Consider the following 72,089-nt stretch of genomic DNA (forward strand, 5'->3'; position numbering starts at 1 on the left):
CACAACAGTTCCCAACTCCCAAGAGATACTCAAAGCCTGCAGTGCCAGAACAAGTCAGTTACCCTTTTGCAGGATTGAAGGATCTGACATGGGTTTCGGCAGGACTCCTTGCACACAGCCTCGCAGCTGGCCTGGGGAGAGGTTTCCCAGGACAGAGGAGCAGTTGGAGAAAGAGCAATAAACCAGGAACTCACATCCACCTTATGCATGCTTGGAATCAAACCACCTCAAAGGCTGTGTACTGATGCTGCTCTTCCCTGCCTTGGGCTGCCACAGAGCATCTAAAAGCACACGTGGATAATGCTCCCTTTGGCATCATCTTATTTTTGCTTGGTGTCTCACCTGGTTTGGTTGTTGCAGCGTAACCCACAAACAGCCACATACCATGCAAAGACTGGCTAGAGCCACCTCAACTAGTCTATCCCTGACTCCTGAGTCTGCTGTTGAAAGGTCAGCAGCCAAGGAATGAAAGGTGATGGGACAAAGCTCTTCCAGAGGCCTCTCCACACGTCTGTGCTGAATCAACCATCAGCTCTTAGTTAAACCAATCACAACCCTTGGTGTTACCTCTAAAAACCCTATGCACACCAAGGTACAATGTCCTCTATTCTTCTGGCCCCATAGGCATCCTGTTTCCAGCCCAGCCTTCCATCTGCATAGGCAACAGCACCTTTCCAAGGCTAGTCACCAAGCCATGACCCTTGTATCTTTTGCCAGTTGCTTGTTTCTACACCAAGACACAGAATTGGCTCAAACATGCTTGCACTGGCAAGCAAAGACAGTCTGGAGCTGATTCTGTCTATACAGACTCCAGAAGCCCATGGGGCTTGGCCTCACACTCACAGGTCACTCATAGCACTGTGTTGAACCAAGCAGGCAGAAACACATCACCCTTCGCTCCTCACTGCCCAGAGCCATCCTCTCTGCCCCCACTGATTCAGCCAGCTTTCCAACGCTGCTCACCCAAGAGTGCCCAGACACAGGTGCCTGCCGTGCCAGGGAGCTGCCTGCACACCTGTGACTCCTCTGTCTCACTGCACATCAAGCCTCCACAAAAAGCTACTTTGCTGCATATAACTCTGTGCACCACCTGGGCTTGGAGCCCCCTGAGCAGCTGAGACACACAGGCACTGCTGCTATTCAGGTCTCCTGTGAGAAGGGGCGAGGCTGGGGATGAGGTGTTGGGCCCCCATGATGCACACCCCAGCCTGTGCATCAGGCTGCACTTCTTGCTCTTTCATGTCCATCCCAAATACCGCATCCTTCCCACTAAATTATAATGCAGTAGGAGAGGACGTGACCAATGAAAAAGAAATTTAAATTTACATTTGACGTTTATGCCTGAATTGCACTTTTGCTACAGAATTGGCTCAGTGACTCTCAGTGCAGAGCTGGTCTTTGACTTTGTGTTTCCCAGTTTTCAGTGGTTAGGTTGAAAAGAAAGAAAAAAAATACTTAGATTGCTCTATCTTTTTATTTAGAAAGCAGATAAAATGCTCCAGACTTTGTGTATCCATTCTCCTCCTCAAGTCAGAAGGTGGTGTTCTTTCTGTCTGGTCTTTCATAGGTTGTACTATCAAACTACCAAGTGAGGAGGAAATTGTTCCCCACGGGTCTCTTGCATTGCCTTGAAGTGAGCACGGAGCCAGACAGGGCGCAGGGAGTCTTCAGTGATTCTCCTGAGAGTTTTTTTCTAAATTAGAGAGCCCTTTCTGTCTGTAAGCAAGACCTCAAGCCCTGTACCCTCTTCCCAAAAACACCTCAGAAAACATGCTTAGAACTGTCTTTTGGAAAGGGAAATTTTGCATCCTTTGTGGACTTTCATTTTTATCAATCACACCTTTCATTATTTGCACAAACAAAAAATAGGTCTCCCACCAACAAACCTGTTTGTTTTCTTTCCAAACGCTCAGCTCAAAATAAGCAAAACAATACATGGGTTTTTTTAATGTAAGAAAAAATATATAACCCAAAGGCTGAGGCTCTTTGCTAAGAACAGTTTTAAAAAGGGACAGTTCTAAAGGCACTAAAATAGATTTTTATAATTGGAAGAGCCTGCAAGGGCCTAAGTATAGCAGGTTTTATTACATTTCCCCTACCAGGTACTTAGGTGCTTCTCAGAACCTGCCATTAGCCAGGTCTGTTGAACAGGGCACACAATTTTTTTTTTATGAAAATGCTGGCAAGAGTTCACACGCAAGGAAGGTGCTGAGCCTTTGATCCTTAGCGCCAGGCAGATCCTTGAAAATGTCACAGAGTGATTCATGTGCCTAAGAAAAGGGAGATCTGCTGCAGAAAAGCAGGTGTGAGGCTGCTTCTAGCCAGGCTTTGGCCAATGGAGTGGAGCCATAAGGTTAGGGGTGCTGGGCACAGACTTCCCCCTTCATACAATAAACAAAAATTTTTCCCTTGAGGTTTGCAAGCCTCATTTTGACAGAAGATCAAGTGATTCAGAACAGAAATAGTCCACATGTAGAACATGGAAAGAGGGGGAAGAAAGGACAACTTCTTTGATTTGGCTATTTTAGCATGGCTGGGGTGTTTGAATAGGTGGTAGGATGCCAGAATAGAATGGAAGACAGTGTGTCAGCATGCAGAAATACTTTGGGCTCAGAACATAAAGGCCAACCTTTTCAAAGATGAGCCTAAAGTTAGGAACCTAAATCTGTCCAGGAGCACTGTTAGACTGCCTTACGAAGCCTGGAGAGTCTAAGTGATTGTGAAGCACCAAGACACTGATGTAAGAGACTAGAAATTTCTGCTCCAACTTGGACATCTAATCCTGCTGGGGGATTCCACCAAAAATTCCAGCACCACTACCTATGTTTAAGGATCCAGATGTGATGAGGCTTAGCTGAAGGCAAAATAAAGTGGAGTGCTGTCTTGCTTTGAAGAGTCACTGCTTCTAAATCTGCCTCTGCGGGGCAGAGGCTGCCTGGAGTATAAATCAATGGCCACGCTGCATATGTGTGTTGTAAATAAGCGCTGGAGAGCATCCAAGGCAGCCAGCTTCCTGGCTGAGGCGCCAAGAGTTGAACCCAGGCTCTCCGAAGTCTAAAGTGTGAGATAAGATAGCCTGGGTTAAAAAGCTAACCATCTGTAGCTGGGGACTGCAATGACCCATAGCTTCTCTGATTTGGTCACACAGGCTTAGCAACATTTTCCTCACTGGTTTTGAGGATAGCTGTGTCTTTAAGAGGCTCCAGTCTGATCCAGTTGGAAATAGGGTTGAAAATGCCAAACCTTTGCCAAATCCGTTGGACACCTCTGAGTTCTTGTTTGCAGTGAGCTTGGCAGTCACCAACAAAGCCCTTAAAATTAGCTGCCATGACCTCAGAGATGTTCCTGTAGGCAGAGGAGGGAATATCATAGGCACTGAGTGTTCTGCAGAAGCTGGGTTTGGGGAACACTTTCAGCCCTGCTGTGGGGTTCATGGTTCCCTTGGGCCCCCTCATCTTCTGTTTAGCAATGCTGTATCACACTGGATGTGCAGCAGGGTCTACATGGGTCAATCTGCTCCTCAGGCTAGCTCTGGTGGAGGACAGCATGAGGGAAAATGATGCAATGATGTACAAATAAAGGAAGCAAAAAAACCCCACCACCAAACAGTATAGAAATCCCACAACCAAAATCAAAAGCTCAATTATCTGATTTTGCCCTCTAAATGTATCTGTATTTAATGTCATTAAAGAGAGCAACACATTTCTAGACAGCTAAGCCTGGCAGAGCTGCCCTGCTCCTCTGTCTGGGACTTGCCACTGCAAAAAGAGAGCATTGATGACACAAAACTGGAGGAGTTGTTGACTCCTTTGAAGGCAGGGAGGCCCTGCAGAGAGACTTGACAAATCAGAGGACTGGGCAATCACCAACCATATGAAGTTCAACAAGGGAAAGTGCTGGATTCTGCACCTGGGATTGGGCAACCCTGGACATACATACAGACTGGGGAAGGAGATGCTGGAAAACAGTGCCATGGAAAGGGACCTGGGGGTACTGGTCGATGGCAAGCTGAATATGAGTCAGCAGAATTACTCTTCTCCAGCTTTCCTGCTATGCTTTGCAAGGGCCGTGCTCAGTGGCCGTTGCTTCTTTCTGGATGTGCATCCTCAGTTCCTCATATCTGCCAGACCTCCAGCAGGATTTCCTCTGGGAGTCCCAGGACCCTTCACCAGGCATGCCTACAAAGTGTTCAGCAAGGGAAGAGAGTGGGAGGGCCAGCCCAGGGGCTGTCAGGGCCACATTTAGGTTTGGGATGCAGAACTGAAGGGCACCACCTTCGCCAGCTGGGAAGGGCTCAAGGAGGAGCAAGTGCTGGCGCCACTCGCTGGGCCCTGGCTGTGAGCAGCAGACGTCTGTGGCCACTGGATGCCTCTTAACATATTCCAGTGCCCTCAAGACAAGGTAAATTGGTGGTTGAGGCAAAACTCAGTTTTGTGTGCAGTTATACTGCCCTCTCCGAATTCTTGGTCAACCAATTTTTGTTTGTTTGTGTTACATACTCATTTCCCTTCCCACTTTAAAGGCCATTTTATGCTGGCAGAAGGTGCCATGCTGGCAGCTCTGGTTGACCCAAGAGTTAAATTTAAGCCCTCAGACAGGTAGAGTGGAAGCAGTGGCTTCATGTTGAGCAGTGGCTCAACATGACGGTGGCCCCGGGCTCTGCCTTCCACAGGCCAGCCCAGAGGGGGCCCATCCAAGTGGCCATTTCCCCTGCAGTCTGTCTGCCAGCATCAATGCCAGACAGAGCCAGCAGCAGAGTTTGTATCACTGTGGGCAGCTGCCTAACACTGTCTAGCAAGGTGGGGAACCTGACTCTGCCAGGACACAAACTGAGTGCAGGGAGCAATACCTAGTATTGAACTCCATTTGTTCCAAATATTTACCAAGTCTCCCAAGTAGCAGTGTCCTTCCTGCCCCAAAGGACCATCCAGGAATCCTAACTGTAGGCAGCAGTGAGATATCAGCCTTTTCATCTCTAATGCAGACAATCTCAGGTTCTGAAGCAAGTTTTTATTTACCATTCAACTGCTTTCCTTCTTTTTTTGATTTAACCATTGCTACTGTATTCACATTAATTACACGGACATGAAGCAATTCAGTCTGCTAACCCAGAGATCCCTGAGACACTGACACAAGTAACTGTGTATTGACATTCCTCTGTTTTTGTTTTTCACATTCCTCAAGTAAGCCCTTTTCCCTGTGTTCTGATTCAGCACAAAGCCTGCTAGACCTTGCCTGTTTCTATTAATTAAGCTTCTCTCTCAGGCTACATCCATCCATGACTTTGCACTCCACGCAGGCACCGGGCAAGCATGCTCAAGACCTGTCTGTGCACAGAGTTGAATGGAAGCTGCTTTAAAGGAGTTATCACCTTGAAAAACTCAAGCTTGGGTTACTATAGGATCTCTGCTATCGTATGGTGTCTGACCAGTTCAGGGTTCAGACAGTGTATCTGTATCTGGCTGCAAAACACCTTATAGGCTTGCCCGTAGCCCCAGGTTTGCACTAAAAATAGTCATTCACCTAACTCCTTTACACTTATTTTTTTCTCTGCCAGCTTTTTGCCAGTAAGCTTTGACAATCCCTTAATAAACCATTTCAATCAGTTTAGCTACCAGTTTGCTGCCTCATTTGGAGGTGTTCTGGCAGACCAACAAGGTCCAGCTTCCCCTAGTGAAGACTGAGTTCTTTGGAACCCACCCTGATGCAATCACTTAGACAACTAACAGTTCTGGTTTTCACTAATTGTCAGTTGATCCCATGGCCTTTATGCATGATATGCTTGTCTAGTTCCCACAGCTCATATATAGCCTGCTGGTCCCCCACTGTTGCTCAAAAGCAGCAGGTAAAGGCATTTTCATGTTTTCAGCCCCCTTGTTCCCCAGCTGGCTTCCCACATAGACACTCAGAGGTCTCAGCTCCCATCAAGGGGTGACAAAGTGCCCACATTTTTGAAATCACCTAACATGCAAATGGAGAACGCGAGCTCTTCTGGAAGCCCAGATGAGCGTGGGAGAGGGGAATGCTATTCATTGCAGTACTGGTGAAGGAAAACACAAGCAGTCTTGGACCATGCCCAGCTGCTTGCTGGCGGCAGAATGGAAACTTGCCACAGAAGCACTGACACCTCCTTGGGGTTAAACAAGGTTGTGCGCTGTCCTCCGAGCTGTGCGCTGCTAGGTGCTTTTGATAGGAGCTCAGTCACTAATTTGCCCCAGAGTGGTTCAGATATTTCGGCCTAGCCTCTGGTAAAATATTTACTATGCCTTCTTATCACTTCCCTAGAAGGTTTAGTTGGAGCTAAGTGATGCATTAATTCCTTCAGGATCTAACTCAAGGTTTTTTTTGCACAGCCCTGGAACATGTCCAACATCATTAACAAAAAACCCCCTTCCTTTCTCAGTCCATTCTTTTAGGCAGAATTTCACCTGAAACCTGGACTCCATCTGGCACCGAGATGGCTGCACGCAGACACCCTCCTCTCTCCTGAGAATGGATGCAACTGTTGCTTTCTAGGCAGGCAAAGGTATCCCCTAATAAGCTAATTATCACATCTCCGGGAGGAGTATAATAATTAATGAGCTTAAGTAGAGGATGGAAGAGCTAGGTTAGAGACTAGGGAATGTTTTCTAATGCTAAGGGTGTGAGGCAGTGGCACAGGGTGCCTGGAATGACCACAGGCTACATTTAAGGGGAGGTGATGCACAAACCTATACAAGGCAGGTGAGCCCAAGCCACAGGGCCTGGTAGTGCTAAGTGGGCTTTCAGGTTACTTCTGCCCCTAGTTTGCTGTGGCACTGCCCTCCTGCACCCCACTCGTACCACAACTTTCCACCAGCTCATTTCTTTCTATTGTCCCTTCTAACAAATTCCTGTTCATCCTTTCCAAAGTTACAGGTTTTGGTCTTTGCAGTACCTCTTGCTGGAGGCAGATCTGTGTTTTGCCAATCTGTTCTTCTTTATATCCTCATATGGGAAGATGCTTTTATGGTGCAGCTGAGAATGGGGTTTTTTGTTAGTGCTTCCCAAGCTTCATTACGTCCCTCCTGTAATTTCAGCTTGACACTCCAAAAGGTTCAGCAAGGTGCTATCGATGCTGGATCTCATCCAGTCACGCAAACAAGCAAGCCTTCACTCAGGATTATCACCAAGAAATTCCTTCCTAGGATAAATGAATGGCTGATGATGATGAACAGATATAGCCTGCCATTGTCTCCTGGTGTTTGGTAACTATCAGAAAGTTTTCTATTTCATTTAAATAGAATTTCTTATGAAAAAGGCCTTGTGAGCCAAAGCATCAGACAAAGGCTACATTCAACTCCTCCAAAATGTACATGAAAATTGAATTAACATCCCGTATGTTATATACAGTACCTGTTCAGCAGAGCGGCTCCCAGGCAGGCCAAGACAGAACAATGTCATTGTCTGTTCTCCACAGACCCCTCTGAACTCATCACCTAAGTGACAGGACCTTTCCACACGACATTCACCAGAGGACAGATGGGTTGTGGCACAGGGCACAAGCTGAATCCAGGAAGCCCTCACTGCAGTGATGGGCCAAACTGTGCAAACCCAATACATAAAAACTCAGAGATGATGTCTGAAAGCTCCATTTGTGCCCTAAATGGCATGGTATTATCTCCATCCCTGGCTCCTGGGACCTCATTCCACTCTCCCTCTTTCAGCCAGAATGAAGGTCATTTACTTCTCTGTACTTAATCTCACATGTCTCCATTCACAACAGACCTGCATACACCTAACTGCAGTATGTGATCACAGAACCCATCCAGTTACTCTCCTGGGGACTTAAGGAAGCAGAAGGGCAGGTGAGCATCATGTCTGCACTGTTTGAACTGAACCATCCTCTTTTCACATCTGAAATGAGACTCCAGCCAGCACTCAGGCAACCCCTCAGTGGTTGGGATGGTCAGGAGGTAGGGTGGAAGCAGGAGGGAGAACAGAAGTCCTCTCTGCGTCCTTCCTGGCTGCACACTTGGGATCTTCTCAGGTGGTGAGGTGCCAGTTATCCTTCACTTCCTTGCCTCATGCTCTAGCAGCCTAGAGTGAGGTGGTGGCAATGGTGGGCTGCAGCAGGGTGGTAGAGGGGAGGGGACAAGGGAACAGGGTTGCCCATCATTTCTCCCCAGGGCTCTTTGCCCCCAGGTCCTTGCTCCTCACCCAGGGCACTGCTTGTCATATCTTTGCTCACCCCTCTGTTTTGTTGTTTACTTTTTGTTACGAGCCCTGCATTTGTGTGTGGCTACCCCAAAGGAGGACTGGCACATCACTGTACTAACACATAACCCAGATGGTTATGTTTCCCAGGCCGCCTGCTCTGGGAAGCCAGCAGTCTGGCCTTGAGACAATATATCTCACAGGTGAGTAAACAAAGGGAGGACGAGCCAGACAGGAAGGCAGGAACTGGGGAGAGGACAGAGATGCAAATACCTAAGCCCAGTCACAGCAGCCTCAGCAGCCAGAGGTGGAAACCTCAACCTGGAGTCATCTCCTTTGAGCAGAGCTTATCCAGTAGCACCTCACATCCCCACTGACTGGGCTTTATCTGGTAGCACTCCCGTGTCCTTCACTGTCCCAGGTTTTTCCTGGAGCTCTCTCAGGTCTCCAAGATCCATTTACCAGAGCTTGGATCAGGAGGAGACATCACCAGAATGTGTCCTTTTTTTCCATGGAGGAATCAGGAGCTCAGCTTAGAGGTCATTTGTCAACCAGGCAAAAGCTAGATCAGAGGAATCTGTCCCTTTCAAAATAATCCCAAGGATCTACTATTCCTGCCACCACCTGCTAGCAAGGGCCCAATCATAAAGTACCTATTCATAGACAAAAGTATCAGTGTTTAGTAAATCCCACTGTTTGTCAGTGCATCCACGGGTCTGCCAGCCACCAGCGTCCCATTAGACCCCTTGTTCTGAACAGGCAGCCTTTGAAAAGCAGAGGAAACCCCAAACATTACCTGCCAAAGCAGACATTTTCTGCAAACACTTTTTCATTCAGATTAAAAAATGATTTTTCATTAAAGTTTTCTTTTTTTTTTTTTTTTGAAGGTGTTGTGAAAATTGCCCACTACGATAGCAACATAGCAGTGACATTTGCTTCCAGGGGCCTGGGACAGACAACATTTTTTCCTTCCCCCTGTGCTACTTTTTTCCCACAGTTGGTCAAGGGAGCTGTGAAGCAATTTGAAATCACTTTCTCCTGGAATATCAAACACTTCCCAGGCTTTGAAGATTGAGTGTCTGGCCTTGGTAAGTATTGGAGAACTGACTGACCATGGTAGAGTTCTCAGAGTTCTCTGTGCAGGTTAAGGTGTCTGTGCAGAGATTTTCTGGGGATTCAGCAGCAGTACAGGAAAATAATACTTTCCCAAGCAGAAACTACACCAGCTGTAGTGGGGTATGCTTCAGAAAATACCGTGAAAGTGAGAATGCAACTGTGGAAAACAGGAAGCTTGGGAGAGCTCAGATTTTGGGGCTGATAGGGAAGATGTGTAGAGGAAATTGAGAGGCTGGGGAAGGTCCACTGTCTCTAGGTCTAACATTTAGGTTTGGTAAAGAGGGACTGGGTTTGAGAACATTTCTGTTTGTGAAGAGAACATTTTTGCCTGCAGAATAGATAAGAATGCAAACAAATCAGGCTTATCCAAACCTTGCAGAAATGTTTGATATTCACCATCCTTTTGAGGAACTAAATTTAATCTCTGGCTTTTTTCATCCAGATAAAGCTGGCGTTCATACCGTACCAGAAAATAAGCCTGCCTCCCCATCTTGATTTTTTCCCTCTCTGTTTGAAATGCTTTAGGTGAATATGTTTGAGTCAGGACACATTTTAAAATGCAAATAGAAGACAGGAATCCCAATCCCAGTGAAAGACTACCCACACTACGTACCAAACACAAAGTTTTTGTGCTTAAAAGCTCTCATTGCTATGACTAGTAAAGCATCCTTTGCATTACTTTCCTGTGAAAGAGCCTTCCTCTAGCTCTTTGTCAGCTGAATGAGGACAAGGCACCATCAAAGCTATTTGGGAGGATATAGTCTGTGGAGTGTCAGGTCCAAACTGTGACCCAAAGCAGTATTTCAGTCATTGAGGCGGAATATAACACAAAACTCTCAGTTTAAGTAAAACAGTGACATTTAGGTAAAAGAATGAAGGAAAAGTACCACACTCTGGAAATGTTATCTGGCAGACAGTCACCTCTTCTGGTTCCTTTCAGAACCTTCTGGTGTGTCACAAAGAAGAAAGACTGGTTTCTTTTATTTCATTCCAGATAATTAAAAGACAAAGATGTGTACACAAAAAAAAGACATGTATGCAATTTAAAATTTACTTTGTCCTGAATACTGGGCTTATATCTTTAGGTGGTGCAAATCCACATGACTCTACCTTTCACAAGTGAGCTTCATTGTCACATAAGGTAGCACCCCATTTCTGCACATGGCCCACTCTCTATGAAAGTTTCGTGATTGTCTTTTTCATAGCCCTCTCATCAGTTAAATGTATTGGTAATATATAGAAGTCATAATTCCTCAGACCTGTGCTACTCCTTGGTCAGTCTCCTTTTTTTTCCAGCTGGGGACCGAACAAAATAAGCTTCTGAGCAACACCTTTCTACTTCCAGCATTAGGAGTACCAATTCCTTGGTGCCAGCCTCTTTTCCCATCCTGCAGCCCAGTTTCTGCTTGAAAACCTTAATTCTGCAACTGAATTTTTTCCAGGTGGGTGCACTTGGGATCAAGGAATGACTGTTAGTTGCCATAGGGTTTGTACCCCCTCCCAGTATATACTTTTCCAGTCCTTCCCATCTCAAGTCTTACAGTTTAATCAGCACCAGAACTGTCAGCTCCTTTTAGTAATTCTCCAAAATCTGTGGTTTGCTTGCATATTGTGTCATGGGGTTTTACATGATAATTCCACCAAGAATCACAAAACCATAATTTTTCTCAGTTTGAAGATGGAACAGCTGAGTTTAACTTCCCTGCACCATTCTCCATCCTCTATTCTCTCTTCCATGCCTTTTTTGATGGTCTTTTCTGTATTCTTTTATTTACCTGTGCAGTTTCCCCTGATAAGCAATAATGAGCTATTTATAAATATACTTACATATATTTATGTATTTTCATATTTCAAAAACAGAGAAATGATCTAACCTCTCAAGAAAAGCCACACATACAACTTTTTTTGGCTCCATTTTTACTCCACTTTGTCTTGGTTGTAGTTAGTGGTTTGGCAGATCTTTGTGTATTTTTGGATCAAACACTCACGCCAGGGAACACAAAGGGTCCTGGTATGAAATTCAGAGGAAGACCTCAAAGAGGGGTATTTATTTTTTGTTAAAAATAGTTCAGCCCATCTCTATCTGTATTGAAATTGGCAAAAGAATGGGTATGATTTTCATTTTTTTGCAATGCTTCACTTTAAACATTTGATAAAAATAGTCAATAACAAAAAAGCCAGTTTATTTTTACTGCAATGCAAATTTTTTCTTTGCTGTTCAAGTCGTAGATGACAAATATAGGCCATGGGGACAGCATGCTAAGAAGAAAAGTAGAAGACTTTGCCTTCTTATTTCCACTAAATTGAACATGTCACCAATAGCCTGCTAAACACTTCATTTGATATCTTCTCTTTCTCCTGCCTATACAGCACCTCCAGACCCAACTTCATATATATTTCCTCATGTCTGTGCTGGTAACTTTTGCAATTACTCTGTGTTTCTCTTGGGAAGACTCATCCTTGAAAGAGATTTTTGCATGCCCAGTATCTACCATCCCACCGAAGACCATAGCCCAAGACATAGTTTGAGAAGGGCACCTCTCACCTTGTTAATGTTCTCCCAGATTACATTTTTCTCCACTCAATGTTCTTCTTCTGAAAGCTTTAGCTCATGGTAAGAATCCCATGAAGGTTATGGTGAAGAAAGTTGTCTTGGTGGCAAACAGGAGTTATGCTCCATGTGCTCTTCATCAAGGCTTCCTCATCCATGAGGAAGGTGGAAGGCTAAACCTTCAGTGTACTGGTGTCAGCTGCCAAAAAACACTTAGTTACCCCTGAAGAACCACACGGTCATGCACATCTACACCTCTTAGGGACAAAGAATACTACCCAGAATGAGGTGGCATTTAAATGTGCTGCCCAGCTTTTAGAGCATCCATATCTGACCTCAGATCAGTAAGCAGTTAGCAGTTCTACCAGGAACATCTAAGGAAACTCAAGGTCCACAGACAGCTGTGATCAGGAACAGCAGCCCTTCAGAGGATTGTGAAGGGTTGTGCTATATGGAACCACGCAAGATTGTATGTGGTGCTGTACAAACACAGCAGAACAAAAGTTAATCCTTGCCCTGGAAAGTTTTGATGAGAGAAGAAAAGATTCTTTGCAAAAAAGCCTCACCCCAGACATTCAAGTGTACAGGAATGAGTCATCTGGTCAAATGTTGTAGTGGTACCTGAGAAAGAGGTGGTTTTTAAGGACTGTGGCAAAACCCCTCCTGGCACTGAGTGGTCAAACTGCATTGAAGCAGATCTTACACTAAAAAAATAAAACCTAATGTGTTTTTTCTCCTAGCAGTCTGCCATATGCAGCATCTTGTGCCATGACCAGCACATTAGCGCTGTTCTGGTAAGTGTGAAGGACATCAGGAAATCAATGATCACTCTATTTTTAGGCCACTTGAGTTCTGGCAGTATATACCCTGGGATTACAACTCAGCCAACTTCTAGCAGTATCATCTTAAACTATACTGAACAAAATGGATATACTCTTCCATTTGATACTTTCCACAATAAAGCCAGGGAATTTCTGATAAGTCACATCCTTGCTAGAGCAAACTGTGAGGCTGAGGAAGGGATAATGACAACAATTTTGATGTATTTTTCTTCACCCAGTTTACATTTCTGGTTTTCACAAAAGGACTTAGAAACTGCAAAAACCTTTCACTAACATAATGCAGTGATCCAGAAACCAGACAAATGAAAACCACAGGTTCAGCAGAGGGTCCTTGCCTTTCTCTACTGTGCAGAAGGTTATTTCTTTTTCCCAGGGAGTGTATTCAAGATTAGACCATGCACATAGCACAAAGGGAAGATCACATTTCCTTCCCAGGTTGCTTTTGTTAATAATAATTATAAGCCAACACTTAGTCGTGGAGTCACATGTCTACTGGTGAGAGATGGGCTCTGTCTCTAATCCTGGTCCTCCTCTCCCATTATTGTTTCATTGACTACTATTGACTTTATAGTGTGGCTAGAAGCCAAAAATGAATGGGAAAATTGGAATGGCAAAACTGGTGGGGCAGGTTTCCCTAGCCAATGTTGCAACAGGCAGAAAATAAATAAATTAAATAATGCCATTTATCAACAGCCAGGATCCAGGTCCTCCTAGGGTGCACGTATGTTGCAGCTTGAAGACAATGGCCTTGAAGTCCTATTCGAGTCTTGGAAGTGCAATTGCATTTCCATAGTCTCACTCCACCCAAGGTTAGCCCAGTCTTACATGTCCTCTAGACTGACCATCAAATGCCCAGTTCAAACAAACTTAACTTTAAATATGTTGGGTTTTTTTTCAGATAAGGTCTTCATATTACATCCTCAGATGCCAGTAATTCAGCAGGATGGTGGAAGAAAATTTCCAGGAGGGACTTCTTAACATTAGGGTGTTGCTGTCATGTTACATTCTGGACAGAAGAGTCAGAATGGAACATTAAAAATTACCTTGTGCTCTAATCTTGCTGTCACTGTCCAAGGGACCAGATTTGCAGACTATAGGAATAGGCCCTTCAGATCACAGTTATTTAAATGTATGAGCTGAGCTTCTGTCCCAGCAGTTTTAGTAACCCATTCTTAACATGATTTGCTGCATTCCCAGGAGGGATTCACACGGAGGGATTAGATTCTGCAAAGAGAGGATGCCGAAACTTGATGTGCATGCACCATGAGCATTGCTGGCTTTGCTCCACTACGGATAGCAAAGCTGCCCCACAGAAGACAAATATAGGGTCTCGGGTGCTGAAACTTTAAAGAAAGCTCTGAACTATCTCGCTCTGCCTGCTGGAGACAGGCAGCAGCCATCTCAAGACATCTAATGTCTTACTCCAAGAATGGAGTGGATTTGAGTGCTAGAATTTTTCCCCTGATTAGTCTGGGGACATCTGAATCTGGATCAGAGAATGAACAGTGAAAGAAACAAGAAACAAGCCTCTGTATGAGAACAAAGGGATCCAGCAGGTGTTTGCCCCCTTCTCTTATGGGTGGAGTCCCATGTCTGGAGCTGGAGAGGTAGCGTCACCATTAAGTCAAACTGGGTATAGACATTACAGCTCCCAGAAGAGAAAGAAGCTCAGTGAAGAGCTTCAGGAAACAATTATGATTTTAAACAAACACTCCAGCCACACCAGACTAAACTGCTTCCAGCACAGCCTGTCTCCCTGGCTCTACTGCACTCTGGAAATCACACCTCCTGAAAGGCAAATGGAGCCACTTACCCATAAATGAACTTATCTAAAGTTTCTTTTGAAATGTGGGATTCTCATAACATTAACCAATGATCCCTTTAGGGTGCCGCTTTGGAGTGCTTCAATCAGAATGACATAGGGTGCTAGTCTTAATATACAGCTATCCATTGCACTATTCAAAAATAAAAGTGACAGTCTCTCAATTCAGAAAGAGTTACACTCTTTATGCAATAATTTCACATATGAAATGATCTTGACAGTGAAGAGAAACTGATCAGTGAGCAGTTTAGTGGTTGCTTACATCCATCATGGTTTGACTGTATTTACTAAGTTTGTGCAAATTAGGTCCAAACTCAGTACTACATGTGGATAGCATGAAGTGAATCCACAACTTTCTTACTTACGAAAAGTTATGTGGACCTGAGGCTGGTTAGAAGAAAGAATTACAAGCATAAAAAAATAATAGCCAAGAACTTGTTCAGGGACATGCTGATGGTAACTCTGTGAAATGAACTAAGAGGGATTCTTGAACTCACCGAGGAAATCTAATTGCGAAATGGATGAGGACATTGGCATGAAGAAAATGGGGTAGGAAGTCATATCCCTGGAGAAAATAACAAGGAAAACTGCACAATAGGTACTGGATCGTGCATTCTTCCAGCAAGTCACATTGGTGACTGTAAATGGGGAAATTCCTGATTCAACATCATGTGAAGCAGCACAGACAGCAAAAGATTTGAGGGACCCTTGGAAAGGAGCCAAAGAAAAACAAGGTTCAAATAATCTACCCAACAAATCCTTTAGCCCCATCAGTGACAGAACAGAAGGATGAACTAACTACTGTTTAGCTGAGGGAGGTGACACTGAAGGTCTGGGTTTGCAGGGGCACTAGGTCACAGCCTCTGTATAAACAGAATGACAGGAGTATTGCTAGTGAGGACAGAGAACTAATCTCCCTAGCCTGAGTCTAGCAGCAATCAAGGCATTACACAGTGCAAGAACTGTGGGTTAAGGAACTACAAACAAGCTTGGTATGTTGCAAAATGATTTAATCGTGTGACAAAGAATGTGAACAGAAGACGTTTTCCATTTGCTTTTATGTAGCCATTAGTTGTCTGGGTAGGAGGCAAGAGGAATTGGAAATTCTCATTAGTGAGAAGAAATGTGATATAATCAGCATTACTCAAATCTGCTGGTTTCAATTTGCATGATCGGAATGTTAAAATAACTGGTTATGACCTGCTTAGGAAAGATAGAGTCAGTGAAAATGGACTGTGTGAATCATGCCATAAAATCAGGCCATAGAATAGGAATTACTCCACAGTCTCCATGAGAAATGCATGGAAAGAAAAATGATGCTCTGGGGGACTTCCGTACACTGGCAGCTCCAGCCACTGAGAAAATATCCTGATTTGGGGAAAAGTACAGTCTGTTTTCTAACACAAGGGGCCATCATGTGGTAACCTTTCTGGACTTCATTCTGACAAAGATGAATTAATTACTAGGCTGAGAGTTGACAGTTGTCAAGGGAACAGTGAATATGACCTGATTATATTCGATACGGGCAAACAGGGGGCTGTCCTTAACAGTTATATGTGCACCAGGGCTTCAAAGGAGCTAATTTTCAAACTGAAAGAAAACTAGGAATTAACCAGATTGTGAGGGAAAACTGAGACAGGAAAAAAATGTGAACAAAGGTAGATATGTCCACGAAAGTTATATTAGATGGCAAATAGCTTCAAGCCTACAAAAAAGAACTAGCACCACGTTAGTCAAAAGCTTTTTGGTAAAGTTGACAGTACTAATAAGAAAAACAAAAGAATTTTCTGTAAACAGATGAGAAAAGATTTGTTTTTTCAAACTTCAGAGTTTTAAAGCTGAAGGTTTAAAAATGGTAAGAGTATCTGAGGGAAATACATGACCAGTAGGACCCAAGGCAACCAGAAGGATGTTTTTAAAAGGATATTCAGAACAAAGAAAACTGCAGCAACTTCTCAAGCTCATTACTGGATGAAGATAGTAAAAGCAGGAGTGATGACATGAAGAAACAGAAGCAGTTCAGTAAATATTTCTGCTTTGATGTTAAATGTCATTAGAAGTTAAACATCCACTATAAACAAAGCATTTCAAAACAGAAGATCCAAATAATCTGCATTCAGGAATCATAAAATTGTTAGTTGAGGCCTTTAGAGATTAATTTTGGAACCATCTTGTGAAGTGGGAGAGTCCAGAAACTTGAAGGAACATTAGCACGATGCCAGTTCAAACAGGGCAAGCTGGATGAGCAAGGTAACTGTAGATCACTTACCCGAATCTCAGTCCAAGCAAAATGGAAAAACTGACATGGGACTCAACTGATAAAGAATAAAAGGACAATAAAAAGAAAATTAATTCCCATAACCTGACATTTTGGAAAGTATGTCTCATTGAATAAATATAATAGCACTCTTCTGATGAGTTCACAGGAATGGCCAGTAAAGTCACTAGTCAACTGCTACACGGTAGTCCTTGCTGAAGAACCCCCCTTAGCACCACCCTACAGTCTGATTACAAATTAGCATAACCAAACATCAGGAAAGCACAGGTGAAATGGCATGAAGGACAAAGTGAATGACAGATTTAAAGCAGCTGTCAGCAGAGAGCTCTTGCTGAAGGAGGATGTGTTTCTGGTGAGAGTGGTAGTAGGCTCTGTGCTAGTCAACATTTTCATCAATGAGCCGGAAGCTTGAAATTACCACTGATAATCATTTGTTGATGACACAAAGATTGGCAGATGGGTAAATAGTGTGGAAGGCACAGCAATCATGCTGCCTGACTGTATTACTTGATAAATTAGGCCCTTCAAACAACCCGTTTAATGAAGCAAATGCTAATATATGCATCTAGGGAACACAAACAGCTCCTAACAGCCTGGGGATGACATTTTGGAAAGGAACGATTCTGAAAATGATTAAGAGTCAGAAGAGGACAACTGAACTTCCTAAGTCAAGGGCTCTCTTAGGGCTAATGCAATGCCTTGAGATATAAAAGTGCTCATAGAAGAAGGTGACCTTTCCGTGGCTTTGCCGAAAAAATGCCAGAATGCTGGCAGTCAATTTTGCTTGCAGTTTTTAGAAGATGCTTAAACCCTGATGTGCTCATAAGAGAACCACATAGAGGTCTCTATGAATGTAGAAAATTTTTTTTTTTAGTATGACTTTTAAAAAATCTATACTCAAGACACTGCAGGTTTCTCGAGGTCTTGTCTGCCCAAGGTTTGAAAATCTCTGGAAATCCCTGTGCTTTATCTCACTCCACCATTAAAACTTTATGTCCAGACAGAAAATGCCCTTGCTGTGACTTGCAGCCATTGCTTCTTGTTCTTCAATAGTGACCCTCCATGAGAAGTCTGTCTCCACCACCCATTAGAGAGTAGAAAACATCAAGCAGTTCACCCTTAGCCTTCAATTCTCCAAGCTGAGTGATCCCAGTTCCCTCAACCTCTCCTCACACACTGTATATGTCCCAGCTGCCAGCTATTTCAGTGGTTCTCTGCTGGAATCTCACTAATTTGCCAGTATCTTTCTTATAGAGCTCCATTTGTTTTTCCTATCTTAAGCCAGAGTGAGAGAAGATTTAAAGACACGAGACCTCTGTAAACCATAAGTAAAGGAAGATCAAGGATCTACAACTAAAAATCTGAAAAAAAAAATATCTGAAGCCAGATAAATTGGATTACAGCATGGGTGCTTAGCTACTAAGCAGCCAGTGCAGGTTCTGGATTCTCTATCTCTTGATGTCTGCAAACCAAGGCCAGATGCTTCTCTACACATTATTTTCCAACCTAACAGCACAGTTGTGTCTCGGCTCAAGACAAGGCTAACAAGAAGTGAAATTGTGAGTTGGTGATGAGTGAAATACAGGACCCAACTGCCTTCAAACTATGAATTGTTTTCAGAATAGCACATTCAGGGTCCCATCAACTGTAAATTCACAAAAAACCCCACACCAAACCCAAAAACAAATAAAACCCCAAAACTAAACAAAACCCCACAAACAAACAAACAAACAACCCCCAACAACACAAAACCAAAACCAAAAAGAAATTCCCAAAAAAACCCAAACAAAAACCCAAACCCAGACTGACTCACAGGAGAAATAAGATAAGCAGGAAGGAAGCACATATACTATATATTGGATAGGAGAAAGAAGTTTTTAATAGTGAATGTCTCTGATTGACTTTTGCCTGGTTGGACACTCATTGGACTTCACTGAGACCTGTATCTCAGGAGGCTTTCTTGGCCTCAGAAGAAGATCCTGCGGCTGAGCAGCCTTTGGCCCTAAGGGCTAGCTACCCAAGTCCTTCCAGCTCCTTAAAAATACTATCTTCCGTAATCAGAAGCGTGTGATTGACCTGGGGCCACAGTTGGTCTTTTCACAGATATATGATAGATGTAAGCACACAGAAGTATGTTTTGCACACAGATTTTGAACACCATTAGTCTTTGTTCTAAAGGTAGGGGGGCATATTTAGTGTTTGGAAAACAACTTCCTAAAAGGAGCACCTGCCCTTGTTGCTCACCCACAGGACCATGAAGGGAATCTGTGTCAACTTAGGCTGTAATCTCAGATTTAGGAGATTTACAAGCTCAGTGGAAGGAAGAGTTGATGTGATTTACCTAAGCATCTGTGATGCATTTGGCTTGGTATCACACAGTATTTTTATTAAGGCACCCTTGAAATGATTAGCAGTCACCTAATGGGCAGGGTTTCAAGTGTCATTCTAAATTGGGTGCTGTTTCTCACCTATTTCCTAAGAATTCCTCCAAACATCAGCTCTAGACCTGCTGCTATTTAACATTTTTATAGATAGCCTGGAAGGAGACATAACTCCATAAATAATAAAGTCTCATCCATCCTTACAGAGGTGTGACATTTGTTCTAGGCATGACAAATTACCCCCTAAAAGAGACTATATTTCTCCAAAGCTTAGAGGCTGGCAAAAAACTGGGTCAGACCAGAGTTGTAATTTTAGGTAGCTAGTTAGGCTAGATGGATCCCACACTTAGACATTTTGACATTTATTGTGAGCTCCACAAAAAAAGAAAGGGATATTTTGATCGATGTCTTTGGGGGAAAAGAAATTTGACCATTATCCTCTAGAGTGAAAAGCCTGTGAAGGCAAAGTGAGATCTTATATCTGGCAAAGAAAGAATGAAACTAGAAGTGAGGCATCAGTCAACTAGCAACTGGGGCAATACACTAACCTTCTGATGGACTCTCTGCCATGGAAAATCTTTCAATTCAGACTGCCTGTTTTCTAAAAATTCCTCTGCAATCTGAGCAAGTGCAAATTCAAGGTTGCTTAGTAACTTATGGCATGTATGGGTTAAAACTAAATGGTCCCTTTGAGCCTCTTCTATGCCACACCTGCGTGGTCTGAAGTTCTTAGTGTCAGAAGGGTTGTCTTTCTTCTGCAGTTTTCACTGAAGGAATAAGAGTGCAACTGCTGTTTCTTGTGACTTGGCAAGAAAAGTCAAGTCATGATGGCTCTGAAGAGGGCATTTTTTTGCCTAGCGATAGTGACTAGAAGTAGAGATGACTATAAACACAACATACTACATTGCCTGTAGTATGATTTGCTGTTTCACATTTTTGATATGAAGTTTCACCTGTTCTGTCTGGGAAATTGTTGTCTGGGAAAAGGGAACTGGAGGCTTCATCAAATTGTAGAGCAACAAGCAGCCAGGCCAAAATGCATGCTGCAGGCATGGTAGGAGGAAGCCAGGCATTTAACATGGAAATTTAGAGCTTTGCTAATTGATTGCCTGGCCTTGTGCTTCCTACTCAACAAACAGGTGGCTCTAGGAACTCCTTCCATGAAGGCTCACTGTGGAGATTTGGTACAACTCTCCAAGAGAAGGGTTGAGGATTACTGGAGTTTTACTTAGCAAGTCCCTTGCTAGTGCAAGAGAATACAGCCTAAGCCATAACTTGCATGAATCGTGCTTTGTTGTACTTTGTGCTTGTAGCTTTTGGTCCTTCTTTTACATTAGTTATGGCTGCTTTTTTAAATGACTATTTTCAGGACGTGAGAAGGTGTCCCATAGTCATGCTATGTCTTATCTCTGGTGGTGCACAGAGTGCACATGTTCCTGCTGAAGAAGGACAATTGTTTAGCCACTGAACACCAGGTTTGATGACCAGAAAGATGCTATTATGCTCCAGCACTCTGGTGAGGCCCCTCCCTTCCTGAGGCTGTCATTCCAGGCTGCAATCTGACTTTCCCCTGCCAGGACAGTTGATGAAATAGCCCTTATCTTAGAGATGTTGCAAAAGAGAGACTCTGGTATGCTGCAAAATCAAATATATCAGAGAAATTAGATCAGCTAGACCAAAAGGTTTGCATTGCTAGCTCAAGCCTGTATGTTGGGAAGCCATGATTCATACACAATATTATGGAGAATCATGCAAGGAAACCAGCACCTAGTGGTTAACACACAATAGGACTAGCTACACGCACCTTTTGTTTCCCACTTCATGGTAAAATTCAATCTTCCTTCTATGAGAACAAGCATATGCATTCTTAGTCTGTCATGGCCACTCCACTAGGCTATTCAGCAGGACAAATTCAGAATAACAATAGGTGGAAAAGAACTATTATATCCCGAACTTGCACAAACCCATAAACTTTCTCTGTGAAGAGGTAACTTTGTTTTCCCCTCAGTCTGGTTATGATGTTCTCTTTCGCCTTCCTTTTATGCAAAAGCTCTCCATCCCAGAAGGTAGGCAAGAAGCCAATTCACCTCTCAGCCCCACTCCAAAAATAAATGCTAGATGCTAAAAACACAAAAAAAGGAACTGTGAAAGGATTTGTAAAACGGGTTGCTGGTTTCAATGTTTTTTTTCTTAATTGTGGGAGCTTTTGTGTGTTTTCCACAGCACACTCTACTTTGTTCCACTGAGGTTCCTAAACTACGGCTCAGCCTGACTGTCTGACAGATCAGAAGACATTTGCCACACAGATAGACCTGATGCACTAAAAATGCCACATGCCTTTCCTTTGCTACATTCCTCCTCTGACAAAAACAACACACTGATAAACTCTGGACTGATAAAATGAACGCTACATTGAGATACTTGTCCAAAATATTGGATACCTCTGTGGTAGATATGAAACATTGCTTATTAGATCCATGTCCAGGGTGATGCAGACCTGGCATGGCTCCACCCAAGACCAGATTTTCAGCTGGAAAAAATCTGTTGACTGCAGCAAAGTTAAAATGATTTACAGCACACAGCACACAAAATGGTGTGTGTATACATCGGATGCTCTGCTTGCTCTCCACCATCCAGGGAGTCCTTCCTGCTGGCAGTTATTCACTGGCCACTCTTCTTTTCTCTGAATGGATACATCTCACTGGCCCATGTCCCAAATTTACACAATTATAAGAAGACTGGTAATTACTGGGTTTGAGTGGTGGTTGTCACTACTCTTACAGAGATGCAGCCCAAAGAGCCTCACTGGGAGCACTAGTCTCTCAGCTAAGCAGGCACCATCCCAGTGCACTGCCAGGAGATGTGGAGTCCCTGTAGCATAGCTTGTTTCCCAATGAACCCATTGAGGCTATGGTGCAGAACAGGCAGTCAGAGAAAGGAGGTTTGTACTCCACATAGCCCCTCAGAGCTCAGGGAGGCTCTTGCATCGCTGATGTTACAGTTGCATCTGTGGATGGTCAGTGTTTGGATGGCTTGAATCCAGGCTCCCTCATGAATAAAGCATGTGGAGATACTGTAACTCCAGCTGTTGTGCCCAAATTCCACTGTCTGCTGCAGGGAAAGACAGATAGCTCACAAAAGGGCAACTGTGAGTGACTGGCCTCAGTGATCTGTGGCAAATCCATCAAGTATTTCCATGTGCTCCATTCCAAAATATGGATGTGCTGAGCCTTGGAAGCTTTATATTTAGCAAGAAATATAAATCACAGATGCAGAGGGCAGCTTCTGTAATGTTCCCTGGCTTATCAACTATACTACTAATAGCTCAGAGAGGCTTGTAAAATTGGGCTGTGAACACCACAGTGCAGGCAGGGAAAAAAATCCATGTACCTCTGGCATAGGCTGGGAAATGTTTTCTGGTGACAGGTACTCTGGATCCTGTCAGAAACTTCCTGAAAAAGCTCCCAGGGGGCTGCAAAGTGTTAGAGGAGCAAATGGGACCCTGTCATTTCAGAAAACTGTGGGTGATCCTGGTATGTGAATTTCACTGGATTTACAGTGAGGATCTGCGTGTAAGCTCCTTGTTACTGATGTTTTCAAAGATGAACCATCAAGCAGAAGAGCATGGTAGATAGAGGGGGTGGTAAAGGTGGTGGTAAAGGGGTCTCCTGTCATTATTTCACCTTTGCCGTAGTCCCAACAGATGCACAGGAGTGCTCAGACATCCCAGAGGTGCACAGAAGTTTGCCATATCCTTTCAAAGACCACAGCACGTCCTAAGGCAGAATGTGATAAAAAAGTCAGAAGACTGGTCTCTTTCTTCTTTTTCTTTCCTCTTGGTTTTGTTTATTTTCTCAACTAAGAAACCTCATGCAAGTCCTATTCTTTTCATTAGAAAGTAGCTTAGAACTTCATCATTTTGGATAAATAGCCTGCGAGCTGAGGAACACTTATGTGAACTACATCAGCCTTCCCCCTTGCCGAGAAGGGTCAACAGCCTTCCCAGCACATTCAGAAATGATGCACTGGTGTGCTATTGCAAGGAAGTTTTGAGGTTTCCCCCTTTGTAATTCATCATTTTATGCCTCTGAATAACTCAGTGTTTACATTAATAATAATGTGTTTTATTCTTGTAGTTCCATCCATCTAAGGACTAAGAATTGATTTACCAACATCAAAACACCTGTCCTTTTGTATTGAAATTTGACATCAACTGATTTTCTTAAAATCAACATTCTGACATATTTTCCCTCTAGCAGCCTGTCCTGGCCTTTAAGAATTCTTTTGAGCAGAATCCAAGAATGGCTTTCCTGCTTTCCTCTTGAGTTCACAGCAAAACTTGCCAAAAGGGAGAAAGTGCGTGTCCAAACCAACAATAACACACATGAGGTCCTGCTAAACGCAAGGAGTGAACAGCCTGAAGGAGATAACCAAATACTTGCTTATTCACCAGGCTTCTTTGCTAGCAGCCAGATTATAATTTTACCAATAGGAGGTACCCGGTTTTGGACAGATGGGATCTGTGAGCTGGCGTGTCTCTCCCAGAGCTTCATTGTGACCCCATGCAGAGAAGCACTTGCATCACTGAAGCAAGCACAACAGTACCCAGCCTGAGGATTTGCCTGCTGGGCTAGCTTCACAGGAGCTGCACTGTGGGGATACGGTGTCATGATGTTATTGCATTCAATTATCTCAGATTTAAGCAAAGGCTCAGTTCTCTATAAGTCCTTTGTAAAAACTGCCTTTCCATAATTTCCAAAGTCTCTGGAATTTTTCTGATTTCTCCCTCTTGCCTAAGATCTCTTTGACCCCATAGTCCAGCCAGGACCATTAGTGGAGCTTTTCTAGGTATTAATGCATGAATGTTCTTTTGCAATGGAGTGCAACAATCCTGAACTGAGAAAACTTGCCCGTGGTCTGTTACAATAAGGATTTTGTCAAGTCCATTTTCCTTTGGTCCTTTAATTGTGCCCAGTCCTTAAATTATTTTAGAGCTGGCTACCCACACAGCAGCAGCATCCACAGTACACATATCTATAGGGCACAGCTTCTTTGTCTGTAACATACCCAAATCTTACACTGCTAGTGAGCTGTCAGGACTGCGCACTCTGGATACCTTTCTGTTGTGCAATGGGATTTTACTCCATTTACTTTCTGTGAACTCTGTTAACATTTTGTAGGGCTCTTTTTGCGCTCCTATGTCTATTTTAAAATGACACACCTTGTGGACTTCTGTCATTCAGAATTTTACAAATACTTCACCCTTTTTATGACATGTTGACTGTTGAAGTTAACAACAACACTTTGTCATGCTTTTCTCTTTCTTTGTTGCCTCTGGCAGAGCTTATTTAACTCTTTCTGTGGTAATTAACCTCTGCTTTTAAGACTTTCCTTACCACAGATCTAGAAAGACATCTACCACACATCTATGATCCTATAAAACTTGCTGTTCTAGTCCTTCTTCACTGCCGCCATGATTTTGCCAATGATGCCTTTCCCGCAGCCCCCAGCTTTCCTGTGTATTATACTTGCAGCCCATTAGGCAGGGTTTCTTATCTGTATTATTTCTTTAGAGGGAACATTAGGAGTTTGGACCCTGTGGTGCTGAGACCTGCAGAAAAAATGTCTGGAACAATAGTCCCTGATCCAAGACAGCTAAAAAATCTTTTTTTGGCTCATGCTATGTTTTAATGCCTTGAAAGTAAAATAAATTAAATTAGTGTGACCAGACCAAAAGCTTCCACTAGAAGCATTTGCCTGGGTATCCCCTGTCTCCGTATTTATTAGAGATCACAGTTCCATACTCCTGAATGTCTTGGGACTGTCAGAAGAACAGCCTGTCATTCACAGCCTAACAAAAAGAAGCAAATGCTTCTCCTACCCTGTATGAAATGATATTCTGTGTTTACAAGTATTTACCAGGATCCTAGTGTGATATACAGAGTTATCCTTTACTGAGGCGTATTTCCTCAGAATCTATGCTCCTGACACCCACAAACACCTAAAAAACATAGTTCAGGTACTCAAAAACATAAGTCTGGGCAGAAATAATGAGATTTCAAAAACATGTTTGAAAGGGAAGGATTTTTTTCATTCTGATGCAGATACCAAGCATTCATGCACATCAGCTTCAAAGTACTAAACTTTCTTCTGGAGCTTCAAACACCAGAAACATGCCTTTAAGTTGATGTAATCTCATGATTTAGTAAAACCATTGCCTGATAATACACCCATTGCCATTTAATGATGTAAAAGGAACTACTGGAGGGACGGAAGAGGGTGCTGTCAGTCTCAGGTAAGATGTGTTTAATGAAGTTGGTAATAGCCCAGACACTCCTTACCAAAATCTCTCTTGAGGGTTGAGGGAAAGGAAGAGGAACAAGTCCATTCAGCCCCAAAGCAGGTAGCAAGGCAGAAGGATTTCTTTCCATTCCTGCTCACAGTGACATAGCTCTAGCTCCACAGTCACATTACCTCCCCAAGAGAACTATATCTTATTTAAAATACTCTGGCACAATCACCGGTGGTCCTGTGCGCTGTTTAAAGGCCAGAGCTGACCCCACAGCTTCATGGAGGACCGTGCCAGGGTGCACAGAGTTGCCTACAAGCAAGGTACAGCAGGAAGCCCTTGGAGAGGAGAAGCGGAGAAGATAAGGCCAATATGCCCAGTCCCAGCCCCTTAGAGGCTACTTGCCCCACTCTGGCTCCTGACTCTGAATTCTGCACTGCACAGCACCTGGACCCTGGGCTGAAGGCCTTGCTTGGCATCATAGAATCATAGAATCCTAGAATCACAGAATCACCTCGGTTGGAAGGGACCTCCGAGATCATCAAGTCCAACCCTTGATCTACTACCGCTGCGGTTACTAGACCATGGTGCTAAGTGCCACATCCAGTCTCATCTTAAAAACCTCCAGGGACAGAGAATCCACTACTTCCCTGGGCAGCCCATTCCAGTGTCTGATTACCCTCTATAAAGAAATTCTTTCTAATATCTAACCTAAACCTCCCCTGGCACAACTTAAGACCATCAGAGGGTTAAGACCATCAGATGGCCAGAGGCACCGCTTGACATATTAAGCATCACGCAGGCACGTGATACTAAGTTGCTGGCAGCTTCCCAGCTGACTCATATTCCCATTGCATTCCTTGGATATCTCCCAGCCACTGGTTTGAGAAAGTCACTAACCTTAGTATGCTTCATTGTTCTGTCAGTGTGTCTTAGTCCAGTGTCTCATGATCTCTACTGACCACTGCTTATGCACTTGTGCAGGTCATCCCAGAAACAGCTGAACAGATTGATAGGTCCCTAGCATTCCCCACTAGGAACCAGAGCTATGGTGTGACTGGATGAGTATTGCCAGCCACTGCCTGTCATCATCACTCCCACTAACAGTTTCCAGGAGCGAGGAGAGGGGCAGTGGGCAGTCTATCAAGGTTTGAGCCCTACTAGGAGCAGAGTTCAGAGAGTGGATCACTTTGGGAACTAGAGCCATGGGAGCACTCTAGCAGGAGCTGGTTGACAGGCAAGTCATCCTCTCCTTGGGACAAGCAATGTTTATTCCCCATATTGCCTCTAGTGCTCTACCTTGGAATGCACGAGGTGCCTGGGTACCATGGCAGTGGCAGTGACAATACAACTAAGACATGATTTCTGCTCTTTGGCTTGCCTGCAAGTGGTGCTGGCCTGGAAATGTGGACGCATCAGCCAGAATGCTTTTTAGGGTCTGTTTGTCTTGAACACAAAGCCTGTGGCTCTGCCACACAACAGTCCACACGCTTTTTCTCCCTGGGAATCTGGGCTGCTGATGTATCCAAATCCTTCCCAGACATCTTGCCAGCATCCACACCCTTAGGCCAGAACACTTATTCAAATAGGAAATAATCAGGCATGAGTCCTGGGCTGTTGCCAAGGCACTCTGCAGAAAGGGCCTGAGGGTTTCTCTTAAACTCAGCTGCACAGGAACAAAACGTCAGAGTACTGGTCCACTCATCTTTCCTCCCTCTTCCCTCTGGTTCTGAAAACAACAGTGCTAATTCTTTCATCAGATCAAATAGACCAGGGCAACGTGGCACTCTGTGCTAGGGGAATATCTCTGAGGATGGGTGAAATGGAGCAGAACAAGCAAGTCCAGTCCCAAAGCAGGCAGTGGGGCTGAGGGATGAGCATGTCCAGGGTAGCTGTACTCTGCATCTCACCAGACTTGAGCAGGAGCCATGCAGCAATGCTGGTAACTCTCCTCTTGAAGATAGCTTCTGAAGAGCAAGTCCTTTTTCAAGGTAGGTGAACAATCCTACATTCTCAACAGTGACTGAGCAGGAAGTCTGAGCATAGTCATGTGGTCTTGCTGCAGCAGGCAGTGTGATGTGAGATGGTCAGAGACCGTGGATGGACACAGATCTTTGGTCTCATCTGACAGACAGGGAAATTCTGAGCCCAGAGGAAGAATGGGACAAGAGAGTTATATTTCATAGAATCATAGAATCAGCTGGGTTGGAAGGGACCTCTGAGATCATCAAGTCCAACCCCTGATCCATTACCACTGTGGTTACTAGACCGTGGCACTAAGTGCCACATTTACTCGAAGGATGTGGACATGAGGACAGCAGAGAGAAAACCAAATAGGTTCAGTGACAATTAAGATAACACCATTAACTGCCATGGAGATAATGTTATCCTCAAACCTGACACAGTAGCATGGCTGCTGCCATGAAATACTACCTCTGACAGGGAAGAGGAGAGCTGTCTGCTAGAAATTCATACAATAAATACATGGGTCTGATGGAGTGGGGAAAGAAGGTGTTCTCAGGCAACACAAGACTTACAGACATGCATCAAGATTGGTTGGTAGGCAGATCTTTGGATGAGGAGGGTGAAGGACACCTGAAGAAGAGACTGAGGAAAACATCAGCCAGTGGAGGAGGAAGTATAGGTTTCTCAGAGCACTGGTGGATACTGAGGACTTGACCAGATGCTCTCACAAGAACAAAAGAAATGGCACAAACCCTCTGGTGCTGTGAAGACAAGAGCAGGACAAGAACTGGCTGACTTGGATTGGGAAGATAGACCACTTTTAACTTTTCATAATTTCCTGTTATCTAGCAATTTTATTTGTAGTGACTTTGGTTAGGAAATCAGGGAATGCTTCTGTTTTTCAAGCATTATTGCATTTTAATGGGTTATTAATTATCTGACTGTAGGCTTCCATGTGTCTGATACTATTAATCTCTTCATAAGCTTGGAGAAGCACGATAAGGTTCAGTGACATTCAGACTACAGGGGATATCAGAGATTTCTCTCTTGCTTGTTTTTAATGTACAATAAATAGATATTACACTCAGATGGGAATGGAAAATATCCATAACACTTGCAGAAAGCAGATCCATTTTAATGTTATCAAACTGTTTAATATAAAATGAAACTCAAATATACTGATGATAAATATTTCAAGATAATTCTCCAGCCTAAATGAAATTATTGATATATAATGCTGAAGAGGCCCTGTGCTGTCTTTAAAAATATGCAGAAAGTGAGAGACTAGAATCTTCCATTTCCTGAAATACATGGATTGGAAAAGTCACTATAAATGTCAGAGTCTGTTCCTTTCATGCAGTAAAACAGAGACTGAGACAGAAGAAACAAAACAGCAAGTAGCCAACAAGTCAATCTGCAGGCACAAGGAGGGTTAAGATCAATTATTAAATACAGAACAGGGCATCTTGATTAAGGACTTTCATTATGAAGCCATTTATTCTATGATTTAAGTAACAATAAATCACATAGCACCTGAGATAAGGAGGAGACATGGGGAAGATATTCAGCTGGTGGGAAAGGCAACATCTTTCCATCATGGAAGTCTACACTTCACCCACTTAGACTTTTGCATACAAACAACTGCAGTAAACAAACACACATTTAGCAAAGCCCGACAGTCAAAAGTTGGGATCTACAAACTTCATGATGTCTGTGCAATCTACATTCACAACCTTGAGTGTATGGCATCATACAGCACTTAATCTCAAGAACACATACGCTTTTTTCATAGGGCTTCCACTGCTATAACTGTATGTGTGTTTATTCAGATCAGTTATTTGTCCTCCTCGGTGTGTTGCCTGCAGGCCTGTTTTCCACGAGCAGTCTAGTAAACATCATTACTGAATTTCCTTGTGGTCTTACCCTCAAGTCATAGAGCTTCAAAAAATTGGTCCATGTTTCTTCACAGCATGCATGGGAGAGGGGATGATGCTACCCCATTATAGAGAGAGATCAAAGTTGCCAGAAGCTTCTTGCTAATTGTGGGTGACAAAATGAAGGCACTCAGGGCTTAATTTCCCAAAGCTGTGGGAAAGATTACAGCATTTTAGATATTCAGTGTGTAGCTCCCACTGATTTCCCCTCCAGGTGTGCATGCTCAGCACTGCCACAAATACTGTCTTACTGGAAAAAACACAGCACACAGCAAGTGACAGACAGAGAAGTCTGAGTAGGCTCTGCTGTTGCCCAGACAGGGAGGAGAGCATCTGTTTCTCCAGCAAAACATCCTTCTGTCTTGCCTACCAGACACTCCTCGCTGCTCCTGCCACACCAGTGACATTAGTGGCAGTTGACCCAGAGCAGCTTTCTTTTCCACAGATCGACTCCTTCCCAGATCAGCCAGCCCTGTGTGCTGAAGAAGGCAGAGGTCATACCAAAAATATAGTATGTGCTCACGTAGCAGAAAGCAGCAGGATGTCTCTTGAACACAAGGCAGAGACACTCCTTATGCTTGGCATCTCCTCACTGAGTGATCAACTCTGCAACTTTAACATAAGGTACTGCAACAAAAAAGTGAATCTTTTAGATAAAAATGGAAAAAAACATGGATTTGTATTGATCACCCATTTTGGCTGCAACAGAGTTATGAGTTTCAGTCAAATTGTAAAGGTCTGAACTTCAGATTCACTGCGTCAAACAAGCTGTTCTTTTCTTCATAGATAAGCTACTTGCTAAAGAAAAGGAGGGGAGGGAGTAGGACAACCCATTTTGGCTGTGAGTTTCACAGCTATTTGCAGACAACAGACAAATAGGAAGACTGAGGTCTCATAGGTTCAGTTCCAGGGTGTAGGTAGTCATCAGGGTGAGTTGTTGCACACCATTCTGCTGTTACATCCATCCCTCACTTCTGGCCATTGAATCTTGGTCACAGTAACAAAAGCGTCTGAAGAAAGGTCAGTTGCATATGAACTTAAACAGTAGCTGATACTCCTGGCATGAGTTTGATGCCCAACTGTGGAAAGTAAAAATTGCAATTGATTTTGCTAAGTAGCTATTTCAAAGTGATAGAGGTCTTTCCCACACTCTCTGGGTAGCATCCATTTCAGAATGCCTTGGAGACGTTACCTCATTAATTTTAATGAGAAGCCCAGATGTGAGTCTGACACAAACCATAAATTGTTCTTTCTGTGCGTGCATGTATGTGTGTGTTTAAAAGAGCTGCCTGTGTTACCCCATGAAGGACCTGAGTGTGTTACATGCTGACATTCACCATTTAGGCACACATCATCCTGGCTCTACCACACAGGACCCTTTTCATGCTTTGGCCATCCTTTGAAAATTAACTTAATGTCTCTCCCTGTCATGCCCTGCATGCACAGACCTTCTTCCGTCTCTCAGAGAGGAGCAAGAGATTTTCCCACTTCAAACACAACTCTAGATCAATGCCATACCACCACTCCCAAAACACTCTCAACTCAGAAACAGTTCCAACAGATGCATATTTGTGTCCATCCCACCCCACGTGCCACACTATCCTGTTCAAGCCTGAAGACTCCAAGGAGCCCCCTCAAACCCTCTTGCAAGGGACAAGGCTAAGGTTGGCTCCACACCACAGGACTGGGGACAGCCAATGACCTCATCAGCCCTGGGAGGGGAAAGAGGGAGGTGAAATATGACAGCTCACTCACCTGTTTTTCCCATCTGACCACCCACCCTGCTCTGCAATTGACCTTAGTGGCACAAGCCACAGACAGAAATCATTACCAAGGGAAAATCCCTCATTTAGAATATCCATCATGGGAGAGATCCAGCTTTGTACCTCCTATTAAGGACCATTATGGAAAACTGGCGTTCTGAATGCAGGCCATTCACCAGCAACTGTGAGTTCAAATCCCAAGTGTCTGCTGTGGGCAGCAGGCACTAGATACTTAAGTGACATTGTCACACAGTACAGCAGCTGTTTGTCCCTGCAGTGATGTCATTTTGTCTTACATAAGAAGCCAAATGAATGGCAAGAGATGACTTCCCATGGTACCTATGCTCCTAAAATGCCTTTCTCCCACATGCCTGCATTTCAAAGGTGACCCATTTCCCCTTCCAGAAAAATCTTTGCTTCCTCCCTTTGCACAATAATCTTACTTAGTGAGATTCTCACTCCTCCCGGGGAGCAGCTCTGCCTGCATTTCTTATTGAGGTCTCTGCCATTCTCTTTCTCAGCTACTCACTAGGCATTAGACCACTGCCTCCAGCTATGAGCCCATTCAACCCATTATGAAATTCTGACACTACCCTGACCATCTCAAAATGAGGGAGAGATGTTTGGTTTGTTTTTTGCAGGTGTCCCTTTGTCAAGCTGTCTATTCACTCTTTTCATTTCACACTATTCAAGGTGTCTATTCACTCAGCAAATACTCAAAATTAAGGTAAACTTTACCATCTCTCTCTGTCTTTTTTGGACAATTCTTATATACAGTTTGTCAGTCACTGAAGGTATTCCCCTCAGTGAGTATACTGATGTTGGTTTTAATCCATCTCAAAGCATTAAAGGTCACCCACCACCTCTTTAAAAAGAGATGCTGCATCAGTTAAGTGTGAAGTTATACTCTGTGACTTGGGCTTCCTCCACCCTCTGTGTCCTGATTAGCATCTGCCCTTCTGTAAACAGCTAATGTATCTTGGCAACATGGACCCTTTGTGTCCTGTGTGACTGCATATGAGTTAACATTACCATTTTGCCTTAATTATAAAAGTAGAAAGTCTTCTCTGGTACTGACGGTATTTCAGAATTTGAGGGCATTTGTTTCACTCCAGTATCAAAAGGCAGCCTCTCCTCCAGCCAGACTAGGTACGTGTAAAAGGAAACATGAAGAACTGCAGTTTTTGTCTCATCATCAAACCTATCAGTCTGAAGTCTTTGTCCACATCGCCATATGTGCATGCTCTTTGGTTTTGGATGTTTTTGCTCTTTGCCAAAAGCCAAATACTTTTGTTAAATGGGATGCTTTTATTGAAGGCTTGTTACTGAATTTGCTTTGTTGGACTCATTGTTTTCTGCTGCAATTACTTCCATGTTTATTGCAAACTAATCCATTCTCTGCTTTCTGTTTACTCTGGCATTGGTTTTTGTACCCTGGTATGAATCTTTAAGTAGATTCACTAACACTGGCTCACTGCTTGTTAACACTTCCAAGTGCTGGTTTCACTAAATTCCCAAATCTCTGGTGCAAATTGTCAACTCAAGTCCACTTTCAGTAATAACGTCCTCTTGTGGTCAGTCACCATGAGTCACTCACCCTTAGATCGGCCGCCAACCAGCCATTAATGAGCAAGGTTCTGTTTTAGCCAGCAAGCCGATAAAAATGGTCAACAACATCTCCTGACAGTAGGTCTCTGGTACAGTTGCCTCTGGGATGTTTCTGAAGGACCAGAGAGTAATCTCTGTCATGCTGGAATGGGCTGCTGATTTCTCATGCTTCAGAGATAAAACTTTCTTTCTTCTGTTTCTTTGAAATACCATTTCCTTCTAGATAAGGTCAGACTCAATGCAATCCAATTCTGACTCTTCGCCAGGCTCTTCGAAAGAGTTAAAAAGCCTATTGACTGAATCCAGATTTAACAGATTTGTTTCCTTCAGACACTGAACATATTTCTCCCAGGGGTCCTGGAGTAGAAGCCCAGACATTCTCAACTGGTACATGGTGTGTGGCAGCACGCAAAGAGTAAACACCATGTTCTGCTCGGACTAGTTGCAGCCAGGAAAGCAGTAGAAAAGCTTTTTCTCTAAGAAATGCACTTTCACTGGTCTTGTTTTTCATATTTTCCCCTTTTCTCCATCCACGAGCACTCTGCCCCCTGCCTTTCCTCTCACAACTTCCAATGTGATCCCTTTCCTTTCTACCCTCAGCCTTATATTTCGTTTTGTCTTTGGATGACCATGCAAAACTGCCTCCCATCCAGAGAGCAGCAATTCTCTACACTTGGTGAGTTGCTAACAGGACTCTGTCAACAAAGCACCCATATGACGAGCACGACCTTTGCGAGCCCAGCCTTTTGCATCAGATGGAGGGAGGCATGTTCCATGGAATATGGACCTCCTCTGCAGCTGAGGTCTGCTGTTTGAGTTTCCATCCTGTGGGTGCAAGTGAATCTGAGCTTAAATGGGACATGTTCTCCAGTTCCTGCTTCTAAAAGTAGAACCCATTTAACTCAGCAGATTGCCCAGCTGGAACAGGCTATTTACAGCTGTACCTGAAGCTCTGATAAGATAATGCATGTGTTGTAAATACCTATCATATTATCTTGCCTTTGGTTAGTGTTTGGGATCACACATGAAACAAATGGCTCCAACAACTGAATGTTTCAGGGTTCCTCCTTAAAGTGAGCTTGGGGTTTCATAGCATTTTCAAAGTTTGTTTGTTTTACTGGAAATTTCCTAGGGACCTGGTAAAAATAATCTGATTGTATGGAAAAAAACGTGTTGCAGCTCACTTTCAAGGCCAGGAGTCAGAGTGGGCCATTTTTCCATTTCATTCATTTAATAGGTGTACATTTCATTTAGTGATATTGGATCTGACATTTATTGGAATTATTAAGGACCTGGTAAAGGAGTGAAGTGGGAGAGTTTACAGTAAGGAAGAGAGCAGAAAACACATGTGCACATCATGGGGTGAAAGAGGACTTGTTCTTTCTTCCTCCCTCTGCCCTCTAGAAATGGATATGTGAGGCAGGTCGGTCAGGAAGGAAAAGACTGAGGTGGGTCATCTGTAGTCTGCTGCTCTTACAGACAGCACAGGGAAGATTTTTCAAGGGGATTGGGTGGGGGTTAGGGTTGCTCCTGGAGAAGGGGCAGGGGAAAGACAGCAATCTTCAGCTCTTGATTGGGGATGGGCAATTAGCCCTATCTCTTTCCTTGCACTGCAGTCCCCACAGCTTATCGAGAATTACTTGCAGACCAACATTGCTGTGACAGCTCCTATGTGACAGGAGGTAGCTGAGGAGCTGCTTTCCACTGATGCTCAGCATGGCTGCTCTCATGTCCACTGAAATGCCTTGCAGAAACCATTTCTCACACAGCAGTCCTTACAGGATCCATATGGTGTTGTGCAGACAGATCACAGATGAGCTGCAGGCAATGCTGGATGGTTCGTTTGCATCATGTTGTTCCTCTTGGAGAGGAAGGAGATCCCATTAAATGTGAAAGCTGTGCTCTCCCGTCTGCCCTGGTTTCCTGTCCACATGAGAGCTGTAAGAGGTAGCCAGTCTTAATCTTTGGGACACCATGCAGAGCTCATCAGCTTTTGTCCTGAAGTCTTTAATAAGGCTTATTTATTTATTTAAGCAATTTTTCTATTTAATTGCTGGACCCATGCATCGTTTGGTTCTATGCGTCACTGTGGTTGTATTCACACAGGCACTCCCAACCTGAGGGGATGGAAAAAAGCATCCCCTTAATGATGCCTGAAGCACAGCAGAAGACATGATTTTCTCCCCCTAGGAAACCGTAATCGAGTTCATATGTGTCACTTAAATCCACTATTGTGTCTGTGCATCCTGTAACTGCTGCTTGACCCATTAGGTGAAACAGCTGCCGAACACTGGGCTCTTCTGGCACCAGAGCTAGAACCACAACAAAGCTGCTGGAAATTCGGGAATATTTATAGAGGTAACAAAGTCAGCATCTGGGCTGTTACTCCAGGATTCAAGAGACATCAACTCCCTTCCAGATTTGGCTGTCATGCCTTCATTTTCCCTCCTACCTTTTGTCAATCTTCTTGGAAGTACAGACTTTATCCCTCATTAAGAGCCCATACAGTGTCTACTGTAATGGGGCCTTGACCCTGCATGGCCTCAGGCCCTGCCTTCATAAATCAAGTATAAAAATGGTATTAAGAGCACTGTCACCTGATAGTAAAAACATGTGCTCCAGGTCAGAGACATGGAAAGGCAAGAATTGCTTATTAAAGAAGAGAAAAATATAGGATTTTTCACTTGACATTATCAGGGAAACATGTTCAGTCATGTGTACAGAGTTATTGCAATAGCTTCTGGTCTAGGTTGGCCTGCAGAACTGAACAAAGCCCCTAAGACAGGAGAAGGATTTGGTGCCCAGACAAAAGTCCCAGGCAGCACCAAGTTCTTTGGCTGACAGGAGTCTCAATGCCAAGGTCACATGTCACATATTTCTCTGCTAGACCAGAGCTGCTGGACATAGGGCCCTAGACCTGCCACAAGCCTCTCAGCCAATCTGCACCAGCCCTGAAGCTGGATTCACAGGTGTTGTAGCCCCACTGCTAAACAGATCTGACCTTTTCTCCCTTGACTCAAAACGTAGTTCAGGGCCAGAGGAAAACTTTGCAGCCTCTGCCAGCCTCAAAGGAATTCTGGACAGTATTGCCACTTCAGCATAGACCACAAGTGTCTCACTTTCAGAAAGTAAAATAATTTCTTTTGTAAGTTTGCAGCCTGGCTTTTGCTTTCCTAAAGAAGAGATTTTCATTTGAGCAAAGAAGCATTTCTAACCCACCTCCAGCGATAACTCAGCTCTATGCTTCTGCTTCTTTTGCAAGAACTAATGTCCCTCTTGGACCTGCAGAGAAACTTTGAATTACACAATCATTGGAGAGCCAAAAAAGGAGACAGGGCAGGCCATGATGTAGCTTTGCATGTGAAGTGTACTCAAATCTAACCCTGCTTGGGTACCTGGCATCCTGGTGATCACCTGAATGGGTGACAGGTATGGGTCAGATGTGAGTTCTGCAGAAAAGGGGTGTGATACAGCTAAATCAGTCTGGCATCCTTGGAGAACTGGAAGCTGAGCCCTTTACCTTCTGAAATATGGGAAATATTTTCCTATGTCTTCTTGGGAATTTTGTCACTCAAATAATCTGGGATTTGAACTGGGGAGACCTGGCGCTGCTGCAGAGGGGAAGGCTGCTCCTTCCCTTCACTACCTGACTTGAAAACAGGATTAAAATTTCTCAGGGCTACAGGCAGGGCAGAGATGAGAGCAAAAGAAAGGTCTGAAGCTCCTGCTGAAAGTATTAAGGAGACACTTAGAGAGATCTGAGTTCAGCTTGGCCAAACCTACTGGATAGTCTGGGGCAGGTCATTTCATCTCTGGTTCCCTGGTTGTAAAAGAGAAGGAAATTTTTCCCTACCTCAGAGTAAATCCCTTGGTTCTTGTCAAGCACTTAACTGCTACAGCAGTGAGGGTCATATAAATTATAATTATCCTGAGTGCCTGGTGCTGCTGCCCGGAACTAGCACTTCATTCTTTAGTGCACAAAATTTCTCTTTGGCGGGGAAATTAGCTGCTGCTGCAACCTTAATTAGGTTCCCTGTCTTGAATGACTCATTTTGGCATATAGAAATCAGTTTTCTTTGTCTCTAAAGGAAGCTTGAAGTCATGTTTTGAAATTCAAACCAGGTTATATTTGCCCAAAACAGACAGCCCCCAAAGTCTGGTTAGGACAGGGTGGGGAGCCAGGGGTGTTAAACTTAGCAATGGATTTAATTAACCTCTACTATGTATTGCTTTCTTCCAGAGTTCAGCCAGGTTAGGAAAAGAACAAGGAATGGGTCACACAGTGTTTACATGGGGCTTTTGAAGAATGGCCTAGACACTTATTTCCCCCACCTTGTTTCTTTAAATATTCTGAGTTTAAAGTTGTGGCTTAATTTGGAGCCAAGGAAGAGGCATGTTGATTCAGAGAATGGTAAATAGGTAGTGGTAGGAGGCAATATGAACTTCTTTGTGTTACCTTTAACGCTAGTGTATCCTTCTACCCCCTCAGCTTGCTGCATGCATGAAGCAGTAGAAAAGCCTCAACATGAGTGTGACAGGTCATTTCCATGCTGTGTTGTATTTTGTTCATCTGTCTTTATACTGTTCCTCTGTGAAGGAAGTTTTTTACTAACTGTGTGACCTGGGAGTATAATAAAATAGGCATCTCATGAATGTTTCAGTAAGTACGAGAGGTACATTTCCCTGTGAGGCATCTCTGTGCACCTCCTTCCATGCAGATTCTCCTTATCCTCAGCCATGTGTCTGTTTCTGTCAGGAATACACTGACCTGCCACCCCCCGAGTGAGACGGTAAAGAAATGTATTAATGCAGTGGAATGCTTTGTTTTGGTCCTGACAGTCTTTCTGCTTCTCCATTCTGCATCCACACCCTCCTGCACTTCAGTACAAGCACAGCCAGAGAGGTGAAAGAGGCACCTGCTGGAAAGGCAGGTGTCCAGTGTCCTTTTGGGTTTTCCTGGGCTCAGGAAAGGGGAGAAGTCATCAACCTAATTGCAGGAAGATGCCATTTACTTTTCTTTCTCCCAAATGAGTGATCCCCAAATCAGTTTTTGATTGTAAATTAAGTTCCTCTCTCGCAGAGTGACATTTTTTTCAGGATTTGATCAGCCTGTCCAATGTTATGGAGCAAGAAGTTGCACAAGTTAAATAGCTGTCATCAGACTGGCATAACCATGATAGGAAGCTCCAACAGTGGCTTTGAAACTTAGAAGTGACACAGGAAGGTTTGAGGATTAAGCCAGCAAATTGCACAGTGATGGGGAAAAAGAGACACAGCAGCACTTTTTCAGCCCCTTGTCTGAAAGGAGGAGAGACTTTGGTGAATATACACTTATTTACATCAACTGGGAATCTTCTCTCATAAACTAGTGAAGCAAATGAAGAAAAAAAGAACAAGGAGTTCACGTTGAGATATAGAAACTACATAGGACAAGGTTTTGCCTCAGGTGTTGTTTGTAGTGACAGGACTGTCAATCTGCAATAAGTCCATCAGCTTCCAGCAGGAGTTCCAACAACTACAACAGATGATCTCAGACTGAGCACTCACTAGGCTATAGGCACAAACACTGTCCTGAAGAAATAAATGCCCCGCAAACAGAAGGGAAATGGCTATAGCAAACAGAAAGGAAAAGAAGATCGAATATCAGAGCATCCACATTCCTTCACAGGCTGCCAGAATGTAATTCCTCCTAACAATCACCCAGAAGATATCTCATCGTTTTGTAATGGTTATGAGCTGTGCATCAAGCTGGAAGTAGAAAACAGAGGGTCCACCAGTGGGGTGGGTGTGATGCCCTCAGTCATGCTTTGCCTTCTAATGAAAGAGAGAGAGAGAAGAGGGGTGAAGGGTAGGGAGAGAAGAAGAATACAGAATGAAAGAGAATGAGGGAGGGAGGGAGGAAGGGAGGGAGGGAGGAAGGAAAGGAAGGAAGGAAGGAAGGAAGGAAGGAAGGAAGGAAGAAAGGAAGGAAGGAAGGAAGGAAGGAAGGAAGAAAGGCAGGAAGGCAGGAAGGCAGGAAGGCAGGAAGGAAGGAAGGAAGGAAGGAAGGAAGGAAAAGAGTGTATGACCTTTGTGACAACTCTGAGCCATGAAATGCTGATGCTGACTGACTCAAAGAAAGAAATAACAGTTTTCTGGTAAACTTAATGCAGGGTCAAAAGATGACTTTACGGTTACAGGAAAACTCAGGAGACAGTGAGCCAACACTTGCTCCTTCCACAGAAATAGGAATAGTTAATTTCTCTTTGTGATCCCTAACGTAATGGGAGTTGAGATAGTCTCTCGTTACGCTTTTGGACAAGGTCTGAGAGAGTGAAACCTCCAGTCATGGCAAAGCACTTCTGGAATCCAAATGAAGATGAAGATGTCATGGAAACTTGGATCTGGACAATCCAAAACATTCCTCCAGCCTTGCAGTGGAAGGCCTGGGGATACTGCATGACAGTAAGTGGCAGTATTTGCAAAACAGAAGGAGATGCAAGCAAGCTTGCTCCTTTCTAATTATGGAGGACAGCATACTTGATTCAGCCTTAAATGGCCTCTGGAACACGAACATGCAAAGAGAAAAATTCCACTTGGACTGAAATTTTGGCTCACTTTGTGGAAGCCAAATTCTTAAGAAGATTAGATAGACTGATAAGGTTTTTCAGATCTCCTTTGGCATAGAAAGCCCAGGGTTGAGCAACTTTGATATATTTATTGGGCAAGTTCCAAAACATTTCAGTCCACATGCACAGATGCTCTGTAAAAATTTAAGTGTCTACTGATGATATAATTGTCTGGGATAGAACTGTCACTGAGCATCAAGAATAATTTTAGCATGCACTTACTGAAATTCCAAATGGGGAAAAGTTTCAATTAAATAAAATGAAGTTTCAGCTGAAGAAAAAAAAGAAGAAAAAGAGAAAGAAAAAAAGCACCCTAATTTCTACAGATGCTGGCCTTGAAATGATAAATTTCAAGTTCAGTCTCTCGTACATGTTGAGTTTTAAGTTCATGGCAAGATTTTCACAACTTGTGTGAAATTACTTCCCAAACACTGCCAAGGCAGAGTGACAACACAGAAAGTTTAACCATTTGTAATATGTACTGATATTAATCTGGGTTGCATTTTTGGGGTCCTATTAAAAGCAACCAGTTCTACACAGATGTTTCAAGTGGTCACTTAGGAGTTGTACTTCACCCAATATGTTGCACAACTGAGTAGATGCCTGTAGTGCATGCAGAGAGCGATGGAGGTAAGAAAGCAAATGCTTGTGAAGCTTAAGAAAACAATGCTGGGTCTTGCACATGATTGTCCTGATTTGCCCAAGTCTCCCAAGGGTTATAAACAATGCAAGCAGACAACAGTTCCCTCTGGAACTGGAAGAGCACACTGTGAGCCTTGAATTGATGACCCAGGATATGATTTAGTCACAGCAGACATGCTGTTGAGAGCATATGCTCCACTTGCCAGTTTATAACCTGATGATGTGGAACAAGCAGGAACTCATGCAAACACTGTAAAAGCATTCTGAGCTGTATCTCCTGAGACAGGGGAATCCTCCAAGAACTAAATAGAGCAAGCATCAGTGCACATAACAACTAAAAACTCCCTGCATGTGCACATGCTTCTTCAGTGAAAGAGGCAGAAAGCAGGTGAAGCAGATGAGGAGGGCATACAGAGCTGTGTATAGCTATTTCTGCATTCATCTGGAGTCAGGGGTCAGCTCATCCTCTGACACCAATCAGTCCAGCCACACCAAAATCTAAGCCAACAAGACAAATTCTCTGCTGGAGCAAGTTGGCATCAGTCCCCTAACAAAAGCCGGGCTCATCCTTGGGTGATGTGAAGCAGTCTAACCCAGCCTTGGCTCTGGAAAAAGTCAACAGAACAGCAGCAGTCATCAGGAGCTGAGATTTTGGCTCCCTCGCTTTTGTTTTACAGTAGATTAGGAAGACAGAGATTTTTCCAAAAGACCAGTGAGGCGCATTGACAGCAGAGGGGAGGGGAAGGGGAGGCAGGGAGCCAAGGCAGGGAGCTTTGCTGGGCTCCAAGCTTATGCTGCCAGAGCCTGCACTGGGACAGGCAAAGAGGAGGTGGCTCAGAAAGCTGTAGGCAACTGCCACAAGAGGGAAGGGAGAGTCACCAAGGAACTAGCTGCAGGGTGGGTGAGGAGAGAGTAGGTCCAGGGAACAGGGTCAAGAGGAGGAGAAGGGAGCAGGACACAGCAGCAGAACAAGTGGTAGAAAGGTGTCCGGCGTCCTCTGACACATTCGTGGTGTAACAAAAACAGCTACACCATGCAGCTTTTCTCATGCCATCACTGTGCTTCTTCAACAAATTTGCTGGTGTGCTGAATTTAGAAAAGGGATTTTTAAAAAGAGAAAGAGGGGATTCAGTAGAGGTGGTATCACCTAACCCTGAAGTTGCCTAATACTTCTTGTTAAAAGGCTGTTTTCAGTTGCTTCTAACTTTGTCACACTAACCATCTGGCCTGCAATTCCCCATGCTGGGTGCCTGCCTCAAGCTGAATTTGTTTTGTTCATTTGTTTTTGCACTTCTGCTAAAGTGGTGTGGCTTTTTCTGAGAATAAGGAGAAGAAAAATGCATTGTTTCCCTCATAGTGAAACATTCTTACTTGTTTGTGACTCCCATGTCTCAGAGCAGGCACCCAAGCACAGGGCTGCCTTGGTGTCTAGGATGTGCTCTTGGAAGCCTCATTGCAACCTACCCCTCTTTGGCCACTTTATAAGCCTCAGAAGAGTCAACACATGCATTTTGTCCGAAAAAGGGGCAAGCCAAGCACTGTTTTTTCCTGAAGGTTTCCTGGATATCTCTCCTGGGTTAATGCTCCATCTTTTCCAGCTCTTCTGTGCTACCAGGCAGTCCATGTTGGTGCATGTGTCCCTGCATGGGGACACAAAAATCAAACAGGACTGCCTCTGCAACCACTCCTGCTAAGATCTCTGGCTGTGAGAGGACTGTACCCACTCTGCCTTCAAAGGCAGAGGTAAATCGAGACACAAACTGGAAGAAGTTGTGGGGTAGGAATGCAAAAAAACACATGAGGTACCAGCCAGACCTGAGAGGAGATGTGGTATATGAGTGGGAGGAGCACGAGCGGTACATCACTCATGATCTAACTGTTAAAGTAGATGTGTTAAAGCCATAAAACTTCTCCTTTGGAGAGTCTGTGTCTGTACACCTCAGTGTCCCATGGCAGCTCAGGCCCCGACACCAAGCCCAGTATGCTCCTGTCCCTGCAGTCTGCAGGGCTGGTGGGCTTCTGCCCTCCTGCCACCTCAGGTGGCAGAGGGCTGCAGATCTCCATCTTCCTGTCCCCTGGTGACCTGTGCCAGGATCAGCTCATCTCCACGCCACACACTCTCGGAGGTAAAAGAGGAATCTGAAACTTTGTTGCGGTTCTCCCCATAAGACCGTGCAATAGCGTATGAAGAGCTCTGTTAGAGCAACATTATGTTAAAACACAGTGGAGTGAGGAAATGCTAATCTGGAGGCTTTCCATAAAGCATTAATTCATCCCCTTTGTGCCTGTGTGTTATAGTACAGCCTTTAATTACATGATCACACAGTGTTTTGTTGGGTTTTTCCCACAGGACCCCTGCATGCTTTATTGCCAAGATGAAGGGGAGTGTAGGAAATGAGGAAGGGGATTGGAGGGGGAAAAGAGATGATCTGATCATTAATGCAACTGAACACTGCCTAGCCCTGCTCCTACCACTGAGCCCTTGTGTGCTATTGGCAAGTCACTTAAATAAGCATTTTCTAAGTTGGCCAGTACCTCCCATTCTGTTTGCCAAGCTATGGACACCTGGGGCCAGACTGGCAAAAGTGCTGAGCATTCTGCATTGCAAGCAAAGCTTCTGGGAGCTGTGTGTTCAACATGAACTTATGGGAGTTCCTGGCACTACAGGTTCAAGAAATCCTGACCACTCTTAGAAATTCCCTGCCCCACATTCCCACTCTTCACCCAAGGATGTGTTTTGCCCCTAGAAATTGTTAATAGCAGGCCTTCATAGGTTTGCCAGTGATTCCCTTTGGGTGGCTTCAGTATCAAAAACTGCTAAGTAGTATTAACAAGGGACTACTTAGCTCACCTGTCCTCTGTCATCTCTGCTCCATGTCCTGGCTGAAGAGATTCTCAAGTGTTCATTTTATTTATTCAGGAACATTCCATAACAGTAGATGTTCTTGTCCACATACCATCGTCCCTCCCTGCTCTCCTCCCTGGTCCTCACAACACTTTTTTATTTTTCTTGTTCCTGTTCTTTTCTCCCAGTAGTTGCCCAGATCTCACATTCACAGAAAACAATTGGTTTTGTTATATATCTGCAACTTTGTCTTTCACAAGAGTCACTTGGAGGGTAAATTCTCTGCAGATTTAAGTAACTTGCCAACATCTAAACATGTACAGCACACACAGACAGAAAAAAAGGAATTCCAAAAAAGCAAAATGTGTAGCTGTAAAGTGAACAGCAAGAGTTAGTGGTCATAACTCTACTGTCTTTATCCTCATTCCACTTCAGTAGAATGATAGCGGTACTATCTTCTTCCTCTTTTCATAAGGGTTGCGGTAAGGGGGAAATCTGTTCGTGTTTCTGAACTGCTCAGATTTAGAGTGAAAGTGTCACAGGAAAGCCCATGAGGAAATGTAATCAGTTTGTGTTCTAGGCAGAGCTCAAGTGGTGTTTAGTAAATAAGGCCTGAGGTCAAGTAATGAGAGTAAGAAGAAATTCTGAGCAGTTACCCAGAGAGGATGGTGACGATCTGTCCTATAAAGTGATAATCCTGTGACTATGACACAATGCAGATACATATAGAAGTTTAAATTAAAGTATGAAGAGCAATCAGGACTTTAACATTTCTTATTTCTGAGCATTTCATGTTTCAACCTCAGTGTTTTTAATGTAATTATTAAGAGGTAATAAGAACACTGATAATATAAAAATAAGTGCCCATCTAGCTCAAATACTATGCAGTTAACACATTTTGAAAATAATTACTTCATTATCCATTTGTGCTCTGCAGCAGTATAGAACTGGACTTATAGAATACATTCTACTACCTGCTTTTGAAAGCCCCAGGCAAAGAGCCTGGAGAAATATTCACATTCTGGTGTATTTCACTTTTAATTTTTCCCCACACTATTCAGGGTACAGTTTCCCTTAACAAATTTCCTGCCCATTTTATACTTTTACGTACAAGGAAGCACAGTGTTAAAGATTCGTTGTCCTTGCTGCTCAGAAACCAGTAAGTGTGAACAGGTATTAACATGCCCCTACAAACAGAGCCAGCCAAGCCAACCATGTTTGAATCATTCTCCCATTGCAATCTTCAAAAACCCAAAAAGGCTTGGATGATTTCTCCAAACCCTCAGTCCCTGCTGTTGCTTTGCTTTGAAGGCCATCCAGCTTATCACCACCTCCCTCATTAGGTAGGCCACTGATTTCACAGTAAGATCATAACTTCCTGGTCCTGTTTTGTGTGCTCTTTGTGCCAGCATGACCAAATTCTGTTGACAGTTCTTGGGTCACACTGCACACCAAGATCTTATCAAATCTGCTCCATGTGTTGGTTCACCTACCACCTTCCATTTGTTGAGCCTCACATCTGGCTTTAACCAACATACAAGTTCTTTCAATACCACATCTGCCAAGGCTTTTCCTCTTTTGTCATAGGCTGTGTATTTTGGGTTGATTAACTAATGTTTGTTTTGTGAGGTTTTTTTTCAAGATGAAATGTGGGATTTTTTGGCTGGCTTTCTGCTCTTCCAAAGTCACATTGTATTTGTTCTCTGCCTAAACTTGCATTTGCAATTCAGCCCAGTTAAATAGCATTTGTTAATGCCATTAATGGGCTTTTAACTCCCCGCAACCCGATTAATAGTGGAGATATTAAGTACACCCAGAAGTAATGTTTACAAAAGCATCCACGTGATTTAGAAGCATGAGTCCTGTCAAATGTCTCCATGTCAGCTTTGCCTTTGAAAGTGAACTTCACAGTTTGGCATGGACCCAGAGAGCTGGGAGCATGCTCCATTTCTTTTTTGGGGGGAGGGTTGTAAGCTTATCCCTCTGCAGCAGGACATTGGAGTGGGCATCAAATCAAAGTTGATTTGCACACATTGACATTTTTCCTTCCCTCCCTGACCGCTAATAGTTTTACAAGATCTTGTTTCCTGCCTTACACCCTGTTCAGACAATCTTTTTATTTTGTCCTTGAGTCTTTAAGGAAGCAATGAGGACTCTCCATCACTTCAGTCTCCATCTCATTTATGCACAGATAAGCTCTCCAGTACTACTTGTTTTCACAACCTCTCTTCCTAAAATCCTTTCATCTTTCCTTGGCAGCCAGAACTCCCTTCAAATTCCTCTTGAGTGTACCCTTTCCCTGCAGCAGGTGATGACTGAGCATTCAGATTGGGTTGCTTTCCCTACAGCAATGGATACTAACAAATCTAAATAAATATATTTATATATGCAGGAGGCAGGCAGGTACCCACAACAGACAGCACTTGCTGTGTCTGTCTAATACTTGCCTTTCTCATAAGCCTCACAAATGCCTTATCTCAATTGAGCCACTCTCAGCTTGCTTTCAGATCCCTGTATAGGCCAGTCCTAATGCTGAGGGAAGAACAAGACTAGACACCTAGCTTCTTTCCTGGCTTCTCCTTCAGGAAGAGATTGTTTACACCTCAGTACATCTGAATGATTTCCCAGAACAGCAGGTAGCTACTTGGTGCTAATTCATCGCAGCAGGAACCGCACAGTTCCATCTCACTCACTGCACAAAAGCACTGAAGCTCCAGGGTCCCACATCCTGCTCCAGCTGTAAGTTCTTCCCAAACATTCATAAAAGGGGGAGGGCCTTTCCACCCAGTGTCCACAAAATGAAATCACTGCAAAGCTCCCTGTTGGCATTCCCTGACCTTGGGTCCACCTTAAAGAACAAACATGACTTTTGCATCCATCCCCTTGCTGGTGCCCTGCAGACCTTACTCAGTTGCATTGCAGTCACAGCCTGAATTTGCCATACAGAGCTAGCGGGCCATCCACTGTGCTGACATACAGAGACAGCTCCCATACCCACTCTGAAGAGACGGCTTGCCTTGATCCAGACACCATGTTAGCCTGACTGACAATCATCAATGATTCAGCAGAGACTTGTTGGTTTTTGGCTGCTTGTTTTCTCATTGCTTTCATGGCAAAAAATGCCATCTATCATCATCTGGGGGCCTTGCCCATGCTGGCTTGCTCTGAGGCTTACTATTTGACAATAAAACTGAATTTTTGAGGGATGATCATACTAGATGAGTGCATGTTTTCATCTCCTCTTGCAGCAGGAGAGGCATGGTACCTTATCTGTAGGCAAATGCACAGTGTCCAAGCAGAGCTGCTTCCTTCTCTCTCAGACAGTTTTTTGCCACCAGACCACTTGCAAAGACCAAGGTACAGGAATAGAAAGAGAGGAACCTCCAAAGTTTCTCCATGTAGCAGGGGAAGGATAGGATGTGACTGGACACTGCACCAATTCTCTGCATTTCCCTACTAAATGTAACTAGATATTGCATAAGTATACTATTTAGAAGTCACAAGATTTCCCAACAGCTGTTCACACAGATGGCAAAGATTGTCTTTTAAAATAAATATATATATATCTTTATATATACATACATATATATAAATATAATATTTCACATATCTGAAGCCCAGCGCAAGAGGGACTGTTCTCACTCAGATTAGGACCCTCTGGGTGCAGTGTGGTTATGAGCACTACCTCAGGCTCTGTTTTACGGTAGCTTGGCATCTTCTGTGACCCTTCAGAGAGTGAAATCACTTCAGTAAATCCTGCTCAGTGGAAATTTATTGTGTTCAAAGAAGCTTGAGTGACCTGGTGTGGCCTATTAAAACATGGTTAAAGGGTGAAATTGGATCTATACCTGTCTCATGGCAGCTGGAGTGACACAGAGAGGCAGAGTTTTAGCCAGGAGAGTTCAAGTATCATTTGGTACCTGGTGAATATGAGACATAGACTAGTTGAAGCAGTGGATGGAGAACCACAGGATGTACCTAAGGTGCAACTCTGCTGGACTGCATACTGCTTCCCCATGGTCGCCTGTCAAGCACAGCCCTGCCTGATTTTGGATACCCTGCTGTGGTTGTTCTTCCAATAAAACAAATGAGAAAAGGGTTTTATTTCAAGAAAAAAATACGCCCACAAAGAAATTGAGTAAATGCTATTTAAATCCTCTGTCTCCTTTTCATGAGCTTAATACAGAACACAGGTCCGTCTCAAAGTTCCGACACACCACAGAGGGCCTCTGAGAACACCTCTGGAGGAGACCTGACTCTGACATACCCCGTGCTCAAACCTCTCTAAAGCACTCCATACAAAGGCCGAGGCAAACCAGCAGCTCCAGCCACCGAGGAAGCAGATGCCTTTTCTGAAAAAAAAAAAAAAAAAGGAAGTGCATGCTTCTCTTGCTTATTAAAAGCCCTTGGGTTTTGTTGAAGACGGACTTCTAGATTCAGCCAAGGAGCAAAACATCACCTGTTCTCCCGCACAAATGCTAGAGTTCTACGGGAAAGTAGAAACCAGTTATCAGGAATGGGATTGCTCATGGTGGACCCAGCCTTCCTCTGCCCAAAGGCATCAAGGGCATGCTTGTGCACTGCAAATATGAGCTGTGATTGGGTAAACTCAACACCCGTAGGGTCCCCAAGCTTCCCTCTCAGATTATGGTCTGACACTTCTTTAGAGGTGGGTTTGAGGAGGAGGGGGTGCAGAATGAGAGCTCTAAGGAGTCTCTCTGTCTTCTTGGAGCACTGTAGAACCTCAAGGAAGCAGTGTAAATGTCAGTAAGAAACCTGACAATGCAGAACATGACTTCTTCCATAAGCACCACTCTTCTCTCTAGGACAGGCAAGAACCTGTCTTGCATCACCTTGTGTCACCTCTACATCCTCTTAAGTGCTGTGAAGTTTATTAACATGATCATTATTATTTTTTATGGGGACTTTGCAAACATGAGGTGAAGATTAAGCCTTACTTGCAATAAATTCTGCATCAGCTGTACAAACCTGTCCCAAAGAACAGATAGTTACAATGAAGCAAGGTCATAAATTACAGCATGGGGACTGAGGGTGGGAGGGGGTAAATCAGGAAGGTCAGAATGCTTGGATGATAAAGGAGTCACTACAATTGTCTCAAGGGCACAATTTGTCTGATGGTGCATAACTTACATGTGATCTGTCCCTATGAATACAGCCAAGTTTCACCTCTATTGTCTTCTTGTTTCTTCACCTCTCACCATGACACCTATGGAAGTGAAACTCAGATTACACTAAGATCAAGGCAAAAGAGAAACTGGGACATGGGTGTATAGGGCTTACCATCTTCACATCTATGTCAGTGTCCTAACCAATGGTTAGGAGGACATCTGCTGATGTGTGCAAACACATATTGAAGAAATTGATCTGGAAAGTTGAGAGATGGTTAAAAAAACCCCACAGGGATGTCTGTAAGCAGGAATGCTCAGGTTGAGCCATTGAGAGTTGACTAGTCATTACGGAGGCTGCAATGCCCTGATGTCCACAACAAGACAGACAGGAGATATCAGATCTTCAGTTAATCAGTGTACTGAGGGGGCACATCCCCTTAAAGTCAGTACTGAAGTTAGTGGGCCATGGAAGTCTGCAGAACGGCATTGCTACCATAGCACAATATACTCAGGTGGTGCAAAGCAGTCCTGCTTCACTCCAAAGTTAGGTGATGGTCTGTCCCAAAATTATTTTTTTTTTTGGCTGCTTCAGCGTTGTGAACTTTTACCACAAGCAGAACTCTACCCTGTTGTTTTGATAAGAGACAGAGGATGTTTCGCAAAACTGTGGCAGAACATGTAACGCTGGCCAGAGGGCTGTCAGATTTGCAAAACTGGGTGAAATGTTGCAAACAGGCAGACTGGCGCCATTGGAGAGCAATTCCGAAAAACTAACTCACAGACACTTCCCGTTTTCTATCGAGCACCTAAACACCCTCCAGATATGCTTTTAACAAATGCTCCTGCATCTCAAATGCTGTTTAGCCTCCAGGACTTCAAAGCACTGCCCCAGCCTCTGTGAAAGGATATAAACAATGAATATAGAAAGTTTATTAAAAAAAAGAAGCCAGAGGTTTGACTATAAGCATTAAAAGAAACTACTGGCTTTGCACTCCATAGTCCTATGGGGGACTTGCCAATCCCGCAATGTCAATTACCAAAAATGCCACCAATATATCCCTCTTAGGGGCCACCCAAAATGTCTGAGTCAATGGCCATGCCATTGTGTGATTCCTTAAAATAAAATGACTATAATTGTGGTTAGGCTTTAGCTATCCAGGAGCCACATGAAAGAACATAAAAGCCACAGAATAACTTAGCTACATTGTCTTCTGGGGCTTTGCCAGGGCTATTTCTGAGATGATGAAATCTCTATCTCTGCAGAACTTATGCTCAATTTCAGGTTCCCAGTTATCTGATTTATTTTGCCTGGAAAACAGCTCTATCGCCTTGAATTCACTGGTGTTTGTTCTTCCGCAGTCAAATCCTATCGTGGAAATGTAATTAAGGATAAGCTGTTCTCTGGCACCAACCTTGCTCCAGAGGCCCAAGTCCCGCCCCAAACCCAATGCAGTCTAAAGAAGAGGCAGTTTGTTCCAGGACATTGCATAGGAATGCATGGCTGTCCTGCTGAGTCACCCTGATAGAAGGAACCTCTGCCATGCAGAGGTATGCAGTTATTTTTGCTTGGTCCTTCATCACATGCAAAAGCCAAGCCACCTAACCCAAGTACAGGAGGGGGAGGCAGGGAAGAAATGCAGTTTGTGATGGGAGCAGCACAAGGGGATGGCCATGCCAGCAAAACTGTCCCAAACTCTTTTACTATCTGCCACCACATAGCTGGTGCTCTTGACTGCTTTTTGAAAAAGGTAGCTGCAGCGGCAGCAGAATAAGTAAGAATTATTATCTACATCCACAATCAACACATTAGGAAGCATGTCTAATGCTGAGAGACCCAGAAATGAGAATAAACATTTCATCTGCAAGGGAACTGGTGAAATCCCTGCATTAGGGAATAAACTCAGTAAAAAGAGGGATGGTACAAAAAGCTCAGGTCTGTATCCGAGGCATTTGAGAACTTACTTTCAGTCCTTCCTTCCCCCAGAAAAGGCAAGCAACCATGAAAGGGAAGCCATATCCAGGAGTGACAATGTGACTTAGGGCCCTAAGCCTTCATTTCAGAAGTGAATTATGTAGAGGGCTTTCAGCAGGAGATGTTTCTAAGGCTGATCAGGTTTTAAAAATAAGTCTTGTGTCCTTAAAGATTTAAACATATTAAGTGTTTAAACACTCTAATGCCCACTTTTCAAATCCGGAGAAGTTCCTACTCCCACCTCCATGTTTGTTCCCTGCTCCCATTCCTCTGCAGAGCTACGCTGGCACTGTGGTCCCATTAGGCATCTGCAGCAGCCTTTGTGCCCTGCTCTTCGTGTATCATTCCTAAGATTTTAGAGCTGTGAGCAGAGTCTAAGTTATTAGATCCAGAGTCGGCAAGTACAGTAGCGGTGTAAACAACAGACACGGCCAGAAAATCCAGTGCCGTCCCCTCTGTTTCCAAGGCTCATGCCTCTCTTCTGTCCTAAATTTCTGAATAGTTTCAAAGCTGATGCCAGCCCTGCACTGCTCCAGCAGAGCAGGTACAACTCCTAGCCATAACCTAAGAATTTGGGTAGCTGGTGGAGGAATAGCCTCCATACATCACCTGCCTATATTGGTAAAACATAGGTAAAGGTAAAACCTTCTCAAACTGTTCCTCTGATACATGGCCAGTGATCAGAGGGAGAAATAGAGAGGGGCACAAATGCCCTGTCTCATACAGAGTACATTTGCATCTTCCACTGTTTATTTGGCCATGATAGTCCCGAGTTAGCAAATCCTCAAAGTGCTGCTCAGGTAAGGTTGAACAGGAGAGTCCATGTCCAAAAAGAAGCTGTTGGGGTTTCTAAGCCATTCAAAGACCCTGATCATATGTTTGTCTCCTTTTCTCTTTCCTCTTTGTCTCTTAATTTGTGTTTTCATTCCCCATTTTTGGGTTACAGGTGCTTGTGTGCTGATGTTTAAACCTCTTATACTGTCCCTGTTAAAGTCATCTGGGCCATGAAACCCCCTTGGAAAAATCTTGTGACACATTTCAGCCTGGACCCCACACACCCACCAGAAACATCTGGTGGTACTATGATCTGACTCGCTGTTCCACGTACAGAAGGGTAAGGGGGCAGGACTCTCCTAGTTCATGCTGCCCTGTTCAGGAATCACATACACAGGGCAGGCAACAAGGTCATGCAGCTGCACAGCTTTGCCCACAGCTGCCTAGGGGATCTCTTTCTGCTTCCATCTCCCCTCTGCAGTCACAGGTAAATATGTCATGGAGCAGCTGAGGAGGGACCTTGCTAGTGCTCCCCTGCCTGGGTGGAAAGGAGATGGGTTTCCTGCCAACTCCAGCTACAGAAGTCCTGCTGTAATTCAGCAGTTTTATATTTTACACAAAGCCAGTTTCCAGATGCCTATGCTGATGAAAAAAGCTTGACAATATGAAAGGTAACAGCTTGAAAACTGAAAGGCCAATAAATCCCCCTGCCCTGATTAATCTCCTTTCTTCTGTCCCCTTTAAGGCAAACGTTCAGGAGTCTGACCTGGGGACATGGGACAGCTGAGGCTGGTGATAGCATGTAAGTGGCACTCAGGCATTGTGCCATCCTGCACAGATGTGAACTATGCTGGCAAATAGGAAGGCAGTGCGTAACCTGCTGTGCTAATTATATACATGCCTGTAACCAGGGAAGGGCCTATGTAAATGCCAATGCCTGGAAGAGCCTAGAAAAACAGGCACGGTAGGCAAAAACCACTATTCCTCCTTTTCCTTCTCTTCTCCATTCAAGGCACTGAACACAATTAAGGATAGTATTTATTTATTTCTTTGAATGAAAAAGGAAAATTGTGCTTGTGATTTGGGAGGAGAGTTGCCAGAAGAGGAACTGGAGCCTTTCCAATACCTCACAGTCTAGTAGTTAAGCATTGCCTGAATTGGGCACCAGGGAATCTTGAGTCCTGCTTTCTTCCACTCACTGTTTTATAACTCTTGGCATTTAAAAAGGCACCTTGTAAACATTTATTTCATTGTTCTTCGGTATATAATTGAGTCATTTGCTGGCTTACCTTGTTAGAGGGAGGAAAGCACCCTGCAAGGGGAAGTTTTCTCTCTCCCCAGCTCTTCCTTGCCTGCTGGGGTGCAATGGCACCAGCAGCTTGGTGCCTTCCGCTTCCCGCCAGCTGCTTTCTGGCTGCCACTGAAGGAGAGGGGGTCACCTTGGAGAAAGAAGTTCTTCTCTCTGCATTGCCAGATCTTCCCTCACTTGCGTGGCACCTGCTTCATGTTCCTGCATCAGCAGTGCTTGACCAGCTGCTGTGCCAGCCCTAGCCCCAGCCTCGAGCAAGCCAAGCTAAGACCTTCCACATGGCTGGTTCCTGTGGGCTGGCGTGGAGGTGTGGTTGCCTGCTCCCAGCCCTCCCTGATGAGAAACGTTGTTGCTAGTCTCAGTGGCAGTGCTCTGAAGTTCGCTCAGCTACTCAGCGTGTCCCTGCTATGCGTGAGGGAGGTAAATGCGTAACGCTGTCTGCAACAGGCTTGGAGTTGGCTGGCTCCCTACTCAAGTCAATGTGATTTTTTTAAATGTTTTCCTATCATTATTGCTTACCTTTAATGCACAGGCCAAGGCTTGTTTGATGCTGTGGCAGGAGCCCTGCCTCTCTGCTACACCTCGTGTAAAAAGTTGGTGGAGATATTTGCTGCATTCCTGTAAGGGACTGAGCAACAAATCCGCTGGTTAATCATTTATTGCTGTGTGAACCTGCTGAATAGCAAATATGCTAGAAAGGGGAAAGGAAAGGGCATGGCAGAGATTAACTGAGGACAGTCAAAAGTCAACCAGAAAGGAGTAGGGATGAGACTGGAAAGGTCAGATGGCAAACAGGAAGGTTACTGTAGTGTAAACACTGCCTCTCAGCAGAGCAGGGGACAGATGCACTGTCTTGCTGCCAGTTTAGCCCTCTCTGCTTCATGACCACAGGTATTGTGGGCTGAATGACTAGCTACTGCCTCCAGCTGAATCTGATGGAAAGTGTGCCTAGGAGAGCCTTTTGGACTCACAAAGTTTCTTTCACCATTCCAAGACTCAGGTCCCAGCTGTTCCCAAATCATGTGGTTCTCCCAGTGAGAGACCTCTCACAATCCTTGCAGCCATCAAAACCAAACTTCTCCATGCAAAGTGCTGTTCTCACCAATGGCTCTGACTGCCAGTCCTGCCAGCACTGGGATGGTGGGGAAAGGGAATCAACTTAAGTCAGAAAGTGAATTGTCCAGAAATGGACTTCTCCAATGGACCACTGCTTCTCCAGTGTGGTAGGACTGGTGGGGCAAAGCACAACATGTATCTGCTAAGGTCATAAGCAGATCTCGAGCAAAACAAATGTCTCTCTCCTAGAAGCCCATGGGGTATTTGCTTTAGCCCTCCAAAACTTGTGGACCGATGAGCTGCATCAGTGAATCAGCCATTTCCACGTGTGCTGTGGCTGCTCCTGACCACCCCAGTCAGACAGTAGTTAGCTAGGAAAGTAGAGATGACCACATGAGCACTGGCAGAATTTATGGTGTGTTTTTACTAGCCAGCGGATGGTGGGATGCTTGGCCCCATGGCAGCAGTATCTGGGTAGGCAGCAATCCCATGCAGACTGGCACAGGATCTACCCCCCCACTAAGCACACCTCTGGTAGCAAAGCAGATGGGAATAGCACCCCAAAGCCAAGGAAAGGACTCCTTTTAGTCGCCTGTTGACATAGCAACAGCATGACGTTGCCAGCATGCTCAAAGCATGGCGGCAAAACATTGTACCATGGGATATCTGCCCAGAAAGTGGGGTGTTTGTTTTGAGAGAAGCACAATACTGGGTGAATGCCACAATTCAGAGAGACAAGTACTTTGGCCAACATAAACAAAGCCGTTATTGATATATTTACACAACTGAGGTTCCTGACTTTGTCACCATCCATTGGACTCAATTGCTTTCTCTGTGCTCTCCATCTCAAGCCTCGGTGTTGAACCAGACACAGGAACAACTCTAAGTCTGGTTGACCATCATACAGCTTTGTCCATGTGGACAAGAAAGACTCCGGAAAAGCCCGTGGTGCCAGCATGCTTGAGCCTGCTGCCTCCAGCAGTCCCACTTCTGCCACAGTGAAGGGCTGTGAGCACCACCACCACTGCCCTTGCTCAGCCATTCTTGGATATCCCCACAAGCTTTGGCTTCATCTGGGGTGATTAGTAGTGGACAGGCTGAGGTGAGTCTCACTGTCTTGATGGAAAAGGAGGGTGAAGGTGAAGACTGTACCCCCATAGCTGTGAGTCACCTCAGAACTCATGTCCTTCTCCTGGGGTGAGGGGCAGAGAGCAGTTTTGTACACCTTAAATGAGGAGAAGAAGGCTACACTCATGCTCCCAGGGGTCAGTAGAAACCGCAAATACCCTCTAGCATGGCAGTCTGTCTGTACCTCATCTCTTGCACTGCACCACCTGGCTATTGCTTTGTTCATTAACAACTTGAAAGCATCTTAGGCCATTCTCGGACTTCCCCCACTACCTTTCTGTCTCTGCTGTGATGCAGTTGAGTCCACCTTCCCTTCTGTATCTTTTAATGTCAGATATTCATACAAAAAACCACTCCCATCAACGGGGCCATGTTACATCAAGAAATAGGGCAAGAGAAACACAGATCAGCCTTTACTGTCTCAATATCAGTCTTTATGCCAGCTGCAGGAAAACGGTTCTTTTTCTTCTATCTGCCCATGCTAGGCTGGTGCAAGCTTAGCAACAGTAAGAGATTTGCCACATTTTTCTCACTTTCCTGTAGAAGACCCTGTTGTTTTCATTTGGCTAGGAAGGAAGAAAAGTTATGAAAGGCAACAGGAACCCACTTACCAACTATCTGGGGACTCAGCAGGCTAGTCCTTCAAATGAAGCAAGGAGGTTTTTACTCTTACTGTTTTTTAAAATGGTAAAAGTGAAAGAACAAAATAAACTAGTGCCTATTTGATGACCCCAGGAGGATTATATTGCTTCACAGTGTGCATGACAAAACCAAACAAATATGTCTACCAGAAACTCTCCTGCATTTGCCTGCACACAAGCACAAATTGCATGGCAAAGTATTTTTGCAGTGAGTGTTCTCATTAAAAGCAATTAAAATAAGCAGGAATGTTTTGCCAAAGCCAAAGATCTCTCTGCGAATTTAATATGGGCAATTTGCCTTGCAGCAAGTAAGTATCGGCTGAAAATGAAGTCATTGATCAAACGGGGAACCAGTATCTCCCTTTTCCTGTTTTAAGGCAGCCAAACTACAGCAGGGCATGAGCATTGGTTTGGGGAGAAGTGGGAACAGGTGGCTGAAGAGAAAAAGGGAAGGAGAATGAGAGGAATGAAAGTGGCGTTACTGGCCAGTGGTCATATGATTTTAAGCCTAACAGAAATAAAATGTTCTGGCATTTCAGTTTTTCCATGGAACCAGCAGCAGAGGAAGGGAGGCATCGGCATGGTGCAGAAGCCAGGGCTCCTCATCACCCAGGCAGCAGCTGTGGTACAACATAGCACAGCATCCTTCCAGGAAGAGGTTTGCTCCCAGCATGGACAGATTGTCTCTGTCTGGGTTTGCGGACCACTTCCACAATTTTCTTTGCATGTGGTATGTAAGAGAAACCTAAATGTACCAAAGAAGTCTCCTCTTGACCAGGTCCCTGCTCTGTTGGCCACTGTGTCCAGGATGTGGTTGCCCTTCTGACAAACTTGCAGCCTATCTCTCCACAGGACTTAGTTGAATATCTTTTCTCCCACCTCTCTCATTTTACCTGACAGACTCAGCAATCCAGCAGCTGCTGTTATGTTACGCCCAGACACATTTCTGTCTGCAGAAGCCCAAAAATACTGGACTGTCTATCAAAGCACAAGCAAGACATAGCTGTCAGTTTGCAAACCTGGGCTTGTCACAAAACGTGGCTGCCATGTGAAGAATGTGATGCCAAATGAAAGTCAATTCCCTCCAAAGCAAAAAAATGAATGGGGAGTGGAATGCCACATTCCTGAGACAAGATGGGGAGGGAAGCAACCCATGTGTGAGACAGCAGGGCAGTTTTGTCCCCAGAAAGACTGATATTAATTCCCACCTAAAATATTCTTGCACAGACAGAGCCAAAGACAGAGTTTTTTGCAAATTGGACAAGAAATGCTAGAGTAATTATGAATAGAGAAATAAAAAGGTGAATGCTGCCTCATGGCAGAGCCAGACCCTCGGCTCCCTTGTGCCAGGTCAGACCAGAGGGCTGCACATCACACAGACAATGAACAGGCCTTCAGCTCCACTGCTCAACAGGGGGAATCTTGGCCAACCCATTCTTCAGAACTGGCAGCTGAGCCATAGAAAATATGAAAATCTCTTCCTCTGAGACTTTCTAGGAGCTCACTTCAGGAGGATTCCTGGTGCTGAAAAGGACATGCATCAAAGCGCTACATATCCTGTGGGAGGAAAAGGGGAATTCTTTCACAGACATCATCTCTTCCTTACGTAATTAAAAAAGTCAATGGGAAATGAATCCAGACATGAATATTTATCTTCAGCTTCCTGGTAAGAGTTTTGCTGCACTAATTCCTCTGGCCTTCTTCCAGTTCATTTATAGAGAGAACCCAGATACAGTGGCTCCTCATAAGGACTTGGGCACCTGGGGACATGTAGTCTGAGAACCTGTTGACCCCCAAGTTGTCTGACTGGGCTGACACATGCATCTTAATCTAATGTGTTCCCTGAAGACTCACACTTCAATGTAGCATTTTCCATAAAGAGTAACACTGCAGTAATTCTGTTAGCAAGCAGTGCTGTGAAACTGCCTGCTGATCCCTTCCCACACACCACCCTCATCTCAGGAGCATATCCAAGGGGGTAAGATGGGAAGGGATCTGTCAGCCTGGCTGCATCAGTTTTAGACATCAGCAGGACACAGTTCTCCTTTGGGCCCACAACACAAGAGTGACTTTCATTGCACAAGGCCAGACTGTCAGGGCTTGGGAAGGTGCCAGAGGCGCACCCCAAAGCATCATTAAAGATGGCAGCCTACTGTGCCTCTGCCTTCCCTGCAAAGCTCTCCAGCGCAGTTCTGATAAAACACTGGAAGAAGTTGCCCAGAGAGGTGGGGGGTGCCCCATCCCTGGAAACATTCAGGGTCAGATTGGATGGGGCTCTGAGCAACCTGATCTAGTTAAATATGTCCCTGGTCATTGCAGAGGGGTTGGACTAGATGACCTTCAAATGTCCCAACCCAAACCATTCCATGATTCCCTGATTCTTTTATTCTTTCCATGGTCTGGGGGAGGAAAGGAACTCTGTTAGTTCTCCCCTGCTCAAGGATGCTACAACCTACTCTGACTTCTTATGTATGAGAAAGCACCAGCCCCCTACAACAGACCACACCTCAGCCCACTTTTTACTCTTCTCAGAGCCAGGTAAATTTGCAAAGTCAAGGACCACAAGATTAGGAAGAGCATGAGTTAGATTCTCTGTATAACCCTCCTTTTCCTCCTCCTGGGTGTAAACAGATTTTACATGGAAAATGCAATCTACTTTTATCCCACAGGTTTCCTGTCCACACAGAACAAACTATAATATGCAATCTACACAAGTTCATCATTCCCTCCTGTTTTTTCTGTTTATTTACCACTCTCTAATCAATCTGTGCTCTGAACATACTGTTTTTCACTTCCTGCTGTGGTACTTTTCCCATTGAACTTGCTCCTTTACAAACATTAATGAGATTAAGGCTAGCGTGATGAGATTAAGTTTCAAACTTTTGGATGATCCACCAGTTTTGGCTTCTGCTCAGTCTGGATTCTCCTGTGTCCCCTGGGGCCCCTATGCTGAGAAACTAACTACCTGCTGTCACCTCTATATATAGTGGGCAAAATTAGAAACCCCTCAGTGAGTGACTCCAATCACTTTGTTGGCTGCTGGTAAAGGCTCTCCCTTTTCAGCCCGTTTGGGTAAGGCTGCTCCTTGTCATCCATTGGTGGTTTCCTGCCACCTCTCAGTGGTTTCCATTTCTGAACAGGCATTGCTCAACAGCTCAGGTAGCACCTTCAGCCTCCAACCACCTGGTACAGAAGGATGAAGTGTCACAGGCTGTACACAGCAGTAGCTCACCAGCAGTGCACCAAAGCTGTCCCTGCCGTGGGGATGGGAAAGCAGCACAGCAGCAAGCAAGGACACAAACTTGGCTTTGCTAGTCCCTTCTCCCCAATGAGTCAGAGACTTTAACCTGTTCGTATTATCTCTATTACCTCACACAGAGCTGGCATGACTCCGATGCTACCTGATCACTGGATAACTGTGGTAATGCACATCTAATTGCAAGCCAACACTGTACTATTATTCCGAAAGTGAAAATTTTGATGGCGTGTGATGGTAAAGCAGGATGACTCTGGGTGATCTCTCTTCTCAGTTACTGGACAGCCTGAGCTGATATCTGGTTCATGGGGAAGGGAGAGCCAATGCCAGAAAATGAGGGGAAACAGGAGGAGAAAGGAAGATTAGAAGATATACATTTAGAAGAGGTGAGTTGTTTAGCTTTTGGGACACAGAACTGATGGGAGACAAGGTTATGCTCCTTAAGGTTATACTTCTTACATGTACAAAAGTCTGCCACTGAGAAGAAGGGAATAAATTGTTCTCACTGCCTGCTTGGACAGGATGAAAGAAATGCAATGAGGCTGTTGTGAGTTGGTGCTAGACAGCTGGGGCTAGGCTTCCTCTTTGGGAAGCTGTGGACTGCACTGCACGGGGATGTCATGAAACACATTAGTCATATATACCTTAGGCAGCACTGACCCTGTCTTGGGACAAAGGGATGGAGCTGGTAACCAGGAGGATCCTTTCAAGACATCAGCAAGGCACCTACTTTGCCACTGGCTTTCCCAGATAACTGAGACAGTAGAGCTCAAGGATCTCCCCCACCCCACTGTGCTCGAGTCTGGCGAACAGCTTCTTACTCTAGCACTATCAATTGATCTGTTCCAGGCACCTTTTCCTCTTGCATCTCAGTCACCTCCACCAACTCCTGATTTTCACTGTCCTCTTCTGCTTGTCTGTGATCTTCCCTTTCTTCTCACTCCCTTCTCATCAGCATCTGACTTCTTTCCCCCACCCCTTCCTATTGTCTTCCGTTCAGCCTCAACCAACTATCCCCTTAATTCTTCTCCTCTCCTCCTACCTCCTATCTTTCTACATTAACAGTCAAGATGGTCCTCCCTACATTGTCTGAAGTCACATCTAGTCATGAAGATGTAGAAAACAGACTCACTACAGGTTCCCACATGCCTGAGGCTCACTGCAAGCGGTGCAACTTCGAAGAAAGCCTTGCTCAGTGAGGAGGGATCCCTGAGACAGTAGCACAGGCTCTCCTGTGCCTCAGGGCTGGAACGGAGGTTATGGAGGCAGAGCCCTGGGAGAATTTAGCAGCTAAACTCTTACAAACTTTTGCCAAGCAGGTGCACACCACAGCTTTTTGGAGCTGAAAGTCTGGTTAACTCTGGGTCAATTTTTTCACATTGATCCCTTCCTGAGAAAATGTCAAGGCCCTTCTCCACAGTATTTGGTAAAAATACTGTAAAGATTATTGAATTACTGAAAGATTATTGCAGGGCAAAGAAATGTCATTTTCTAAAACTTCTTCTCAGAAACCAATGAATCATTTTAATAAAAACTTTTTAAAAAATTAATTAATTCATTAATTAATCATGCTGAAGCAAGAGACACAGAATGGAAAATTTTAAGGAAAATAGTGACTGGCAGTATTGTGAGCAACTGTGAGAAAAAAAAAAAGGCAGAATAAGATAAAGTGCTGCCTAACTTTACCTGTCACTCTCCCTAATAGACAGATGGCCTTCCCACAACAGCAATGCCTTTCCTGTCAAATTTATCAGTGTGGTCATGCAAATACCAACTTAGTGGGACTTTTGCCCTAATAAACGCTAAGACAAATATTGAGTATGGACTTGCAATGTTATGTGATAAAATCATGGTACAAATAAGAAAGTGCAACAGCATGGAGCGCTATATCTCACGAGGACCGTACTTCCTCGTCAGTCAGGAAGCCCAGCTACTTTACTGAAAGCAGGAGATCAGGAAGTCCATCAAGATGTTCCTGGCATGGATTAGTCACAGCTCTATCTCTGCAAGGGTCAGTCACATGCATGGAAAATAAAAAAAAAAAAAAAAGATAAAAAAGTAGCAGTTGACAATCTGTTGGTTTATGAGCATAATTGATCTGCTCTGTAATGCTCCATGGATCTCATGGTACACACATACATGCCTATTCTCAGACTGTACAACATTCATGTCAAGAAGCTGATTTTTGTGCAAATCTAAACAGCACAGTACAACTCTGAATTACAAAACAGAGAGTTGGGACCTCACTGCAGAACTGCCAACATCTTCTCCTTTACAGGCAGATGGCAAAATTGTCATAATAAGATGCTTGAGGAAGAATTCACCAGTAACACTTGGAAGGGTGTAAATAGACCATCCCTCCTAACTGAGGAAGGAAACATTAAACCAATAGCCCCAGATTGTAATATCGCTGTATAGACTTGTTCCCGGAAATGGGTAAAAGTCTTTCCATTAGAAAATGATCAGTTCTCGGATACACCATTGCAGAGTCACATCTAGCAACCCAGCTGTTCATTCAGAAGTAGGGAAAGGTAGTGTCACATCCACCAGCCCATCAGCAGGAGATGTGCCAGTTTCCTGCATGGGTATGTGCAGATCACCCATGCTAAGCATGGTAAAAGAGGAGCAGACATTTGGCATTAGTGACTGCCATTAGATTTGCTGCCTCTCCCAAATGCTGGTGACTGAGAAAGTGTCAACTGGTTTCTGCCAGAAAGAACATTTATGTTCTGCTCATATGGAAGCAGCTTTTATTCATTTCCCTACCCATTTTTACATCTTAAAGCAAGCCATCTAAATTACACTTGCATCTTTGCAGTAAAACCCAGAGTAAAACTCACAGGTCATTGCCATGAGGAGGACTCAGAGAAGCGTGCCATGGGAAAGAAGAGGCCATGTGGGAGGATGAAGAGGAGAGCTTTTCATGAGCAGTCACAGAAGATGAGCTCAACAGTGGTCACTGACCCCCAAACCTGAAAACATGGACCTATATTAGATATCCCATCCGTTCAGCCAGGTATTGCCAAAGCCCATGGCAAGGTTCCCATGCCTTTCACTAACCCCATAGTCATGCTCCTCTACTCACAGCAGCCCATACCAGGGGAATATGGTACAGGAGAGAGGTTCAGGACATAATGTGCAGCAACCAGCAGGTTCCAACAACTTTCTCACCATGTTACACAGTATTTTATGCTTTCCACAAGACTCCTTCTGCTGCAGACTTCCAGCAGAAGAACAGGCATAGAAACAGGGAGTATAAGTGGCGCCTTCCTCAGATAGATTTCACACTCCTAAGGCGCAGAGAAGGAAACCAGCGTCACTTTGATCAAGTGCCATGCACTGTGTACAGTAAATGGCGCTGCACCACTCCCTCTCAGCTTGACACCTCGCCAGTTTGGCATACTTACTCCTGATCTCTGAGTGTCACCCCTTTTCAGTAAAGGAAAATATTTTCAAAAGTGTGCAAGTGACCCAGGAGCCCAAACCCCATCACTGTTCAGTCAGGCATTACATCCATCTGATAGTACACACTTAACACAAGTATTTAACAGGTCAGTCACGCAGGTGTGGAATAAGACAAATACCACCATAGGGAATTTGAATCTCAATCAGACACCCTCTGGAGGTGCCCATCACCCATCAAAGAGAGCTGAGGCTCAGTGTAATATGTATTTTGGCCTTTCAGGCTGCATAGGAGATGTAGATCACAACAGCCTGCTCCTAGGTTCCAGTCCACAGCCCAGCCATATCCTGCCTGTTCAGTTCACAGCTGAGGTGTGAAACCATTGAAACCATTAAACTATTTTACTATGTATCAGCATCTAATTAATGCTGAGGAGCACTTCACTCCAGAAATGACCCCATGACTTGGATGGGCTACTCAAGGATTGCAGCTCCTTCCTAGGAAAAGATGTTTACAGGGTCTCTTTCATAGCTCCTTACTGCTTTTCTTCTCAAGTGTGTGGCTGCTCATGAAGGGACTGGCTCTGCTCCCCATTTCTCAGAGTACACATGACACCTGGGGTCAATGCTGTCAGCAGGCTAAGGGGGTTTCTCTTCACACTCCCTGGAAGGGATGGGACAATAGGGTCTGCTGAGGTGAAAGTGCTCTCATTGCTGACATAGGGACTCAGTGAGCCTAAGAATGAGAGGTCTAAAGACTCTCTATAGCCACAAGTACTCTCTGCAACATAAAGCATCCAGGGTCCTGTGCTGTAGCATCTCATATTCCTCCAGCACAGCAGGCTCACAACATTTACCCTTATACCAACTCCACTCCCAGAGCCCAGTCTCACCACATTCCTGCTTAGGCTACTGAATGCTGATGATGAAACAGGTATTTATCACAGTCACCATAGGACAATTCCCTTTCATGGGATAAATTCTGCACCAGTGCTACCTATGCCTTGCACTGTGAAGCAGAGATCTCGGTCTTGTAAGTTTTGCAGGCATTAACCACTGCCACATCAGGCACTGCCTCTACTATTTCCTGTGTTATCTATGTGATCTGTCAGGGAGCAGAAGCCATATGAGGACATACTTGAGCGTGAGCACCAGGTTCCCCTAGGACAAGAGATAAAATATTCACTATGGCATATTAAAATAAACCAACCCTTCCTTCTTTGGAGACAGATTGTGAACATGTAGGGTGTGTGTAGTCAGATCAATGCCATTGCCAGATAACAACATCTCACACAACAATACGGTGTCGAGAGCCCAAGCGAATGCCAGTTACTGATCGCTGTCACGTCAGTATATTGCAAAATAGCAACTGCTCTCTTTTCTGTTGCCACACTGTGATTTTTCAGAACCTCAACAATCATCCCTGAGCAGTCTCTGAGACTGTCCACAGGGAATGTCTCTCTGCTTTCCCTTTGTCCGTGGCCATACCTTTTTACCTGCTAACTGCAAGTATAAACATGTGGAGTGAAACTAAAGCCATTCAGTATGACAAGTCTGGCTTAGAAAATGCTATCTGAGGCATACGAAGAGAAAGTCTGTGACTGAAACCTTTATAAAGTGTAACTAAACAGAACAAAGAGTGATACTATGGGGGTTTCTTCCCTGTGATAAAGTGGGCGCAATGAGAACCTTCCGAGCTCTTCAGTTTTCCCAGCATTTTCCCTTTTGTACTCTGTACAACCTAACTCAGGCAGACTCAGATCAACACAGAAATGACCGCAAAGTTAAAACTGTCAAAGTAAACTGAATTATGTCTGACGTAAAGCTCTATTTCCCATCCTCCTTTGAACCCTCATTTTTAGGTAGGGGAAAATACTTTTCCTTTCATACAAGTGTAAATAAGCGTCCAGTGCCAGACACAGCCACTGTGACTGAGCAACAGGGGAGGAGATTCAGTCCTTTCAAATCATAGAAGCAGACATAGGAAAAGAGCCAGTTTGTCAACATATGGGAGGCTGTCAGGTGCCCTCTCATACTGGGAAAGATATAGCCTTTCAAGTGTAGATTTAAATACAAGAGAAGTATTTATTTTAAAAGATAACAAAGGATTCACAGTTGCACTGTCAATAATAAGATGGTAAAAAGCAAGAGGAACGTCTCACCCATTACCCATGTCGGGTCAGGGAGTGTCTCATCCTGATCCAACATCTGCCCAGGTATTTAAGCAATGACTTCAACAGAGATCAGCACTTGGTAAACATCTCCTACCTGAGCTGGGGCACTACAGCCGGATCTAGGAATGGCATAGAAAGCATAGACTTCGGTTGCACTACAGTAATAGTGGAGGTCTGAAAGCAGCAGCCTGCAGCCAGCTTTTGCCCAGCCAGTGCTACGAAGACCAGAGCTAGCATGGTAGCAAGGACCCCCAGCAGAAATTGCCCTCCCCCGTAGGAGCCTGGCCTCCAAAGAGCACTTGCTGCCTGAAAGTTATGGCTTTGTGTCTGCCACTGAGCAAACAAGCACTCTCAGACAGTCTGCTATGGCCATTTGTGCTGCAGACTAACAAGTGTCCTTAACATCTAAAATGAAGCAGGAACCCCATTTGGTATCACATAAAAGACTTTCTTAAGTGGCTTCTTTAGCAGTATTAAATTCTGCTAGGACTCTTTGCTTTTTCTTCTTCCACAGTTGAAGACACAGAATATTGGTGCATCAAGCAGTGAGGGAAGAAAGGCAGGAAAGCAGGAGAGATGTGTCATGGTCCAGGCAGGGGCTGGAGGAGTGTCTTCAGGAGAAGTCAGCAGACTGCTGCTGGGAAGATAGGTTCTTAATTCCCATTGAAGAGGCTCTATATGACACTGAGACACACATTTCCTCTGTGACACATAGGAAACACTTTCAGCTGCCTGTGCTCCAATTCCCTCTCTGGAAATGGGATCATCTGGTGCTCTCTGTTCTACTCATCTCCCATAAGGACCAGTCCCACTGGCACTCAGGTGCTTTCCCAGGTGCTCTCAACATGAGGACCAGCTAATCAAACCCTCAGGAGAGGGACATCCCAGAATACTGTGGCAGCTGGTGCCTAATGAGAAAGCAGGCTGTGTTGAAGAAGCCTCAACTCTATGAAAAGAGAGCCTTCGTTGTGCTCAGCACTACTGGGGCTGGCCTGAGGAAAGCAATGGGTACAGCAGGGAAGCAATGGATGGGCTGGTGCCTGCAACTTCTCTAGTGGCAACTGAGAGAGATCCTGTTACAGTTGTTACCCTGGCAGTCGGAGGTGTTATCTGATGAGGTGGAACTCTCCCATCCCCCTTGTCACTTCTGATGGTGAACTTGAGCAGCCTGCCAATCCTAGACTTCTCTTTCCTGCTAGGCTCAAAATGCTGGGTTGTGCCTCCCTGTGGGCCAGATCAAAAACACTTCAGAATGATTTTTTTCCATGTACCTATAATATTGTTCACTATGAAGCTCCAATTTCTCAGAGATTCCTCAAAGAATGCCTCTCTCATCAAGAGCACCAAATGATGATGTCCCTGAGACATCCTAGTTTTCTGATGCCGATCTGGTTAAACATCCATTCACCTGCCAATCCATTCAAACTGTCCATCATAAATCAGAAAATGAGTCCTCTGCCTTCAGCTGAGCACTGTCTGGCCCTGAGCACCTCCCTTCCAGCACTCAGAAAAAAACATGGGCACTCATGGGGGAGGGGGTGAGAGCTTTTGCTGGGTACAGGGTGAAGTGGGAACATGAAGGGAGGACCCTGGGGGAATTGTCAGAGAAGGTACTCTACTGGTGCAAATCAATTGACTTTGTCTTTCCATGGCTCGGTTACACCTCCTGTACCTTGTTTCCTGAAATAGGGATCTGCATATCTGGCTCGATGAGTGCAGGCTGCCCTAGCAGTGCTTAGAAAGTATGTAATTGGAAACCATTTTTACACAGGCCAATTCGACATATTTCAGGAACTTACAATTTATTCCATTCACATTTCTAGCCAGAGACAGCATCTTTATTTTTATGGTTTGTTAAAAAAAAAAAAAAAAAAAAAGGAAAAAAAACCCAACAGGAAAAAAAATAAGAGTAAAAAAAAAAGAACGTTGAGCAAATAATAACATGTGTGGGTGGGTTGGTATGTAATACCCCAACCACAGGGCTACAGCAACATTTGGTCCCATTGACCTTTTCACTTAAATTAAGGTAATTACTCAACTACTGACAATAGTCCGCTGTATTACATCGGTGGATTAACACATAGAGGGGGACATGGCAAATAGTTTGTAGTTTGACACATGCCAGTGACTTCAGACTTGATCCAAAATCTAAGGACAGACTGCTCTTATGAGCAAAATTATTAAACCTTGATTAAACTCCAAGATATACAAAGACAGAAAGATGTAAAGGTGGATAGATAGATGATAGATAGATAGACAGATAGATAGATAGATAGATAGATAGATAGATAATAAATAAACTCTATGTACCTTAAAATAGATCTAGCCAGGTAATTTCTGCTGTAATCTCTTTCTGAGGGCAATGGGCTTTCTGCAAATATCAGCAGGGTTTTTTTGCAAACTTTTTTTTCTTAAAGTTTTCTACTAGGAAAATCAAAACTGTATGTTTGAAATCAGATCATTCACTGTGATTGACTATATCTTATGTTGTTGACCTGGCCCAAAATACTCCCAAGTGCATTTGCATACTGTGTTGCAATGTCTCCTAAGTGTTTGCATTTCTTTCCCATAATATAACAATCTTCTGGTTCACATGAGGAAATGGGGCTGCCATTCAACCTGGGTCGTGTGCCCCTGTACAAATATTCTTTGTAATACTGAATGGACTCAAAAGAAAGTATTTTCTGCTAAAATGAATGAACTGACTCAGAACAGCACCACCTTGAAAAGTCAAATAGTTCATTTCCCTAAAAAACATAAATAAAAGCAATTTACAAATGTAAATATTTTAGACTTTTTCACTCAAAACCCCCTCTGTATTTCAAATGTACATTCAATGTTTGCCATAAAACAAATACTGAAGTATCTATTTAATTAAATAGAAATTCTCATTTTTATTCTATTTTCCTGCTGCATAACAGCAAACACGCACACACAAAAAAGGTAATCTTTTCCTAGCTGAATTACCAAGTTATAGAGCAGATTTGCTATTATGTAAAATAAATTATGTCTCTGACCTCCAAGTCATAACTTACATACTTACACAGGGTCAGATGCCTTTAAATGAGGCTTAGGAACTTTTGCTGCTTTATGTTGAATATTGCATCTGTGCACTGTTACTGCTTACCAAGGCAGAAGTGCTCACTAAATGCTGCCAAAGCAAATTTTCTCTTTACAATGAATGAAACACCTGGGATGACACAGAGAAGATTTCAGGTCATAAGATTTGCAGCATGACAGAATGATATTAAACTTTGGAGTTTGGTACTGTTGAGAGCAAGCCCTGGGAGCTCACTTGCCAAGCAGCAAGGTTCATCCCCGAGGCCATGCTGACTGTGAACCCTTCTGGTGCTGAGCCATCTGGTCCCAAGGCTCAGTTCATGTTTTCAGTTTCCCACTGTAATTTGCAAGCCCACAATTTGACATCTCTTGGGAAAACAAGACTAGTATTTTTGTAAAGATTTGAGAGTTCATGTTTTCACAACTGACTCTTCTTCTTAAGGATTAAGAGCACCTTCAAATTCAAAAACAAGTATTTGGAAATATTCACCAACTAACTCTGGTGTAGTTTAGACTGCAGGATAGAGGATTAACTAAACCACTAATTTTGATCCATGTATGGAATAGGTCTGGTGTCATTTGTTGTCCTCCAGGGAACAACAAATAACACCAGGGAGCTGGAAAGAGACCTACAGATCTGAGGGTGAGAAAATGAAGAAAACATTGATGCCGAAGGAGACAGGTGGAATACTGGATGTAGATGAGGCAAGGAGCTAACATTTATGTCTTGTTCATGGTGTTTTCATATCAGTCTTGTCATCAGGATCCTCAGCACCTCCATCTCCCAAGCCCTAATGTAGCAACAGAAGGGTCATAGTAACCAGAAAATGAGTCCTTCCCTGCAGATTGCTTCATTGTGAAGCAATGAGCCACATTTGCTCTAACCTCTTTCTTAAGGTTCATTGCCTTTTTAGTCAATCTAAGGCAAGATAGGAGACAAAATACGTGGTCTAAATTGGTAAATCCATGAATTAGCACTGCAGTAGCACCAGTTGATTGTGTGATCTTTGAAAACACATCCCAGAAATAACTATGGAGCTCTCATTTCCCTGGTGGTTTTGAAGGTCTCACCTAAAAGCCCAAAAGGCAAAGAGTCCCTGATGCCACAAAACTGCCTCCAGCTTTCCCTCTCAGTACCACCAGACTGAGCACAGCAAGCAGAAGAATCCAACAAAACAAAGCCAAACAGCTTCCCACTGTTATTTTAAGCCAGGAGAGGGGAGAGAGGGAGGGAGTGGGGGGAATGAACCACTTGGCAAACTCTGGGAAAGCATTTAGTTTGGCTGATGGCCTCTTGTGGCTGTGGTTTCCACAACGTCTCTGTGTTCTATCTGTGTCAAGATGGAACCAGCCTCCCGAAATAGTCTGAACAAGCTAGACGGGAGCTATTTTAATACCTGGAGCTTGTTCCCTTTAGATTTTGTTGAGTGAGGGGATAGAGTGGAAGAGGAGAGACAACAAGCAAGGGTGATGTTATTTTAACACATGCAAAGGAGCTGTCAGAGCATAGCAGTTTGGCTGTCTCAGCACACACCCCCACTTGCCCCATCGTTACTACGTGCAAGGATGCACAGCCTTAGACAGCAACTGCGTAGACCAGAATTAGCCTGGTTTGTGTATGCACACGCACACATCTTATTGGAAAAGTGTCATGGTTTCCTTCGTGTCGCACTGAAAGGGAAAAGTGAGTTCATGTCTCCGGAGGGGTGTGCACAAAGCATGATGTATGAGCCGACAAAAAGCGAGATGAACCTTTGTTAGCCAAGATACACACAAATCACTCCCCCATCATGCCACTGTAATAGGTTGGTTACCACAGTTCTGCTCCTTCCCAGCACCAAATGTTGGAAAGCTGGGAAGGGTGATAGGATAGTGGGCAAAGCAAAGTCTGAAGAACACCAGGTGGTTTTTTGCATTTGCAGCTAGTTTTGATGCTATCTCTTGATGTGTGATAAGAGGGTAGGCTTTCAGAGACTTCAACAGAAGCAATAAAATCCACTCCTTTCCTCAGGCCTGCCTGGATCCTGGTTTCATGACAGCTCAGAACACAGTTTTCCCTCAGTTCTTCATTGATTTTGCAGCAATAAACTATGTCTTGAAAATGTTCTCAGAGGTTTCCAGGTTGTCCTTTCAAACCTCAGTGCAGGAGACTTTTACATCTGCATCTGGAGTGTTTTCCAACATTTCTGTTCAGCAGGTTGACATTAAATTGACAACTGATACTGCAGCATATCAGTTGTACCCCTGACACACGACAGCTCCGCCTTCTTTAACAGAAAAGGGAAAAGCTATATAGCACCTCATATAACCTCTAGGTTGGTCAGAGAACAACTTGCTCCAAGGAGGACATTCTTCAGGAGCAGATCAGGCCCCTTTGGCAGCTTCTTCCTATTGCTAAAGTCCTACAGGGAAAATCTTTTCCTTCCACAGTATCTGGATTGCTCTTTGTCTTTGCACACCCTCTGTATTGAACTAATGCCTGAATCCCTGATACCTTCACGTTACAGAAAAACAGCATAAAAACATATGTGAGGCATGCTGTTGCTTCTTTCAAGGTTAACTTCAATTTTTTTGCCCTTGCAACCAGACCTCCTCAACACAGTCAGCCAATGAGGTAATTCTCTATCAGATGGAAGGAGCTAAAAATGCAGCACGGGAGATGTCAGCTCCATTGGCTGCTCATCTCAGTACCTGCAGCCAAAACAGAAAGCTTACTCAGGCTGCCAAATAAAAATACCTCTTGTGGGCACATTCCTTGCAGAGTAAATGGAGAGCAAGCTGAGAAGACAGCAAGGGAGGACAACAAGCAGCAGTCAGACAGAAACGTAAGAAAGGATAGATAAGTAGATAGATACAAGAAAGTAGGTGAGGGGGAAAACCACAGGTGAACTATGGAGACAAGGAGCCAAGTGAGACAGGGGACATGCTAGTTGCACTAGCAGTAAATGTCCTGGCAAACAACACAACTGTATGACACAGTGCTTTCTTAGGCATGCGCAGTGAAATTCTAGCCCAGTTGAAGACTATGGCCAAAATCCCATTGACTTCAGTAACACCAAGACAAGTGGAGCTGCCCTGTGCCTCTCAGCAGGCAGCTCTGGCCATGGTCAAAATCCCTCCTGCAACCTGATCCTGCTTCTCCAGTTTCACCCATCACACTGCCAGAACCAGACTCAAAGGGTCAATCAGAGGATAGCGATGCACAAATGACCAATTTGTATTTTTCCCATTTTCCATATGTGGCAACAAGCAAAGCAGGCAGCTTAAGGGCAGTATTTAGCCCGTGGCCCATTGCCTTTCAGAGTGGTCTTCAGCCCCTGCAGGGTTTCCTTCTCAATGTCACTGTACCTTGTCTCTGCCTAGGGAAAAGGAGCAACTCCTAACTACTACAAAGGGTAACTATAAGGTTTCACTTAGCTCAGATCTTTATCAAAAAATTACTGAAAATATTTCCACTATCTTTGGAGAGCAAAGTGTGCAGTGACACGGGGCTAGGCAGAGTTGCAAACACATCGCAGCCAGCAGAACCAGCTCTTACAACAGGGTGTACTGCAAGACCTTGCACTGTCTTCTTTGTCACTGTGATTTGATTATGCAGTGATCAAACCTATGCAGTGTGGCAATGCATAACACCTTCAAAGCATTAAGAGCTCCTTGCAGTGTAGAGCCACCACAGCACAGGCTGTCCCCGGGACAGCTGAGACCTCTGCCTTTCTTTCCTGGACTCCCACACTATACCCAGATAAGTTAAAGGTCAGGGTCATTAACTTCCAGGTGTCCCACTGCAAATGCCAGGATAACTGAAGGACCAGCTACCACTTGAGATGAACATTATGGCTGACAGCTTGACTTCTCCATCATTTGGGAAATCTCAACTGCAAGATGAATTTTCCTCCAGCCGGCTGGAACAGATGTAGGCTTGTACGTCGAATGAGCTTCTCCAAGAAGATACCACACGTCTTTCAACTCCAAGTATGAGGAAATTTCTACAAAGGACCTCTTTAATCCTTCAAAGATACTAACTAAAAGTGAAAGGAAAAATAATCCACCTCAAAAGCATTCCATCTTTCCTCTGACAACAGCTATACATGTCCTTATGCTGCTCAGGTGTTTAGAAACAGGGTGATGAAGGGGTTGTAAGGATCCCTCCAAAGAACTAGCTCAAATCTTCTCAGGATGGTAGGGAAATAAAAATTTTGTTTCCCTTCAACAAACTGTAGGGACAAATGGGTGAGAGGAACCTACCTTGCTGCTCTTTCTGCATCTGGAATGTTGGGAAAACATACTTCCCGGCTGTTCTCAATAGCTGTCCACTCCAGCATCCTGAATCTAGCCTCAGCAACAGTGAATATCAGCAACAGTTTTTTGTTCTGTGGCATGAACAAGGCATGCAATAGCTTATGGCAATTTTGCTGCCTCTGCAAACCAGCTGCTCCAAATATTTGTCTGCTTTGTCAATGTCTAGTGTGAGTCCTATCTTCTATTAGGAGGATGGGAAAGGAAGTGAAGGGAAGAGAAGGGAAGAGGGTATATCACCAATGCAAGGTGAAGCACTGTTTTACTCCCCTGTGGCTCTGGCACTTTTGTTCCAGTGGATATACCTGTGTTCACACCAAGTAATCTGTTGACTCAAATGCTGTCATAGACATAAATGGCAAAAACTTTGCCTAAGCACAAGCAGCTGTTACCTTGTGAGACTCATGTGCTCAGAACCAGGTGCGTGTCACTTCAGTAACGTTGGAGGATATGACTTTGACTTGGCCATAAAAGGGGGGGAGGGGGGGCACGGATCCAGGGAAGATATGGACACTGCAGCAAGTACTGGAAATTGTTCTTGGCTCCTGGCAGCATTGTTTGATCTGTTCAGTGGGTCATGTGCCAGCCAGCCGACTTGCTACGTGTGTTTAGACAGCTCTTGCATGTCTGAATTCTCCTGGCCAGCTGGCTGCTTTAACTCCTTCAGCTGCCCTGACTGCCAGGAGTCGGGCAGTACTGGCAGCAGCAGAATGAAACCAAGCAGGGCTGGAAAGCAGACAGGGCTTGAGTTAGGTGAAGACAGGGTTTGGAGTTGCAAAGGAAATGGAGAATTTGCTGGGATCCTTGAATTAATGATTGCTGTTGATAAAAAATCATGATTATCATCCACCTGAGGGGTCTTTCCTAACATGTCTTTAATGGAAAATTAGCCAAGGCAGCCTCTGCTCTCTCAAGTTTTAAATCCTGCCATGGAAACCTGTAGCAGAGGATGAAGAAACAAAAGCAGCAGCAGCATATAGCACAACCTGGTATCAGGAATAACCATCGGAAACAGGTGCATATGCTTGTCATGCCATGCACTCCTCACAAAAGCAAATACTAAAACTAGAAAG

This window comes from Pseudopipra pipra, chromosome 3 (assembly GCF_036250125.1).
Source record: "Pseudopipra pipra isolate bDixPip1 chromosome 3, bDixPip1.hap1, whole genome shotgun sequence".
NCBI lineage: Eukaryota > Metazoa > Chordata > Aves > Passeriformes > Pipridae > Pseudopipra > Pseudopipra pipra.